The sequence below is a fragment of the Phyllobates terribilis genome, unplaced genomic scaffold (assembly GCF_046119375.1).
Source record: "Phyllobates terribilis strain yellow unplaced genomic scaffold, ASM4611937v1 Scaffold_11__3_contigs__length_659146591, whole genome shotgun sequence".
Taxonomy (NCBI): Eukaryota; Metazoa; Chordata; class Amphibia; order Anura; family Dendrobatidae; genus Phyllobates; species Phyllobates terribilis.
In genome coordinates this window covers 32,225,113-32,297,201 of record NW_027362771.1, presented here as the reverse complement: position 1 = coordinate 32,297,201, position 72,089 = coordinate 32,225,113, and the positions used below count along the sequence as shown (strand labels likewise).

At 42.8% G+C, this 72,089-nt stretch overlaps 1 protein-coding gene across 1 annotated transcript; it reads right to left on the bottom strand.

Annotated features, from left to right (window-relative positions):
- Positions 1–22,399: 22,399 nt before the first annotated feature.
- Positions 22,400–70,373, bottom strand: GRK6 (G protein-coupled receptor kinase 6). The gene is made up of 16 exons (XM_073651176.1): positions 70,217–70,373; positions 68,618–68,713; positions 65,103–65,215; positions 64,936–65,013; positions 55,022–55,122; positions 54,774–54,866; positions 54,157–54,220; positions 49,815–49,955; positions 47,303–47,493; positions 44,782–44,819; positions 44,374–44,463; positions 44,090–44,298; positions 37,245–37,382; positions 36,422–36,559; positions 35,912–36,046; positions 22,400–24,451 (listed from the first exon to the last, which is right to left on the bottom strand). The coding sequence occupies exons 1-16, from the start codon at positions 70,266–70,268 to the stop codon at positions 24,401–24,403; spliced, it is 1,728 nt and encodes a 575-aa protein (XP_073507277.1). The 5' UTR covers positions 70,269–70,373; the 3' UTR covers positions 22,400–24,400.
- Positions 70,374–72,089: the final 1,716 nt, after the last annotated feature.

Here is a 72,089-nt window from a genome sequence, read left to right as displayed (position 1 = left end):
GCCCCTTGGAAGAGACATGGAGGTCCCAGTAGCTTAACAAGAAGGTTTTAATGCCCCTTACAAGAGCCATACAGTACAGCATCTTAAAAACATTATTCCCATTATTAGGGAGTGTGTCTCCCATAGTCTTTGCTTATGCCTTCCAAGCAAAAGCTGCCAAAAATTAGGACGGAGGAACTTGCAATGCCCCTTACAAGAGCCATGCAGTACAGCATATTACAAACATTATTCCCATTATTGGGGAGGGGGTCTCCCATAGTCTTTGCTTATGCCTTCCAAGCAAAAGCTGACAAAAATTGGGACAGAGGAACTTGCAATGCCCCTTACAAGAGCCATGCAGTACAGCATATTACAAACATTATTCCCATTATTGGGGAGTGGGTCTCCCATAGTCTTTGCTTATGCCTTCCAAGCAAAAGCTGCCAAAAATTAGGACGGAGGAACTTGCAATGCCCCTTAAAAGAGCCATGCAGTACAGCATATTACAAACATTATTCCCATTATTGGGGAGTGGGTCTCCCATAGTCTTTGCTTATGCCTTCCAAGCAAAAGATGACAAAAATTAGGAGGAAATGCAATGACCGTTCGAAGAGTCATGGAGGTTAGAGTTAATTAAAAACAACATTTCAGTGCCCCTTGGAAGAGCTGTGGAGTTCAGAGTGGTTTAACAAGACGCTTTTAATGCCCCTCGGAAGAGACGTGGAGGTCCCAGTAGCTTAACAAGACAGTTTTAATGCCCCTCGGAAGAGACGTGGAGGTCCCAGTAGCTTAACAAGACGGTTTTAATGACCCTTGGAAAAGTGGTGGAGGTCCCAGTAGCTTAACAAGACGGTTTTAATGCCCTTGGTAAAGTGGTGGAGGTCACAGTAGCTTAACAAGACAGTTTTAATGCCCCTTGGAAGAGACTTGGAGGTCACAGTAGCTTAACAAGATGGTTTTAATGCCCATTGGAAGAGACGTGGAGGTCCCAGTAGCTTAACAAGACATTTTAATGCCCCTTGGAAAAGTGGTGGAGGTCGCAGTAGCTTAACAAGATGGTTTTAATGTCCCTTACAAGTGCCATACAGTACAGCATCTTAAAAATATTATTCCCATTATTGGGGAATGGGTCTCCCACAGTCCTTGCTTATGCCTTCCAAGCAAAAGCAGACAAAAATAAGGACGGAGGAACTTTCAATAATGGCAACACGGACCACGGTCACCCTGGTGGTATAGTGGTGGTGGAGGCTGAGGATAAGGAGAAGTACATTAAACTGACAAAATGAGGAAGCGTATACCCATGTGTGGGTGTGAAGCGGTGCATGTGAATACACCTCCCGAAATAACACAGTGGATTTGACTTTATGTTACTCTGCTGTCATTTGGTGGTAATGAGAAGTCTGGCCCAATCCAGTCCTTGTTCATTTTGATAAGGGTCAGCTTGTCAGCATTGTCAGTTGACAGGCAAGTGCGCTTATCAGTTATAATTCCCCCAGCGGCACTAAAAACACGCTCCGATAACACGCTAGCGGCAGGGCAGGCCAGGACCTCCAAGGCGTACAGAGCGAGTTCATTCCAAGTCTCCAGCTTGGATACCCAATAATTAAAAGGCACAGAGGAATCACGGAGGACGCTGGTACGGTCAGCAAGGTACTCCCTCACCATCTTTTGAAACTTTCCACTCCTTGTGAGAGTACCCCGCGCCTCAGGGTCTGTCCGAAGGGAGGGTCTAAGAAAACTGTCCCAGAACATTGACAGTGTTTCCCTGCCTCTGCTGTATTGGAGTTGCGTCTCTCTCGCATGTATGCCTTGGTTGGGCAACGAACTGTGACCTCTGCCGCTAGCGTGTTCAGATGGGAATTTTTTTAACAGTTCTGCAGTGAAAGTTCTCCTTGTAGCTGGGGTCTAAAAGTGTCACCAACCAGTAATGATGGTCACCCAACAATTTGACAACGCGAGGGTCACGGTTAATGCAGCGTAACATAAGGTCAGCCATGCGTGCCCGACTGGTAACGGGCAAGACTTCCGTGTCCTCACCAAGATGACGACTGACCATGCTCTTCTCCTCCTCCTTCTCCTCCTCCCCCCTCCCTGTCCTCAGGCCACCCACGCTTAACCGACGGTATGACAGTTATACAGGTACTACCGTCTACAGCGCATGATACAAGTTCCTGTTCTTCCTCCTCCTCTCCCTCATTGTCCCCCAATGCACGTTGGGATGAGATGAGGCTGGGCTGTGTGTAATCGACCGCTACGGCTTCTTGATCCATCTCATCATACTCTGGCTGCAATGCCTCCTCTTTAATTCTCTGCAGAGAGTATTGCAAAAGACAGACAAGTGGAATGCTGACGCTAAAGATGGCGTCATCGCCACTCACCATCTTTGTGGACTCCTCAAAGTTTGTCAAGATGGTACATATGTCAGACATCCATGTCCACTCCTGAGGTCTTATGTGTGGAGTCTGACCTGAATATCGACGGCCTTGTTGCAGCTGGTACTCCACAACTGCTCTCTTCTGCTCACAAATCCTTTGCAACATGTTGAGGGTAGAGTTCCAACGTGTGGGGACATCACACACCAGTCAGTTTGACGGAAGCTGCAAACACTGCTGCAACACAGCAAGGGCGGAGGAAGCTGTAGCCGACTTGCGAAAATGAGCTGACAGGCGGCATACTTTGACGATCAGATCTGGCAACTCGGGGTACGATTTAAGAAACCGCTGAACCATGAGGTTAAGCACATGAGCCAGGCATGGTACGTGTGTGATCTCGCCTCGCCTCAGAGCTGCCACCAGATAACGGCCATTGTCACACACAACCATGCCTGGATGTAGGTTCAGCGGTCTCAGCCACAGATCTGCCTGCTCTTTCACAGCTGTCCACAACTCACAAGCAGTGTGAGGTTTCTCACCTAAGCTTATGAGTTTCAGCACAACCTGTTACCACTTGGCGGAGGCAGTACTGCAGTGCTTCCAGCTTGTAACTGATGTGGTGATATCTGAGACGGAGGCTGAACATGAGGAGGAGGAGGAGGATGATGCGCAGGAGCTGTACTCTGTGGGGGCAACTCTGATTGACATAGGGCCCGCAATCCTCGGTGTGGGGAGGATGTGTTCCATCCCAAGGTCCGACTGGGTCCCGGCTTCCACTATGTTTACCCACTGTGCCGTCAGGGAGATGTACCGTCCCTGGCGACAAGAACTTGTCCTCGTGTCCGTTGTCAGGTGGACTCTCCCAGTAACTGCGTTGTTGAGGGAATGGCAGATGTTTTGGGACACGTGCTTGTGTAGTGCGGAGATGGCACACCGGGCAAAATAGTGTCGGCTGGGGACTGAGTACAGAGGGACGGCCACCGCCATAAGGTTGCGGAAGGATTCCATCTCCACCAGCCTAAAAGGCAGCATTTCCAACGCAAGCAGTCGTGAAATGTGCAAATTTAGGACTGTGGCCTGTGAGGCGCTAGCTGCGAATTTCCGCTTTCATTCAATGGTCTGGGATATGGACAATTGAATGCTGCTGTGGGACGTGGACGTGGACGTTGATGCTGTTTCTTGAGAAACTGCCATAACAAGTGAAGACTGAGAGGAGGGGGCATCTTTGCATGCAGTATGGACAGGGGATTGCCTTGCACACACAACAGGGGGTTCTATAGCACGCACAACAGCGGAAGAAGCAGTGGCGACACCCGCTGACACTGGTCGTGGACCCTGGGGTTTGCCCCACAAAGTCGGGTGCTTTGCTGCCATGTGCTTGATCATGGTGGTGGTGGTCAGGCTGGTAGTTGTCACCCCTGCTGATGCTGGCATGGCAGGTGGTACAAATGGCCTTTTTGGGGTTATCAGCAGAGTCTTTAAAAACATTCCAGACTCTGGAAGACCTACAGGTTGTACTGGCAACATCCCTCGTGTTGGTGTTACCGGGAACTGTTGCCTGTCTTCTGTGTGCGGCCACCACACTGCTTCTTCCTGCCCGTTGGGGTACTCTGCCTCCCTCACCCTGTGTGCTGCTGGACTCGCTCTGCATGTCCTCCTGCCACATTGGGTCAGTTACTAGATCATCCACCACCTCCTCCTCTTCCACTTGCGCACCACGATCCTCCTCCTCACTTCCTGGCAATTGTGTCTCGTCATCGTCCACCTCTTGTGACAAATTGCCAGCGTCGACTTCCTGTGACCGTGGCTGTTCAAATATTTGGGCATCGCTACATGGGATCTCCTCTTCCACCACTTCAAGCGGAGCAGGCGAGGGGCACAAATCTGGACCAGTGAACAGCTCTGCAGAGTGTCCAAGTGTGGGATCAGTTGCTGTCTGATGACACTCGGCATGGTGGGAGGAAGGAGCATCAGGGTGAGGAGGAGTATGCGGTCGAGACTCACGGCTACTAAGGTTTGCCCGTGTGGAAGTCAGACCGGAGGTGGTGGTGCCCTGGTAACTGGAAGTATTATCTGCTATCCAATTAATAACCTGTTCACACTGATCAGTTCGCAATACTGGTGTTGTTCTGCGCTTCCCTAGTAATTCGGTAAAGAAGTGGGAGCGAGAAGCTGTGGCTGTTGGTTGTGGCACATTTTCACCTTGGCCACGGCCCCGTCCTCTGCATGCACCATCACCAGAATGTCCAGTTCCAAGTCCCTTGCCACGCGCCTTGCCCATTGTAAAGGAAGTAAAATAGCTTACACTCGCACTATCAATGGAAACGGGGTAATAAAAAGTAGATTAGAACCGTGGAAGAGGAAAACCACAGTTCTATTTCTCTGGCCTACACCTGACTCTTTTAAACAATCTGAACAATCAGGGAGAAACTATTACTGTTTTTCTTTACGGAAAAAATAACAAAAGCAGGATAATAGAGATTTTTTACCGTGGAACGGCAAAACCACAGTTATAATTTACTGGTGTATACCAAACTTTTTTAAATATATATATTTGCGGCTGAACAGTGAGCGACACACTCAAACTGTTTTTTTTAGATACAAATGGCCTAAAAGTGGATAATACAGAGGTTTGAACCGTGGAACTGCAAAACCACACTTCTGTTTCTCTGGCCTACACCAGACTATTTTCAACAGATATATTTGTGTCTGAACTGTCACAGACACACTTTTTTTTGGGGGGGGGGGGGGACACCAAAAGGTTAATAAGACGGGTATTTGTACAGTGTGAAGCAGGAAAAAAAAAAAGAGGATTTAGATGAAAAAAAAAGGATTTTTCCTGGCCCCCCAGACCTGGAGCTAAGTCCAGCAATTTCAGCAACAGGAGCACACAGGACTGTAATGCAGTGTTTGCTGGTATAACCACTGCGTCTCCTATACAGCCTGCCTGCCTGATATCTGGGATGGATATTAGTCCTGAGAAGGACTGTTTGCTTGATCTGGCAGCCTTTACAGACCCTACACTAACTATTTTGCAGTATATATCTCTCCCTAAATCAGCAGCGCTGTCCTTACACTGTCTGATCCCAGCCATCTGTGTCCAAGATGGCGGCGCCTGGTTTTAAATACTCGAGGTGACGCTGTGCGGCCAGCCAATCAATGTAATGCCCACAACCAACATGGCTGCGGCATTACAGTGACTGGCTGGCAATCCCTGCATGTTCATTGGCTCTGTAAAGAGCGCTAAACATGTAGGGCGGAGACCCGAGCTCCCGCCCGAGTAACCCGGAAATGCTCGGCGCTCGCCAAACATCCCGAGTAGCGTGATGCTCGGGCGAGTACCGAGCAGTGTCGAGCATGTTCGCTCAACACTAGTGATGATCGAGCACTTAAATGATCGAGTGCTCGGTACTTGAATTAAGCAGGTCGGACGGGCTCAACTCGAGTAACAAGTATAATGAAAGTCAATGAGAAACACCAGCATTTTTCCGAAATAGCCTAACAGGAGGCCTGGGGGGATGGGTGGGGGCAGGAAAATGGCTGAAATAGATGGAAACAGCACTCAAATGGAATGGGAACAACATGAAGAAGACGCCTGGATGCATCTGTGACTCTGCTGCTGGAAACAATGTTGTCAGAGTATTACTCCACTTTTACGGGCTGATACTAAAACATACAAAACTGAAGATAAAATGGATTTTATAGGAAAAATGTACTTTTAACATTTAAAATTGTTAGGTAATGGAGCTCCTAGACTCATAAAGCCTATGCATAAAGGGCAAAGGATGCCAAAAATTAGATGAAGACACTGCAATACAACCTTGAAGACACATAGAGGAGGACCTCAGAAATTATTTTTTACGATTTTTAAGGATTGGGATTCCTAAACTGGTAAAACCAGTGCAAGGGATGAAAAACATTTATCCCTCGGGGATGTGTGTGTGTATGTATATACAGTACAGACCAAAAGTTTGGACACACCTCATTTAAAGATTTTTCTGTATTTTCATGACTATGAAAATTGTACATTCACACTGAAGGCATCAAAACTATGAATTAACACGTGGAATTATATACTTAACAAAAAAGTGTGAAACAACTGAAAATATGTCTTATATTCTAGGTTCTTCAAAGTAGCCACCTATTGCTATGATGACTGCTTTGCACACAAATACAGAAAAATCTATAAATGAGAAGGTGTGTCCAAACTTTTGGTCTGTACTGTATATATATATATATATATATATATATATATATATATATATATATATATATACACTGCTCAAAAAAATAAAGGGATCACTCAAATAACACATCCTAGATCTGAATGAATGAAATACTGTAAAGTTGAATATGTTGACAACAAAATCACACAAAAATCAACAATGGAAATCAAATTTATTAACCAATGGAGGCATGGATTTGGAGTCACCCCCAAAATTAAAGTGGAAAAACACACTACATGCTGATCCAAATTTGATGTAATGTCCTTAAAACAAGTCAAAATGAGGCTCAGTATTGTGTGTGGCCTCCACATGCCTTTATGACCTCCCTACAATGCCTGGGCATGCTCCTGATGAGGTTGCGGATAGTCTCCTGCGGGATCTCCTCTCAGACCTGGACTAAAGCATCCGCCAACCTCTGGATAGTCTGTGGTGCAATGTGACGTTGGTGGATGGAGCGAGACATGATGTCCCAGATGTGCTCAATCGGATTCAGGTCTGGGGAATGGACGAGCCAGACCATAGCTTCAATGCCTTCATCTTGCAGGAACTGCTGACACACTCCAGCCACATGAGGTCTGGCATTGTCCTGCATTAGGAGGAACCGAAGGCCAACCGTGCCAGCATATGGGTCTCACAAGGGGTCTGAGGATCTCATATCGGCACCTAATGGCAGTCAGGGTACCTCTGGCGAGCACATGGAGGGCTGTGCGGCTCTCCAAAGAAATGCCACCCCACACCATTACTGACCCACTGCCAAACTGGTCATGCTGAAGGATGTTGCAGGCAGCAGATCTCTCTCCATGGCGTCCCTAGACTCTGTCACGTCTGTCACATGTGCTCAGTGTGAACCTGCTTTCATCTGTGAAGAGCACAGGGCGCCAGTGGCGACTTTGCCAATCCTGGTGTTCTGTGGCAAATGCAAAGCGTCCTGCACAGTGTTTGGCTGTGAGCACAACCCCCATCTGTGGACGTCGGACCCTCATACCACCCTCATGGAGTCATGGAGTTGGTTTCTAACCAATTGTGCAGACACATGCACATTTGTGGCCTGCTGGAGGTCATTTTGCAGGGCTGTGGCAGTGCTCCTCCTGTTCCTCCTTGCACAAAGGCGGAGGTAGCGGTTGCTGCTGGGTTGTTGCCCTCCTACGGCCCCCTCCACGTCTCCTGGTGTACTGGCCTGTCTCCTGGTAGCACCTCCAGCCTCTGGACACTATGCTGACAGACACAGCAAACCTTCTTGCCACAGCTTGCATTGATGTGCCATTCTGGATGAGCTGCACTACCTGAGCAACTTCTGTGGGTTGTAGAGTCCGTCTCATGCTACCACGAGTGTGAAAGCACAACCAACATTCAAAAGTGACCAAAACATCAGCCAGAAAGCATTGGTACTAAGATGTGGTCTGTGGTCCCCACCTGCAGAACCACTCCTTTATTGAGGGTGTCTTGATAATTGCCAATAATTTCCATCTATTGTCTATTCCATTTGCTCAACAGCATGTGAAACTGATTATCAATCAGTGTTGCTTCCTAAGTGAACAGTTTGATTTCACAGAAGTTTGATTTACTTTGAGTTATATTCTGTTATTTAAGTGTTCCCTTTATTTTTTTGAGCAGTGTATATATATAAACATATATATATATATATATATATATATATATATATATATATACAGTACAGACCAAAAGTTTGGACACACCTTCTCATTTAAAGATTTTTCTGTATTTTCATGACTATGAAAATTGTACATTCACACTGAAGGCATCAAAACTATGAATTAACACATGTGGAATTATATACTTAACAAAAAATTGTAAAACAACTGAAAATATGTCTTATATTCTAGGTTCTTCAAAGTAGCCACCTTTTGCTTTGATGACTGCTTTGCACACTCTTGGAATTCTCTTGATGAGCTTCAAGAGGTAGTCACCGGAAATGGTTCTCACTTCACAGGTGTGCCCTGTCAGGTTTAATAAGTGGGATTTCTTGCCTTATTAATGGGGTTGGGACCATCAGTTGTGTTGTGCAGAAGTCTGGTGGATACACAGCTGATAGTCCTACTGAATAGACTGTTAGCTGCTTTTTTCTTGCCATAATACAAATTCTAAGTAAAGAAAAACGAGTGACCATCATTACTTTAAGAAATGAAGGTCAGTCCGAAAAATTGGGAAAACTTTGAAAGTGTCCCCAAGTGCACTTGAATAAACCATCAAGTGCTACAAAGAAACTGGTTCACATGAGGACCGCCCCAGGAAAGGAAGACCAAGAGTCACCTCTGCTTCTGAAGATAAGTTTATAAGAGTCACCAGCCTCAGAAATCGCAGGTTAACAGCAGCTCAGATTAGAGACCAGGTCAATGCCACACAGAGTTCTAGCAGCAGACACATCTCTTCAACAACTGTTAAGAGGAGACTTTGTGCAGAAGGCCTTCATGGTAAAATAGCTGCTAGGAAACCACAGCTAAGGACAGGCAACAAGCAGAAGAGACTTGTTTGGGCTAAAGAACACAAGGAATGGACATTAGACCAGTGGAAATCTGTGCTTTGGTCTGATGAGTCCAAATTTGAGATCTTTGGTTACAACCACCGTGTCTTTGTGCGACGCAGAAAAGGTGAACGGATGGACTCTACATGCCTGGTTCCCACCATGAAGCATGGAGGAGGAGGTGTGATGGTGTGGGGGTACTTTGCTGGTGACACTGTTGGGGATTTATTCAAAATTGAAGGCATACTGAACCCACATGGCTACCACAGCATCTTGCAGCGGCATGCTATTCCATCCAGTTTGCGTTTAGTTGGACCATCATTTATTTTTCAACAGGACAATGATCCCAAACACACCTCTAGACTGTGTAAGGGCTGTTTGACCAAGAAGGAGAGTGATGGGGTGCTACGCCAGATGACCTGGCCTCCACAGTCACCAGACCTGAACACAATCGAGATGGTTTGGGGTGAGCTGGACCGCAGAGTGAAGGCAAAAGGGCCAACAAGTGCTAAGCATCTCTGGGAACTCCTTCAAGATTGTTGGAAGACCATTTCCGGTGACTACCTCTTGAAGCTCATCAAGAGAATGCCAAGAGTGTGCAAAGCAGTCATCAAAGCAAAAGGTGGCTACTTTGAAGAACCTAGAATATAAGTCATATTTTCAGTTGTTTCACACTCTTTTGTTAAGTATATAATTCCACATGTGTTAATTCATAGTTTTGATGCCTTCAGTGTGAATGTACAATTTTCATAGTCAAGAAAATACAGAAAAAATTTTAAATGAGAAGGTGTGTCCAAACTTTTGGTCCGTACTGTATATATATATATATATATAGATAGATAGATAGATAGATAGATAGATAGATAGATAGATAGATATGTGTGGGGAAAATAAGTATTTGATACACTGCCGATTTTGCAAGTTTTACCACCTACAAAGAATGGAAAGGTCTGCAATTTTTATCGCAGGTACACTTCAACTATGAGAGACAGAATCTTAAAAAAATCCAGAAAATCACAATGTATGATTTTTAAATAATTAAATTGCATTTTATTGCATAAAATAAGTATTTGATCACCTACCAACCAGCAAGAATTCTGGCTCTCACAGACCTGTTAGTTTTTTTTCTTTAAGAAGCCCTCCTACTCTGCACTTACTACTTGTATTAATTGCACCTGTTTGAACTCGTTACTGTATAAAAGACACCTGTCCACACACTCAATCAATCACACTCCAACCTCTCCACCATGGCCAAGACCAAAGAGTTGTCTAAGGACACCAGGGACAAAATTGGAGATCTGCACAAGGCTAGGATGGGCTACTGGACAATAGGCAAGCAGCTTGATGAGAAACTAACAATTGTTGGCGTAATACTTAAAAAATTGAAGAAACACAAGATGACTGTCTATATTCCTCTGTCTGGGGCTCCATGCAAGATCTCTCCTCGTGGTGTAAGGATGATTCTGAGAAAGGTCAAGAAAGGAATCAGCCCAGAACTACACGGGAGAACCTGGTCAATGACCTGAAGAGAGCTGGGACCACAGTCTCAAACATTACCATTAGTAATACTGTAACATCCCTAGTGGCGTGCTTGCATAGTGCACCACCTCCCACCATGCAAGACCGCAATCTTACCTGTCAGCCCATGCTGCACTCTTTGCTCCAGTGCCTGCTCTGTCCATGTCTCTTGTCTGATTGCTTAGGGCGTCGGCGTGGCTTTCTGCTTGTTTCTTATAGCTACTGTGTGCACAGTCCTAATGCATCCCCAGCCTATTGCTGTAAGTCACTGGATACTTAAAACCCCCTCCACCCAGTGGGAGGTGCCTGAGCAACACTTTCTTACAGTCTGTTCTGTGCAACTGTGAGCTGCCAGGTCCTGTCCTGACTCTAGTCTGTCTGCCACCCTGGGGGCTGTGTACCCAGGGCCGCTACCTGTATCTCTGACTTCTAGTCTGTTTCCGCCACCCTGGGGCCGAGTACCCAGGGCCGCTATCTGTATCTCTGACTTCTAGTCTGTTTCCGCCACCCTGGGGGCTGAGTTCCCAGGCTCGTTCCTGTATCTTGTACCCGGTTCAGTTCCTGTCTGAACAGTGTCCTAGCCCGTTACCTGTTTGTCTCTATGTCCGAATCTTCCCTTTTCCTGCAGTGTCTGAACCTGCACCTAACTCCAACTCATTGTCTCTGTACTTCTGTTTGTGAGTTTTGTGTCCACTCGCTACTTCATTGTAAGTACCTTGTGTGGATCTGGTTCTGCTTGTCCCCTTTCCCTTCCTCCATATCTACCTCCTGTGTTCTAATCATCTTCCTGTATTTTCCAGTCTGTTCCATGTGAACAGAGCCCTGTCCTGTCTACCTTCACCTTCTGCTCTGTTCTGCTCTGCTTGTTCACCGCTCTGGCGGTTCCGCTCTGCTCCGCTTGGTTACCGCACCTGCGGTTCTATTCTGCTCTGCTTGTTCACCGCTCCGGCCGTTCCGCTCTGCTTCGCTTGTTTACCGCACCTGCGGTTCTGCTCCGCTCTGCTTGTTCTCCGCACCTGCGGTTTTGCTCCGCTCTGCTTGTTCTCCGCACCAGCGGTTTTGCTCCGCTCTGCTTGTTCACCGCGCCTGTGGTTTTGCTCCGCTCTGCTAGTTCACCGCTCCGACGGTTTTGCTCCGCTCTGCTTGTTCACCGCACCTGCGGTTTTGCTACGCTCTGCTTGTTCACCGCGCCTGCGGTTTTGCTCCGCTCTGCTTGTTCTCCGCACCTGTAGTTTTGCTACGCTCTGCTTGCTCACCGCACCTGCGGTTTCGCTAAACTATGCTTGTTCACCGCATCTGCGGTTTCGCCCTGCTCTGTTTGCTCACCGCTCCGGCGGTTCTGCTCTGCTTGTTCACCGCATCTGCAGTTTCGCTCTGCTCTGCTGTCCACCGCACCTGCAGCTCCGTTCCTGTGTCCCAGTCTGAATTGGCCCCTATCCTACCTGCGTTCCTACCTGCCAGTACCCGCCAGTTTGCATACCAGTCGTGCCTGCCAGTGCCCACCTATCTTCATACCAGCCGTGCCAGCCAGTACCCACCTGTCTGTATACCAGCCTAACCTGCCTGTTCCTGCATTCCCCGGTGTAGGTCAACAGCTGTGACCGGGGTCTGACCTGGAGTAGCACCTGGTCCCTCTGCTCGGTTCCTTCCTGGTTCACGGAGTCGACTGAGCCGCCGTGTGACCTTGGTAGGACCGAGTTGATACTTAGTTACGCCCCTCCAGGCACTCCTCGGTTCATGGTACAGTGGGATCACTAATCACGCTCACGCCAGTCAGTCCGGGCACCAGCGTAACAGTTTGCTCAGGCCATGGTTCCCGTTGAGCCCCACGGCCCTTCGCTCTCAGAGACATTTGAATCCTTGTCTAGCGAATACATGCACTAAGGAAATTTTTTTTCCGCAAGCTGAGGCCCAGGCGATTTACACACCAGCCCAAATGGATCTATCAGCACTCGCTCCTGCGGATCCACCACGGTACTATGGGGATCCAAAATGAAGCCGTGCATTTGTGGACCAATGCATGCTGCATTTCAAATTCTATGCTCACTATTTTCCTACTGATCGGGTTAAAGTAGCATTCATGATGTCCTACCTAGCGGGTGATGCCTTGAAATAGATCACCCCCCTATGGGAAGCATGGGATCCTATCGTCTCTGACCTGCAGGCCTTCCTGGTGGACTTTCTAATGGTCTTCGATGACCCTAACCCTGAGGCTTCTGCTAAAGCTTCCCTTCCCAGTATACCGGAGCAGCCCCGATGGGTAATGTGTGTAGGTAGCCTACCAGTTCTCCAGCCTGAAGAGACTGCTGCCCACACAGAACCCACACAGGATGACAATGCTCCACAGAATACTTTCCTTCCCAACCTCAAGAGGCAGTCCAGACGTGCAAGGCGTAGAGGTAAACCGTCACGCCAGGTTCTGTCCTCCCAAAGACCTCCTGTTCCCCAGCCTGTAGAGGCCGCTCTCCGCACAGAATCCATGAAGGATGACTATGTTCTTCAGGCAAAGCAGAGGCCAGAACTCAGTCACAAAATCGGATTGCGGTCCCGCTGCGGTTGTTTGGGACCCCCTGACGGTCTTTGTCCAGCGAAGGTTGGAGAATCCCAAGACATTAGGCCTGTAGGAGAGGCTGCCCTTGGCGTTAGTGTTTCCTCTCCACAGACGACCATGACTGTCTCCGTCGCAAGTGAAGGGCTCGGATTAACTGGAAGTTTCGGGCTTAAAGCCTTGAAGAGTCGGTGTCTGATTCCTGTCCGACATCTCCAGAAGCCGGTTTGGGCATTGTCGGCAGAAGGACGAGCCCTACTCAGAAACAGTCAAAATATGTCTGTACAAATTAAGCTCCAGATTGGAGCATTACACATAAAGAAGTTCACATTCCAGGTGCTGTCTGGTTTACCCACAGGTCATCCAGAGCCGAGAGATCTAGTGCCCGCTCAGGTCTGGAGATCCTGTATGGTGTTTCCTGGGGGACTGCTGAGGTGCAAGAGGTGTCCAGTCCCCATATCTTCAGGACAGTCAGCAGTTTCTTCTTCTTCTTCACCAGATCTGCTAGTCGCTGACTCGCTGTGCGCTGAAGTCTCCGAAGGAAGGGAAGCGGAGTCATTGTTCGCACACAGTCTCGACGATTGTACCAATGATCTGGCTTTAGGCACCGTCCCGCCTCGCAGACATGTCATCTCAGAAACCAGACTGAAGTTGGTCCCTAATCAAGGATCCTCCATCTCTAACAAATCTGGCAATAAGTCCATAACGACGGTGGATGCCTCCAAGTCTCTGCACCCCTCCAACCAGGCGGAGGACCTCCAGTTGCCTCCTGAATCCTCCGGGGTGCTATCTGATAAGAAATGGAGAGAGACTTTTCTGCACCCTGTACCTGGTACTTCGCCCACTTCATTCAGTAAGCTTGTCAAATTGTACTTCAAGGCGGTGGTTACCACCGATTCTCTGCACCCCTCCCACCAGGCGGAGGACTTCCAGTTGTCTCCTGAATCCCCCGGGGTGCTACCTGATAACAAATGGAGAGAGACTTTTCTGCACCCTGTACCTGGTACTTCGCCCACTTCATTCAGTAAGCTTGTCAAATTGTACTTCAAGGCGGTGGTTACCACCGATTCTCTGCACCCCTCCCACCAGGCGGAGGACCTCCAGTTGCCTCCTGAATCCCCCGGGGTGCTACCTGATAACAAATGGAGAGAGACTTTTCTGCACCCTGTACCTGGTACTTCGCCCACTTCATCCAGTAAGCTTGACAAAGTGTACGTCAAAGCGGTGGTTAACCCAGAGTCTCTGCACCCCTGTACCTGCCAATACCCACCTATCTTCATACCAGCCGTGCCAGCCAGTACCCACCTATCTGTATACCATCCTAACCTGCCTGTTCCTGCATTCCCCGGTGTGGGTCAACAGCTGTGACCGGGGTCTGACCTGGAGTAGCACCTGGTCCCTCTGCTCGGTTCCTCCCTGGTTCACGGAGTCGACTGAGCCGCCGTGTGACCTTGGTCGGACCGAGCTTAGTTACGCCCCTCCAGGCACTCCTCGGTTCATGGTACAGTGGGATCACTAATCACGCTCACGCCAGTCAGTCCGGGCGTGAGCATAACAAATACACTACGCCGTCACGGATTAAAATCCTGCAGGGTAAGCAAGGTCCCCCTGCTCACGCCAGCACATGTCCAGGCCAGTTTGAAGTTTACCAATGACCGTCTGGATGATCCAGAGAAGGCATGGGAGATTATGTGGTTAGATGAGAGCAAAATAGAACTTTTTGGTATGAACTCCACTTGCCGTGTTTGGAGGAAGAAGGATGAGTACAACCCCAAGAACACCACCCTAACCATGAAGCATGGTGGGGAAACATCATACTTTGGAGGTGCTTTTCTGCACAGAGGACAGGACGACTGCACCGTATTGAAGAGAGGATGGATGGGGTCATGTATCGCGAGGTTTTGGACAAAAATCTCCTTCCCTCAGTAAGAGCATTGAAGATGGGTCGTGGCTGGGTCTTCTGGCATGACAATGACCCGAAACACAGAGCTAGGGCAACTAAGGAGTGGCTTCATAAGAAGCATTTCAAGGTCCTGGAGTGGCCTAGCCACTCTCCAGACCTGAACCCAATAGAAAATCTTTGGAGGGAGCTGAACGCAATGTTGCCCAGCGACAGCCCTGAAATCTGAAAGATCTAGAGAAGATCTGTATGGAGGAGTGGGCCAAAATCTCTGCTGCTGCTGCAGTGTGTGCAAACTTGGTCAAGAACTACAGGAAACATCTGACCTCTATAATTGCAGACAAAGCTTTCTTTACCGAATATTAATTTATGTTTTTCTATTGTATCAAATACTTATTTCATGTAATAAAATGCTAATTAATTATGTAAAAATCATACAATGTGATTTTCTGCATTTTTTTTTTTAGATTCTGTCTCTCACAGTAGACGTGTACCTACGATAAAAATGACAGACCTCTCCATACTTTGTAGGTGGGAAAACTTGCAAAAGTGGCAGTGTATCAAATACATACTGTCCCCACAGTACATATATAAGAGAAAAGTAGAGGTAGGCCTCTTACACATCCTGTAAAAAATTATGAAGGAGGGTATCACACACACCCTGGAAAAATTAAGAGTGAGAGTCGCATGATGATCCTCTAAAAGTTTTGAGTGAGGGTCGCCTGATGACCCTACATTATAATTGGCTTTATGTTCCACTGCTCTCATCCGGAGGGGTTGAGAAGTCTGGGTAAAGCCAGGCCTTGTTCCTTTTGATGAGAGTCAGCCTGTCAGCATTTTCAGTTGACAAACGGATGCACCTATCAGTTATTATGCCCCCAGCGGCATTAAAAACTCGTTCTGACAAAACACTAGTGGCAGGGCAGGCCAGCACCTCCGAGAGTAGAGGGACAGTACATGACACGTGTCCAGCTTGGATACCCAATAGTTCTACAGCACAGAGGAATCACGGAGGACGCTGGTATGGTTGGCTAAGTACTCCTTCACCATTTTCCAACTTTTCCCTCCTTCTCAGACTACTCCGAGCATCAGGGCCTTGGCGCTGGGATGGTCTAATGCAACTTTGCTAGTGTTTCCCTGCCTCTGTTGGACCTGGTGTGTGTGTCCCTGGTCTCTCCTCCTTGGTTTCCCAAGGATCTATGACCTCTGCCACCAGCATTATCAGATGGGAATTTTTGTACTAATTGTTTGACTAGGGACTTCTGGTATTACAACAATTTACTAGCCCTCTCTGCCGCAGGAAGGAGAGATGGAAATTTCTCCTTGTAGCGTGGGTCGAGAAAGTTGAATAACCAGGAATCAGTGTTGGACAAAATGCATATAACACAAGGGTCACAAGAAAGGCATTGGGACATAAAAAGTCAGCCATGTGTGCCAGACTCCCTACATGCAAGACTTCCCTGTCCCCACCCAGAGGACGACTCTCCATCTCCTCCTCCCTCTTCTCCTCCTCTTCAGCCTATCCACACTGAATAGATGGGATGAAGGAGAAGGAGGGGGTGACAAAACTGGTGTAGGAGGTGGAGGAAACACTTGTGGAACGACCCTGAGTGTGACTCGGTCCCGGCCTCCACACGCTTCATCCAGCGTGCCATCAGGGAAATGTAGCTTCTCTGGCCACAAGCACTTGTCCATGTGTCGGTCTCTAAGTGGACCTTTCCAGTAACTGCCTTGGTCAGGACACAGCTGATGTTATGGGACATGTGCTGGTATAAGGCGGGGACGGCATACCTGAAAAAATAGTGGCGGCTAGGGACCAAGGGAGGGCCACCGCCATGAGGTTGCAGAAAGCTTCAGTGTCTGCAAGCCTAAACGGCAACATTTCAAGGGCAAGCAGTCCTGAAATGTGACTGTTTAGTGTTTGGGCCTGTGGGTGGGTGGCTGGGTATTTTTGCTTGCATTCCAAGGCCTGGGGTAGGGACAGCTGAACTCTGTGCTGGGACAAGGAATTGGATATGGTTGCTGATGGCGTTTTCAAATGTGCAACAGGTGCAGGGCAGGAGGCATCCACACCTGCATTATGGTCAAGCACGTAGCACACGGGAAGAGGCAGTGATGTCACCCGCACAGGGTGATTGTGAACCCAGGCATTCAGCCCACCTAGTTGGGTGCTTTGATGACATGTGCCTGAGCATGCTGGTCATGGTCAGACAGGTAGTGGTCAGGCCCCTGCTAATCTTGGTATGGCACAGGATGCAAATCACCATTCTTTCACACTTTCTTTAAAAAAGTGCCAGACTATGGAACTCTTGGCCTGGGAACTTGGTGCTTGTGGGTGCTGTGAGGAACATTTGCCCTCCTTCTCCCTCCGGCCATCCCACTGCCTCTTCCTGCCTGTTGCAGAGGTGCAGATCCCTCCCCCTTTGCACTGCTGGCCTCGCTCTGCATTGCACCATCCCAGGTTGGGTCAGTGACTTAATCTTCCACTTCCGCACTCTGGTCCTCCTGACTTGTTGACTTAACAACATCACTTGTTGGAAACTGTGTCTCCTAATCATCTACCTCTTGAGACACTAATTGCCATTCCCCACCATTGTCTTCTAACCGTGGCTGCTCAAATATTTGGGCATCACTACACACAAGCTACTCATGTCAGAGCCAGAAGCCAAAATCTATAAATGGAAATGTGAAGAGCTCCTCAGAGTGTCTTAAATGCCTGCTCTAAAATCAGCTCTCACTCCGACAACCACTGTCTCTGAACTGCTTCCTGGGGACAGTGTGCTGAGCATCGTATCACTGGGTCTTATATAAGAACCCATGACGCGATGTGGCACCTAATCACAGTAATGCAAGTATCCAACATCGCCATTGCATTACTGTGTATATCAGGCAATGCCCGCATGTTTATTGGCCAACATGCTCCAAACATGCGGGCAGGGGACTCGAGCATGGTGCTCGAGCAACCCTCGATACTTGATCGAGTAACGAGCGTGCCTGAGCATCCCGATGCTTAATCTAATATCGAGCACGATCACTCATCACTAGAAAAGACAGTCCTTGGAATCAATTTTTTGTCCTGGTGGGTAGCGACTTTCCCATTTTTCAACATGCACTAGTTTTAAATAAAGTCAGAAGTACTTCATTTACTCCAAGAAGCTAGCATGCCTTTTTTTTTAAAGGTAGCACAACCGATTAGTCTAAGGCGCTGGATTTAGGCTCGAATCCCACTACTTCTAGGGTAAAAGGTTTTTGACCACCTAATGAATTTAGTCTCATGATTTTGCTAACATATAAATGAGCATATGCTTTAATCCTATCCTGATTTTGTATGGTTCTGTTTAGGAAAAGACAGTTATTAGAATCATTACTTTTTCCTGGTGTGTAGCAACTTGCTCATTTTCCAAAATGCACAAGTTTGAAATATAGTCAGATGTACTTCACGAACACCAAGGAAGCCTGCATGCGTTTGTCTTTAATGGTAGCATGCCGGAGTGGTCTAAGGTGCTGGATTTAGACTCAAGTCTCTTCAGATACATGTGCTTGAATCCACTTCTTCCAGGGTTGAGATTTTTGAGAACCTATTGAATTTAGTCTTATGATTTTGCTAACAGATAAATGAACGGTAGCATGACCGAGTGACCTAAGTCTCTGGATTTAGGCTTTAGTCTCTTCGGAGGTGTGGGTTTGAATTCCACGGCTTCCAGGGTAAGAGGTTTATGACAAGCTCTTGAATTTAGTTTTATGATTTTTGATTATGATAAATGAGTATATGCTTTAATTCTCTTTAATCCGGCATTTGTATGAGTGTGTGTTGTTCTGTTTAGGAAAAGACTGTTCTTAGAATCATTATTTTGTCTTGGTGGTTAGCAACTTGTCCATGCGCAAGTTTTAATATAGTCAGCTCTACTAAACTTACTCCAAAGAAGCTTGCATGAGCATGTCTTTAGCGGTACCATGGCCGAGTGGTCCAAGGCTGTGTGCCCACGATGCGTTTTTTAAGCATTTCCGCAGCGGCAAAAGCGCTGCAGAAACGCTTATAAAATGCATGGTAGAAGGCCTGCCATGTTCCCCAATGATAATCTGCATGCGGATTATCATTGCGGAAAAATACGCAGCACTACCAATTATTTTGCAGAAGTGCTGCGTTTTCGCCGCCATTGACTTACATTAGATCGCATGGATTATGCATCACTGTATATGTAGATGCACATTCCATGCGTTCTAATGTGCGGCTGGTACCCAGGTCTAGAGAAGAGGAGAGTCTCCTCCGGATCTGGGTATCATAGAAAACTGTAAAAAAAAAGAATAAAATAAAAAATAAATATTATACTTACCTTCTGGCGGCCCCCGATGAACTCGTCCTTTCATGCCGGCCGTTCGCGATGGACTGAAGAACCTGCGCTGATGTCATAGTCATGTGACAGGTCATGCGACGCTGACGTCGGCAGGTCCTTCAGTGTACCGCTGCCGGCAAGGGAGAACGGAGTGAATCAAGACACCGGGGGCCATCAGAAGGTATATATATATATATATATATATATATATATATATATATATATATATATATATATATATATATATATTTTTTTTTTTTTTACCTTTCTTTCGGTCACAGTATATAAATCCATGCCGTTTGCATGGATTTATATAGTGTTACCAAGTTGACAAGCACTTTCCAAGTGATGCTAAAATCGCTTGGAAAGCGCTTGTCAACCCGCATGCGGAAATGCAAGTGAAGAACGCTTCACTTCCGCATGTCCCTGACAGGAAAACGTATGTACAATCCGCATGCGTTTTTTTTCTGCCAGGGAGATGCAGAAACGCTCAGGAAAAATCCTGAGCATTTCTGCATCGTGGGCACATAGCCTAAGCCAGGGTTCCCCAACTCCAGTCCTCAAGTCCACCAACAGGTCATATTTTCAGGATTTGCTTAGTATTGCACAGGTGATAATGCCATCACCTGTGCAATACTAAGGAAATCCTGAAAACATGACCTGTTGTTGGGCCTTGAGGACTGGAGTTGGGGAACCCTAGTCTAAGCCACTGCAGTTTGGATCCAGTCTTTTCAGAGGTGTAGGTTTGATTCTTGCTGCTGCTAAGAGGTTATATGTAACCTATTGAATTTAGTCTTCAAGGAACGTCGTGGGAAGCCCTGTACTGCGTGGGAACTTTTGTTTTTATAATGAATTGGTGAACTAAGGACAGTGTCTTGTTTTTATTTCCCTCTTTTTATGTTTTTCAGGTTTCAACTTGTAGACTACGTTGGACTTGTGTGGGATTTTTTCTCTCTTTAACACCTAAACATCTGTAATTTCTATTCCAGTACGTGTCACGCGGACGGCATATGGATGTCACACTCATGTCATCCGTGTGCACATGTGCGGTACGTATTGTCATCTGTGTTGCCGGGAAAAAACAAACATGTCTATGTGTGGGTCCCATGGACACACGGACCTGTGCGTAGCCCCATAGATTATAATGGACGTGCACAAGTACGTGTCTCCGCTCCTTGTGAAATATGACACCACATGTACCAGAAACACAGATGTGTGAAGGGGGCCTCATTCTGCTTCTTTCATGTACAAGTGCTTTGGCAGTCTATGCTGGGACTCTAAGTGATGACAACTAGGGGTGAGCGGATCCATGGAAGTTCGGATTCTGGTTCCCAACTCAAACTTTAATCCAAATTTTGTTTCGGGTACAAGAACTGGACCCGAACTTGAACCCGATAGAAAAAATGGTGACCAAAACTTTGGAGCTGGAAAATGTTCTCTCTAGACCTACCCCAGAACTCTGAACATTAAAACAGACTTCCGGGATAAGTCCATGTTCGGAGATTAGCACCGGACACTAAATGTACGGTATGAACCCCAAACTTTTAAGTTCGGGTTCGCTAATCTTTAATAAGAACCAATCTATTCAGTTATCTAATCTTCAAATTCACAGATTTTCCAACATATGGCACTGCATGGCATACTTTACTGCCATTCATTAGGACAATTCCTGACATGTAACTCATGCCACTTATCAATTGTAAAAGATTTATAACAGATGAAAAAATTATAGCATAGTGTATAATCTTTAATGCCCTGACTTTGCTGGGACTGGATCTTCAATCTTCAGGAGCACACCACCTCCTAGCGTACAGCTTGCTGGGGGGAAGGGGAAGTGTACTCTTGCTTGAGTAACAGTTTGAGCCATTGCTAAGGTTGAGCTGCTGGCCCGGACAGTGAACTCTCTGAAGATGCAAGTAGAGGCAGTTTTGCCTCTGCAGCATCAGAAGAGAAGAGGAGAACTGATCTGGCCATGTTTAGAAAAGTGCTTACAAGCTCTATTGGAAAAACCTTGGAATCACGCCTTAAGAGCACGGAAGTGACTGGAAGCCTAAGCTACAAGCGGTAAACTACAAAATTTGTTATAGCCAGATTTAGTTAAAAATTATTATTTTTTAATAACACGTAAATTGCAAACTTACTGGTTTTTATGAGCACTTTGGAATTTTAAACAGTTATGATGCAAAAACTCTTTTAAATGAATTTTCAGGAAAAAGATAGAATAACTAAAAAAAAAAAAAAAAAAATTTAAAAGAAGCTTCTTTTTTTTTCCTCTCTGAATATAGTGTACTGTCAATGCGTAAATATACTCAGCTGCCGCAACAGCCATAGTCTCCGGCAGCAGCGCCGTTCCACTCCTGAGTGATGTCGCTGCCTCAATCTGCCGCTCCATAGACTTGCATAGTAAAAGCCACTTCCAGGTCACACAAAGTACAGTGTGTCCTGGAGGGTCTGAAGAGAGGCGAGATCACTCAGAAGAGGAACGGTGCCGGATCCTGAAGAAGATGGTGGTAGGGGAGTATATTAACACACTCACACCACATACACATAGATTAAGAGAAAAAAAAAGTTTATGGGAGGGCTTATTCAAAGCCTCTTTGGAACTATAGATGCAACAACCTCGATAGGCATTTTTTCACTTAAATGTATGTTTTTTAGCTAAAAGTATTTTTTGCTATTATGTTTCAGGAAAAATCTTAAGTCTTTTGGTTGTGGCAGTCTATATGCTTCACTGTACATAGTAGACTGCATAAGGAGTTAGTAGTGAATCAGTCATTGAGCTCTCTTCTCCTGAACTTCTATATACTGATTCATGATCACATCAAAATTTAGCTGAACTCTAATGTGGCCATAAATCAGCTTAGAGGTGCTCAGAAAGAGAGCGAAGGGCTACAAACAATACCATCAAACAACTTTATTGACAGACTCCATTCATTTATTCTGCAGCCAGCTATCAGTAAAGCACAAAGCTCACAGAACTCAAATGTTTCAACATTTTTAATGAAAGGCAATTGCACAAATTATTTTAGCCTAAAATCCATGCATTTAAATAAAATGCTCCTGAAGATGCCCATATATCTTTTAATGCCTTCCTTCTCCATGATGTATTATTATGTCATGGAGCGGGCTCAGGAGCTGCGCCAATTCTGTCTTGAGGCTAAAACATCATTTTTTCGTCTTGATACATATTTTGTCTTAAGTATTTCTGGTGCGTCGGATATATCTATATTGGATTTTTTGGCGTTCAGTCGAGAGCTACCCCAAGGAGACACAGAGAGTAGTGATGCAAGGAATGTTAATACAGGACTACACAGGGCAGGTACTAGCTGTGTTGTACAGCTGACACCTGCTTCTTAAAGAGAACCTGACAGCAGATACATGCTGCCTGATCCAGGGGCAGCATGTGTCAGGCAATGGCTGCATGATGTCAGCCATATTTGTCTGACTCAAAAACTGCAGCGTGTCAGAGGAAAACTTACTTTAAGATCCAGCTTACTTTACAATATGACTGTTATGCAAGAAATTCACCACTAGATGGCATAAACCTAGCAGATATGAGATGTTCTGACGCCAACTGTAAACATCAAGGATCTCTTACTCCTCGTTTAGACCAGTAACGTAAAACTCAACACTGTAATATGTATAGTCTGGCTTTGTGCTATTGACATTGTTGTATTTCAAACAGACACGGACAAGACACTTTTTTGTAAGAAAACCAAAATATATAAAATCAACACATTACAAAGGAAAAAAAAAAAAACAATTCAGGCATTTGGTGACGTTGCTGCAGTGGTGTCAAGTAGTAGTGCTGTGGGAAAAGATAACATACACAGATACAGACCCAAACATTCTTACAGACCAGGAATAAAAGATTGTACAACCCTGGTCAACTGTTAGCCCAGTCCTTCTTCCAGCCTGCTGGGAGGACGTGTAGCTAAGCGTGTTAGGTACTAAAGAAGCTCTGCAGCATCATGCAACTCAGTGCTCCGCAGTTTGAGAGGTGTCTTAACAGTGTGTGACCATTGGTAAGAAATTGCTACAAATGACTTGTGCTACACGGCTATATATACAATAAGAGGGGTGTTTGAGTTCATGGTCTACATAAGGATTGTATATAAATGTGATCCTTAATAAATAAATGACTTTTTTTTTCCTGAAAACACACTATATAAATGCACAGGGCACTACAAATCTCAACCCTTCCAATGTTTGATGAAATATACCAATGTCGGGCTCTCTTAATTCCCAGTGTGACCCTAACCAACAATAAATTATTGACATTAAAATGACACATTACACTGCTTACAGAGTCAATATCATATACAGGGGTACTAAGAGCTCACCCTTTTTTCTTCAATTTACATAGTGCTACAAAAACAAAAACAAAAAAAAACAGTATTTAGAAAGATCCTTTATATTTAAAAAATGTATGGACCCAACACCTTTAACTCTCTATCATGTCCTGCCTTTCTGTTCCAATACATGAGTATTGCATTGCTGCTGGAGAAGACACTGCAGACATTGGGCCAGGAACTTCCAATGGTTACTTTTTCACATTTCTTTTTTTCTCCGTAACAACTTTTATATACTGTAGCACTTCGGAGTTCTCCTTTGAGATGTGGAGAAAGACTTTGCGTTCAGTAATCTGCATATTCCTCTCTAAATGTTCATATACACATTTTCTACATAAAAAAAATACATTTTCTTCAACAAAATAAAAACATCTCTTTGGACAAAAATAAAAAGGAGGACACTTGATATTGTAGATTTTACATTAGCCAGTCCTTCCTGAGAGGCCCGCTTTGGCCTATGGCAGCAACCAAGGAGTTATTAAAGGCGGTGAGGGGAAAACATTGAAAGTATATGTTCCCATATATATATATATATATATGTTAATTTATACATGTACAATATATTTAACACATTTTCTTTAGCAGACGATTGAGCCACAATAGTTGTAATGCCGCTCTGCCAGGAAAAAGTGGGCCAATAAATGTGCAAAAAAAGTGTAAACTCATTTAGGTTGGTTGTCCCGCCAGGGCTATAAGCGAGTGGGTTCATCATCACTGTCGCTACAATTGCCACAACAGTCCTGGAAAAGAAAGCAGAGATATGATTGGAAGAAAAGTCACGTGTCACAAGGAACCTTAACTTAAAGGGGTTGTCCACTACTAGGACAACCCCTTCTTGGTCAGAATGTTTGCCCCCCATGAAAATAAAAATAGCGTTCCAGCCGTGTTGGCACTTTTATTCCCGGGGTTCAAGTGCTTTTGTTATGACACGTGAGCCCTGCACCTTCCTTAGTAATCAAGAGGAAGTGAGCGGCCAGCCGCAGCTCTCAGTGCCTCTTCATTAACCACTTCGCGCCAGAGCCTGTTTTTGCCTTCGTGACCGGGCCAATTTTTTCAATTCTGACCACTGTCAGTTTATGAAGTAATTATTCTGGAACGCTTCAACGTATTCCCCTGATTCTGAGAATGTTTTTTCATGACATATTGTACTTCATGATAGTGGTAAAATTTCTTCGATATAACTTGCGTTTATTTGTGAAAAAAATCGGAAATTTGGTGAAAATTTTGAAAATTTTGCAATTTTCAAACTTTGAATTTTCATTCCCTTAAATCAGAGAGATATGTCACACAAAATAGTTAATAAATAACATTTCCCACATGTCTACTTTACATCAGCACAATTTTGGAACCAAAATTTTTTTTTGTTAGGGAGCTATAAGGGTTAAAAGTTGACCAGCGATTTCTCATTTTTCCAACAAAATTTACAAAAACATTTTTTCAGGGACCACATCATATTTGAAGTCACTTTGAGGGGTCTTTATGACAGAAAATACCCAAAAGTGACACCATTATAAAAACTGCACCCCTCAAGGTGCTCAAAACCACATTCAAGAACTTTATTAACCCTTCAGGTGCTTCACAGGAATTTTTGGAATGTGGAAGAAAAAAATTAACATTTAACTTTTTTCACAAAAATGTTACTTTAGACCCAATTTTTTTTATTTTCACAGGGGTAACAGGAAAAAATGGACCCCAAATTTTTTTGTGCAATTTCTCTTGAGCGTGCTGATACCCCATATGTGAGGGAAAACCACTGTTTGGGCGCACTGCAGGGTTCGGAAGGGAAGGAGCGCCATTAGACTTTTTGAATGTAAAATTTGTCTGAATAATTAGCAGACGTCATGTTGCGTTTGGAGAGCTCCTGATGTGCTTAAACAGTGGAAACCCCCCACAAGTGACCCCATTTTGGAAACTAGACCCCTTAGGGAACTTATCTAGATGTGTGGTGAGCACCTTGCACCCCCAGCTGCTTCACAGAAGTTTATAATATTGAGCTGTAAAAATAAAATTTTCACATTTTTCCCACAAAAAATGTTTTTCATCCCTAATTTTGTATTATCATAAGGGTAACAGGATAAATTGCACCATGAAATTTGTTGTGCAATTTCTCCTGAACATGCCGATACCCCATATGTGGAGGCAAATTACTGTTTGGGCACATGGCAGGGTTTGAAAGGGAAGGAGAGCCATTTGACTTTTTGAATGTAAAATTTGTTTGAATAATTAGCAGACGCCATGTCGCATTTGGGGAGCCCCTAATGTGGGGGGTTTCCACTGTTTAGGCACATTAGGGGCTCCCCAAACGCGACATGGCGTCTGCTAATTATTCAAACAAATTTTACATTCAAAAAGTCAAATGGCTCTCCTTCCCTTTCAAACCCTGCCATGTGCCCAAACAGTAATTTGCCTCCACATATGGGGTATCGGCATGTTCAGGAGAAATTGCACAACAAATTTCATGGTGCAATTTATCCTGTTACCCTTATGATAATACAAAATTAGGGAATGAAAAACATTTTTTGTGGGAAAAATGTGAAAATTTTATTTTTACGGCTCAATATTATAAACTTCTGTGAAGCAGCTGGGGGTGCAAGGTGCTCACCACACATCTAGATAAGTTCCCTAAGGGGTCTAGTTTGCAAAATGGTGGCACTTGTGGGGGGTTTCCACTGTTTAGGCACAAGTGCCACCATTTTGCAAACTAGACCCCTTAGGGAACTTATCTAGATGTGTGGTGAGCACCTTGCACCCCCAGCAGCTTCACAGAAGTTTATAATATTGAGCCGTAAAAATAAAATTTTCACATTTTTCCCATAAAAAATGTTTTTCATTCCCTAATTTTGCATTATCATAAGGGTAACAGGATAAATTGCACCATGAAATTTGTTGTACAATTTCTCCTGAGTACGCCGATACCCCATATGTGGGGGAAAACCACTGCTTTGGTGTACGGCAGGGTTCGGAAGAGAAAGGAGCGCTATGTTGGCTGGGATAAGCAGCAGACACCATGTCACATTTGAAGAGTCGCTGACATGCCAAAACAGCAGAAACCCCCACAAGTGACCCCATTTTGTAAACTACACCTCTCAAGGAATTCATCTAGGGAAGTAGTGAGTATTTTTTAATTTTTAAATTTATACCATTGGGCAGTGAAAAAAGAATAATTATATTTTTACCACAAAAAAATGTTTTACCCTCAGATTTTACATTTTCACACAGGGCAATGGGTAAAAATGGTGCCGAAATGTGTCACACAATTTCTTCTAAAAGTGGCAATACCCCATATGTGGCTGTATCGTACCGCTCAGCCGTACGGCGAGATCTGGGGGGGACGGAGCGCTATTTGACAATTGGAGAACAAATTATTGTAGATTAGGCATTTGGATTTGGGAGCACAAAATTTTCTGAATTTCTTTTGGGGGGCAAGGGCCATTTTGCTTTTCCAGAGCCTTTCTGCTACCAGTAACTTGGAAGTCCCTTATATTTTTAACAGATGACGGACCTGAGTGGGGACTAGCTTTTTTTGAGGACTGAGTTGAAGCTTTTATTGGGAACATTTTACATAACATTTATCCGGCGCTCTAGGCTGAGCACTTACATCGGGGTTTCCATCTAAATTTCCAAGTGATGTAATTCAGATGAAACCCCTGCGGGATCCATTCACTATAATGAGGCAGCAGAGGTACTCTGGACTCCGTCTGGCCTCTGTTTAGCGGTGTCCTTTTTTTCAGAAGTGCACAAAACTGTGGCCAACCGCACTTTTATGCACGCCTAAAACAAATGACACCCTGGGATCCCAGGCTAGACGGCATCCACAGTGGCCTATATCTGCCTCATTACAGGGAATCTCCCATCATGGGTTCCGGCTGAATCACGTATTTCAGAGATTTACACGGAAACTCTGGTGTAAGTGCTCAGCGCAGAGCACAGGATAAATGTGAGCAGAGCCTTACTGGGATCTTTGGGAGACATAATAAACAAATCAGTAGCAGGTGAAGAATTGGTTTTATTTATTTTTTACGCCGTTCCTAGTGTGATATAACGGATTAGATTACTTTATTCTTCGGGTCGGTGCGATTACAGAGATACCAAATTTAGATCGGGTTTTTATGACTGACAGCTGTCACACACTAAAATATGCTTTTTTTGCAAAATCTAGTTTTTGCATCACCATATTTTGAGAGCTATAATTTTTCCATATTTCGGCCGACAGAGTCATGTGACGGCTTGTTTTTTGCGGGACGAGTTGACATTTTTATTGGTACCATTTTTGGGAACGTGACATTTTTTGATCGCTTTCTATTCCGTTTTTTGGGAGGTAAAATTAACAAAAACAAACAATTCAGGAATTGTTTTTTGAGGTTTTTTTTTATGCCGTTCTGCGTGTGGTAAAAGTGATCAGGCAGCGCTATTCTTGGGGTCAGTACGTTTACAGCGATACTACACTTACTGTATTTTTTTTATGTTTTGGCGCTTTTACACAATAAAACTATTTTATAGAAAAATATATTTTTTTTGCATTGCTTTATTCTGAGCGCTATAACTTTTTTATTTTTCGGCTGATGGAGCTGTATGGCAGCTTTTTTTTTGCGGAACAAGATGACGTTTTCAGCGGTACCATTTTTATTTCTATTTTGTTTTTTGATCGCATTTTTTTCCACTTTTTGTTTGGCGAGATGATGAAAAAGCATATTTTTTTGCTCCGTTTATTTATTTTTATTACGGTGTGCACAGAAGGAGTTAATTAGTGTGACAGTTTTATAGCTCGGGTTGTTTCGAACGCGGCGATACCAAATATGTGTACTTTTTTTGGTTTTGTAAAAATATACGGATTTATTGGTTTAATATTTTATTTATTTATTTTTATTTATTTTGTGATTTTTTTTTTTTTTTAATAGTTTAAAAACTTTTTTTTTACATTTTTACTTAGTCCCTGTATGGGAGATTATTTTTTATTTTTCTGATCACTGATCTCATGTAATGTAATAGACATATATTACATTACATGAGATCTTCCCTGACAGTTTCAGTCAGTCTCCTGTCTGGCTCAGCTTGCAGGCTGAGCCAGACAGGACACCATATATGGCAGAGCTGGAGGCGGTCATGTGACCTCCAGCTGCCATAGCAACCCCAGGTCCTGGAAGGAAACGGGGGTCTTCGGAGAGGTAAGACGACCCCCTCTTCTCCTGCTGTCTCCTATATGCCGCGATCACTATAGATCGCAGCATATAGAAGACAGCAAGGGGTTAACATCACTGGGACCTGATCTAATCAGGTCCCGATGATGTTCCCTGTCAGAGCTAACGCTCTGCACCGGAATAGCAGTGCTTGCAGGACCCTGGGGGTCCTGAGCGCTGCGAGACCACCCACCGTTTTTAAACGTCGGCGCTGCACAGAGCCAGGCAAGCACCGACGTTTATCTACAGTGGGCGGTCGGGAACCGGTTAAGGAGGAGACACTGACGCCAGTGGTGATTGGGTGCAGAGCTCAAGTGTCATACCACCCGCACGTGACTGTTACTTCTGACTTGTGGCTAGTCAGACGTTACAGTCACAAGATGGAGCTGCGTGACCGGAGGGGCACAGATAAAAGGTGAAGACGGTGGCAGGTAAGTAACCTTAGATTAGTAGCACCACTTCAGTGCTGAAAAAAAAGAAAAGAAAAAAAAAAAAGGCTGGAGTGGTGCTTGATTGTCATTTTTACATTCATGTTTTGATAGGATTTAGTGGTTAGGATATCAATATAGGAGGGGTTATGCTATGGTGGGAATTCATAGCTCAGAGCTATTTAAGTATCATTGTGCTTTTTATATGCTGTAAACATTTTGTGCTTTCAATGAAATTTTGTATACTTCAATGGTTGTTTTTGTGCATGGCAGGTTTTCGCATGACCTGCTATGAAGATTTACATATATACAGTACAGACCAAAAGTTTGGACACACCTTCTCATTTAAAGATTTTTCTGTATTTTCATGACTTTGAAAATTGTACATTCACACTGAAGGCATCAAAACTATGAATTAACACATGTGGAATTATATACTTAACAAAAAAGTGTGAAACAACTGAAAATATGTCTTATATTCTAGGTTCTTCAAAGTAGCCACCTTTTGCTTTGATGACTGCTTTGCACACTCTTGGCATTCTCGTGAATGTACAATTTTCATAGTCATGAAAATACAGAAAAAGCTTTAAATGAGAAGGTGTACTGTGTGTATGTATTATATATATATATATATATATATATATATATATACCGTATATTCCGGCGTATAAGACGACTTTTGAAGACTGAAAAATCTTCTGTCTAGTCTGGGGTCGTCTTATACGCCGGTAATGCTTTTGAACTTTCAGAAATTGACATGCGGGGATACTCTGGGGGTGTTAATAAGCTGCCGTGGCCGTATCCCTGCCATGTCGGAGTTAATATAAGGTGGAGGGAGTTAAAATACGGCGGCGGTAGGTCCAGACAGTCAGCGCTTCTGTGCTGAAACTGACACATCGCTGCGTATTCCCAGCTCCGGACACAGCGCAGGACTTCTGTGCCGACAGCTTTCACTTGTCACAGAAGCGGTGCGCTGTGTCCGGAGCAGGGAAGTTCGCATCGCTTCTGTGACAATATATGAAAAGCCGGCAATTCAGCAGCGGCATAAGCCGGCACCCGACAATTTAGAATAGAAAGAATAGAGCATCACACATAGATTAGATAGATAGAAACATGTCAGTCACATATATATGAAGTACAGTGACAGTATTGCTTACTGTACTTGTCATTTAGTGTAAAGGATTTATTAAAACAAATATTAGTGTTTTCATGCACCGTCTCTTTAAAAAAGCCGGCCGGCAATTCAGCATCTGTACCCGACAATTTAGAATAGAAAGAATAGAGCATCACACATAGATTAGATAGATAGAAACATGTCAGTCACATATATAAGAAGTACAGTGACAGTGCTGGTTACTGTACTTGTCATCTAGTGTTAAAATAACGGATTTATTTAAAAAAAAATTGGCGTGGGATCCCCCGTAATTTTAGTCTCTAGCGGAGGTTAAGCAGACAGCTGGGGCAGATGTTTGAAGCCTGGGAAGGGGGTAATACCCACGGAGCTTCCCAGGCTACTAATATCAGCCCCCAGCTGAATACCTAGCCTTTACTAGCTATTAAAATGGGGGACCCCCCCAAAAAAATGACGTGGGGTCCCCCCTAATTTAATAGCTAGCAAAGGCTAGGCAGACAGCTGGGGGCTGATATTAATAGCCCAGGAAGGGAGCCATGAATATTGGCCCCCTCCCAGGCTAGAAACACCAGCCGTCAGCCGCCCCAGAAATGGCGCATCCATAGGATGCGCCAATTCTGGCACTTAGCCTCGCTCTTCCACGCTGCCCTGGTGCGGTGGCAGGGGGTAATAGGGCTGGGGTTGATGTCAGCTTATAATGCCAGCTGACATCAAGCCCAGGTTAGTAATGGAGAGGCGTCTATAAGACACCCCCATTACTAACCCCATAGTAAAAGTTAAAAAAAACACAAACACCCAGAATAAAGTCCTTTAATTGAAATAAACACACAATTCTTTATTGTTCTAAATTAAACCATACTTACCATCACGCCCATTCCAGCTGAAGCCAACGATCTCCTGCAATAAAAGTAAAATAATAAAGCAACCTCATCCTTACCTCTCCATGGTTCCCAGGACCGATCCAGCTCTGCTACATTCACATGACAGGCTGGACCGCAGCAGAACGCTGCCATCCAGCCTGTCATCCCGCAGACACTGAGAAGCGCAGGCATGCTTGCGCTCTGCAGTGTCTGGCTGTGACGGCATCCAGATGAGCCGACAATGAACTCAGCTCACCTCCTGGACGTCCGTCACTGACAGCGTGGGAAACTTCTACTGCGCATGCGGGGAGCAGGAGAATTTTCCCACGCTGTCAGTGACGTGCATGAGGTGAGCCGAGTTCATTGGACATGATCTCGGCTCATCTGGATGCCGTCACAGACACTGAGGAGCACAAGCATGCCTGCGCTTCTCAGTGTCTGCCGCATGGCAAGCTGAACGGCAGCGTTCTGCTGCGGTCCAGCCTGTCATGTGAATGTAGCAGAGCTGGACCGGTCCTGGGAACCATGGAGAGGTAAGGATGAGGTTGCTTTATTATTTTACTTTTATTGCAGGAGATCGTTGGCTTCAGCTGGAATGGGCGTGATGGTAAGTATGGTTTAATTTAGAACATTAAAAAATTGTGTCTTTATTTCAATTAAAGGACTTTATTCTGGGTGTTTGTGTTTTTTTTAATTACTTTACTAGAAATTCATGGCGGTCATGTCTAATATTGGCGTGACCCCATGAATTTCGGGCTTAGGGCCAGCTGATAATGCCAAGCTGGCCTTAACCCCTTTATTACCCAGTGAGCCACCGCACCAGGGCCCTGGATGAGTTGGGTACAGCGCCAGAAGATGGCGCTTCTATGAACGCGCCATTTTCCGGGGTGGCTGCGGACTGCAATTTGCAGCGGGGGGGGGGGCCAGAAAGCTTGGGCCTCCCTGCGCTGCAGATTCCAGCCCCCAGCTGCCTAGTTGTACCTGGCTGGACACAAAAATAGGGCGAAGCCCACGTCAACATTTTTGGGAAAAATTAATTACAAAATTAATAATAATTTAGGGACTGCATCTTTATTAACCCCTCAATTGTCATTTAGTGTTAAAATAAAGGATTTTTTAAAAAGAAAATTGGCGTGGGATCCACCATCATTATAGTCTCTAGCGGAGGTTAAGCAGACGGCTGGGGCAGATGTTTGAAGCCTGGGAAGGGGGTAATACCCACGGAGCTTCCCAGGCTACTAATATCAGCCCCCAGCTGAATACCTAGCCTTTACTAGCTATTAGAATGGGGGACCCCCCCAAAAAATGACGTGGGGTCCCCCCTATTTTAATATGTTTATGAGTGACAGTTTTCCTGCTATATACCTGCATGTCATAAGAATTTAAATTAAAAAAAGGACCATGTTAAATTCAAATCTGTTTTTTTTTAATTTTTACCGGTGTTTGGTATGCGTTGGAAAAGGGGTAGTCTTATACGGTGAATATATCCTAAACTCTATATTTTAACAGGAAAGTAGGGGGGTCGTCTTATACGCCGGAATATACGGTATATATATGTGTGTGTGTGTGTGTGTGTGTGTGTGTGTGTGTGATAGATAGGGATAGAGATATATATATATATATATATATATATATATATATATATATATATATATATATATATATATATATATATATATATATATATATATATATATATATATTATATATGTGGGTGGGGGTGTATATCCAGGTTGGTCCAAAAGTAGGTGGACAGATTTATCAAGCATGGTGTAAAGTGAAACTGGCTCAGTTGACCAATCAGATTCCACTTTTCATTCCTCACTGACTCTTTGAAAAAAAAAAAAAAGTCTTCATTTCCAACAAGTTGGGGCCTCTCCACATTATTCAAGAGTAGTCCGCGAGTATCCTGATGAAACATTTCCTAATAAATGGATTGGTCGAAGAGGCCCACTTGATTGGCCGGCACGTTCACCAGACTTGACCCCAATGGATTTTTTCTTTTGGGGAGTACTCAAGGACAAAGTTTATAGTCGAAAACCAAAAAGTGTCAGTGACTTGAAAAATTACATAAGAGATGCACTTCAAGAAATTAATACCCAAAGAGACTTGTGCAAAAAAGTTTGTCGAAGCGCAAGAGGCGACTTCAAAGCTGTGCAAATTGTAATGGAAAACAGTTTGAGCCCCTGCATTGATAACATTTAAGGGCTTCTGTATTATTGTTCAGAATAAAATGTAATTGTCAATGTTATGCTTGTGTTAGTAAATATAATTTTATATAAAAATCAAAATAAATGTTATTATTTTCTGTCCACCTACTTTTGGACCACTATGTATGTATGTATGTATGTATGTATGTATGTATGTATGTATGTATGTATGTATGTATGTATGTATGTATGTATGTATATATATATATATATATATATATACATACATACATACATACATACATACATACATTGGTGGCCAAAAGTATTGGCACCCCTGCAATTCTGTCAGATAATACTCAGTTTCTTCCTGAAAATGATTGCAATCACAAATTCTTTGGTATTATTATCTTCATTTAATTTGCTGCCAAGGAAAAAACACAAAAGAGAATGAAGCAAAAATCAAATTATTGATCATTTCACACAAAACTCCAAAAATGGGCCAGACAAAAGTATTGGCACCCTCAGCCTAATACTTGGTTGCACAACCTTTAGCCAAAATAGCTGCGAACAACCGCTTCTGGTAACCATCAATGAGTTTCTTACAATGCTCTGCTGGAATTGTAGACCATTCTTCTTTGGCAAACTGCTCCAGGTCCCTGATATTTGAAGGGTGCCTTCTCCAAACTGCCATTTTGAGATCTCTCCACAGGTGTTCTATGGGATTCAGGTCTGGACTCGTTGCTGGCCACCTTAGAAGTCTCCAGTGCTTTCTCTCAAACGATTTTATAGTGCTTTTGGAAGTGTGTTTTGTGTCATTGTCCTGCTGGAAGACCCATGACCTCTGAGGGAGACCCAGCTTTCTCACACTGGGCCCTACATTATGCTGCAAAATTTGTTGGTAGTCTTCAGACTTCATAATGCCATGCACACAGTCAAGCAGTCCAGTGCCAGAGGCAGCAAAGCAACCCCAAAACATCAGGGCACCTCTGCCATGTTTGACTGTAGGGACCGTGTTCTTTCCTTTGAATGTCTCTTTTTTTTTCCTGTACACTCTATGTTGATACTTTTTCCCAAAAAGCTCTACTTTTGTCTCATCTGACCAGAGAACATTCTTCCAAAACGTTTTAGGCTTTCTCAGGTAAGTTTTGGCAAACTCCAGCCTGGTTTTTTTATGTCTCGGGGGAAGAAGTGGGGTCTTCCTGGGTATCCTACTATACAGTCCCTTTTCATTCAGACGCCGACGGATAGTACGGGTTGACACTGTTGCACCCTCGGACTGCAGGGCAGCTTGAACTTGTTTGGATGTTAGTCGAGGTTCTTTATCCACCATCCGCACAATCTTGCGTTGAAATCTCTCGTCAATTTTTCTTTTCCGTCCACATCTAGGGAGGTTAGCCACAGTGCCATGGGCTTTAAACTTCTTGATGACACTGCGCACGGAAGACACAGGAACATTCAGGTCTTTGGAGATGGACTTGTAGCCTTGAGATTGCTCATGCTTCCTCACAATTTGGTTTCTCAAGTCCTCAGACAGTTCTTTGGTCTTCTTTCTTTTCTCCATGCTCAATGTGGTACACACAAGGACACAGGACAGAGGCTGAGTCAACTTTAATCCATGTTAACTGGCTGCAAGTGTGATTCAGTTATTGCCAACACCTGTTAGGTGCCACAGGTAAGTTACAGGTGCTGTTAATTACACGAATTAGAGAAGCATCACATGATTTTTCAAACAGTGCCAATACTTTTGTGCACCCCCTTTTTTAGGTTTGGTGTGGAATTATATCCAATTTGGCTTTAGGACAATTCTTTTTGTGTTTTTTTATTGAAAACAAATTAAATGAAGATAATAATACCAAGAATTTGTGATTGCAATCATTTTCAGGAACAAACTGAGTATTATCTGACAGAATTGCAGGGGTGCCAATACTGTTGGCCACCACTGTATGTGTGTGTGTGTGTGTGTGTATACACACACTTTTTTCTTTTTTTTGTAGGTAAACAGCACTTTTGCTTGCAAAACTATAAGAACACAAGAGGGTTTTCTTTTCGACCTATAAAAAAGTATAAAAAGTGTGTGCATTGTGTGTCAATGCTTGCTAGGTGATTCTGTCATAGGACCGAAATAGCCATTTTTTTCATTTTTAACTATCTTTCCTATAAGAGACATTGGGAGCTGTCCACACGACGTAAGGTGCTGCTATAATTCCTCAGTGGCTTTATGCAAAACACATGTCTACAACTCACTACACTGCACAACCTGCTGCTCATTATGAGAAACACCCCACTTCAAATATGTGAATGAGAAAAGGAAATACACACGATGATAACCCTGCTTATACTAAATATTACAAGTTGAGACGTCAGTAATTCACAAGTTAGTCTACTATGAGAGTATCTTGAATTCACCAATATGGCTGCCATTCAAACTACAACCTTCCTTTTCCTATTACCTGTCTGCTGAAGAATCGTTGTAAAAGCCCCTTTTTTGGTTCCGGGGAAGGAAGACCCCTCCAGTCCAGATCCGGGGGGACAGATCCATCAATGGGAATGTTACTCAGTTCTGTAAAGCAGTCTGTCTCTATCATCTAAAACAGAAGATACATAAACAAGGATTCAACCGATTTTAGTTAGGTTTTCCTTTTGCAGTTGACACTAGAGATGAGAGAAGCGATTTGCATGACTCTGGTCCATCGGCCATGCCAGTAATCTGTGACAGCTGGATTGGAGGCCAACTGAATCTCCTTACTTCCCGGCATTCCTGGCTCTTCTTTTGTTTAGCCGGACTTGTGCAATATCATGATTGTGGCAAGACGCATACACCACATTGCGCCAACCAAGTGGAAATGCTGAGAGATAAGATTATTGTTAGGTCTCCCATCCAGCAGTCATGGAGTACTGACCTGGCCGATGGACCAGAGTCCCGAGACTTGATTCACCCATCTGTAGTTGGCACAACTTACCTCATCCTGCCAGGGTATTGGCACACATCCCGTGGCAAAATTGCGATAAAAGTCACTGTCGGTCTGCTCAAGCTCCACACCTTTAACAGTTGAGAACTGCTCTATATCCAGAACATCTTTGCAGTAGATTGCCTGAGGCTGAAATACAAGAAAATTTACATTTTCAAATACATTTTTAGAGATGGTAAATTGGGACAGCCATTAGTGTAAATCATTGTGACCTACAGTAAATTTGTGTGATAATCCTTTTAAAGGAAATCTGTCACCTGGTTTTTGCTACCTCATCTGAGAGCAGTATGATGTAGAGACAGGGACCCTGATTCCAGTGATGCATCACTTAGTTTACTGGATGCAGCAGTTGTGATACAATCACTGTTTTCTCTGCTGTAGATCTAGCAGTGCTCTGAATGCCGAGCTCTGTATAACCCCGCGCACACCTCTGATTGGCAGCTTTCTGTGTGCTAAATCAGTGGTGGTGGAATAGTTGGACTAGAAGGCATGAGACATCTAGTCCTGAAGTGATGATCTTATGTTGATAAAATGCTGATTTTATTGAAACAACAACAAACAGCCTAATAAGTGACACATTGCTGAAATCATCAGGTTCTCAGCCCCTAAATTATGCTGTTCTCAAATTACATATATAAAAAAATGCTGACATTACTTTTAGTGCCACCAATTCTAGTCATGCCACTCTATCACCCTATAACAAAGCACGTCAAAGGTGTCTCCCTAGAAGAAACACAGCCAATTCATTGTACCCTGCCCTGAACACATCTTATACATTCTCCAAACTGGTTTTAAGATACTATGACAATCTTACATCAGGTTTGAAGGGTGGTTCTAGAATCCCGGCTTCAAGTCTCTTGAAATTAATATGCTTGAAGAGCTCGTGCTCTTTCACCTCTTGTGCACCTCCACCACGACTCCCTAATCGTTGTTCAGGGTCTTTACATAGTAACTGCAGAGAGTAAAAGTACATAAAATAGTATTCTTGTCAGTTTTATATATAAGAAGACTTAACAAAACATAAAATGAGGTCACTTTATTAAATATTAGGCCAAAAAAAAAAAAGTGTGCCGTATGCAGAAAACGGTAAGGGTTGTGGGTTTTTTGTGGTTGTATACAGTGGGTGAAATAAGTATTGAACATATCATCAATTTTCTAAGTAAATATATTTCTAGAGGTGCCATTGACATTAAATTCTCACCAGATGTCGGTAAAACCCATCAGATCCACACAGGCAAAGAGATCAAACTATAGATGTCCATAAATTAAGTTATGTGTAATAATGAGAAATGACACTGGGAAAAGTATTGAACACATGAAGAAAGAGGTGCAAAAAGTCATGGAAAGTCATGACACTAGCTGAAATCTATCAGTAATTAGAAAGCAATCCTGCACTTAGTGAAAAATAATATCAGCTGGTTCAACTGATGGACTATAAAGAGGTGTCTCATTAACAATGTGCTATACAAGAAACATCTCATTATGTGTAAAACCAGGGAGCTGTCTGAAGACCTTTGCAACCTTATTGTTGCAAACCATGCTGATGGAATTAGTTACACAAGAATTTCTAAACTACTGAAGAGTGAGCACTGTTGGGGGGACATAATCTGGAAGTGGAAAGAACATCATTTCACCATAAACTGTCCACGACCAGGTGCACCCAGCAAGATTTCATACAGGAGTGAAAAGAATTATCAGAAGAGTTGTCCAAGAGCCAAGGACCAACTGTGGAGAGCTACAGAAAGACCTGGAATAAGCAGGTACAATTGTTTCAAAGAAAACAATAACTAATGAACTCAACCTCCATGGCCTGTATGCAAGCTCATCATGCAAGACTCCATTGCTAAATGAAAAGCATGTTCAAGCACGTTTAAAGTTTGCTCAACAATATTTAGACAAGCCTGTGAAATACTGCGAGAATATAATCCTGCAAAATTTAACTCTTTGAATGCCATAATACACAATATGATTGGAGGCCAAAAGACACTGCATATCACCCTGAAAACACCATACCAACAGTGAAGGTTGGAGGTGGGAATATCATGGTGTGGGGCTGTAATTCAGCATAAGGCACTGACAAACTTCATATGATTGAAGGAAAGATGAAAGGTCAAATCTACTGAGACATTCTTGATAAAAATCTTCTGCCATCTACCAGGATGATGAAGATGAAACGTGGGTGGACATTTCAGCAAGACAATGATCCCAAACACACAGCCAAGGAAACTCTCAATTAGTTTAAGAGAAAGAAAACAAAGCTGCTAGAATGGCTCAGCCAATCACCTGACTTGAATCCAATAGAAGATTTAGGGCAGGAACTAGAGCTCAGAGTTCATAAGAGGAGCCCACAGAACCTTCAGGATCTGAAGAGTGTTTGTATAAAAGAATGGGCCAAAATCACACCTGAACAATGCAGGCGACTAGTTCCTCCATACTGGAAGAATCCTGAAGCCATCATCACCAATAAAGGCTTTTGTACAAAGTATTAAATAAATTTCAGTAAGTGTGTTTAATACTCTTTCCCTGTAACTTAATTTATGGACACCTATGGTATGATTTCTTTGCTTGTGTGGATTGGATGGGTTGTTACCTAAATCTGGTGACAATTTCATGTCAATAGCAACTTTAGGAATATATTTACTTAGAAAATTGGTAATGTGTTCAATACTTATTTCACCCGCTGTAAATACAATTCCCTTATTTCTCCCAAGCATAATTCATTCAGCTCTATACTTAATTCCACACCATCATGGCAATAAAAATCAAGTGGAAACTTTCTTAAAGCACCACTCCAGCGTTTTTTTTTCAGCGCTGGAGTGGTGCTTTAAGTGTAAGCCCCCAGTAATATACTCACCTTCCAAAGTCTTCCCCAGCTTTCAGGACCGCCCGTCCCATGGCGCCATCTTGTGAGCATAGCTTCTGACAGCCAGATGTTAGAAGCTCTGTTCACAAGCTCTTAATACTAGTCTATGAGAGGCAGAACAAGGCTCTCAGACTTGTATCGAAAAGTGACCTCCGACACGCTCCAGCAGGTTACTTTTCACAGGAGATGGACCAGAGCGGCGGGGAATCCGACGAAGGTGGCGGAAGGAGAGTATATGACAGGTGGCAGGGGCTTACATATAATGCACCACTCCAGTGGTGCAATAAAAAAAACAAACACTGGAGTGGTGCTTTAAATTTTAGTCCAGGCAGAAAGTATTTGATATAATTTTTTACAAATTACAGAATATTCCTTTGGTACAGACCTCTCCCTTTTAAAGACATCCTTGACCACCCCAACCCGCTTTTTTTTTTTGACATACCGGTCATCATTTTATTGTTTGCTGTATAAAGGAAATCTCAGGCCTGGAATCGTCCTTTCTTACTTACCAACACAAAATTATGCTTTAAGGAAACCACAACATAGAGGAAATGCAGGCACTTGTCAATTAAGATGCAATTAAAAGATGAGTGCCGTTGCTTATTTTTCATGTCCTTAGTGAAAATAATGGAATTTCCATTTTGCTGTATACTTCTTCATACATAATGTAAGTAGGCTGATGAAAAGGAACTTCCTTTTACATCAATTTATATAAAAAAAATAAATAAAAAAAAAAGAAGGTAATTCATCATTTATATTAGTAAAGTAAAAAAATGGAGACAGCATGACATGGATGATCTCACTTCATCACCACAAGACTAAGCATTGAACATCTCACTATTTTTTAGCATGCTCTGGATAAAGGGGTTATATGTCAATACAGCGTTCCTTTTAGAATACAACCTATGGAAAACGCTTATATACTTTGTTTTCCTATTTCTCACCATTTTCAAGTTCCCCTGCTTGCGGTCAGTAAATTTTACTTCTGTTAGACTAAATATAACAGGTACAGGTTTTCAGGATCTAGGTGCAAACTAAATTAAAGTCAGTGACTGCGAGAAAGGATCTTAAAAATGATGGGCTACTTACCAAAGTATATTAAAAAGTCTAGCAACGTCTCATACAAAAATAATATTTATTTTTCAAAAAGACGAGAAAAATCTTCAAAAGGATTATTTTCAATTTATAAATTGAAGACATATCTAGAATAGGTCACCACTTTGAGATCATGGAGTTTGGCGTTTGGAGCCTCCACAATCTGGAGAGGTAAGGGCTTTAACGCTGTACCCCTTGTTAAATGTTATAGATATTGGCTTGTGAAGGCGAATTTTGAAACAGATTTGTCAAAATTCCAACTGCATACAATATTAAAGAAGCATTCTCATCAAAGTTTTTATCATTTTACTGTATTACAATCATATTATATAGCTATGTGTACTTTTACAATTGCTCATTTTGCCTTTCTACCCAGATAATTCTTCACTTTTCTCTGCTCTATGTAGAAACAGGAAGACGCTTGTCTGCAGAAACCGTTCCTCTCTTTTTCTCCTGACCCAGCTGCTCCGCGCTTCTGTTTTCCTTTAGGTCTACGACATCAACGTGAATAAGAACTGTCAAGATGAATTCTTCTAAGCTCTATGTAGAAACAGGAGGTCAATTTACCCTGTATGAGTCATCAGTCACTGCAAAAGTAAATGGGAGGGGGAGGGGCAGAGCAGTTCAGTCAGGAGGTGAAGAGTGGAATGATATCTGCAAGGACAAGAGACTTCCTGTTGCTACACGGAGCAGAGAAAAAGAGAAGTGCAAAAATGAGCAATTGTAAGTACACAGTGCTATATAATATGAGGACGGCAATATATTAAGAGGATAAAAATGTTGATGGGAGTGTTTCTTTAAATAGATATTTTTTTTTATATACCTGACAAGACCGGTGTACTTACTATGAAAATCCATGTCAGCATGGTTGTATAATAATTTTTTTTATTTTTTTTAATTTTCCTGCCCGATATTAAAATAAACATTAGCTGGATTTATAATCCGCTCATCTTCAGATTAAGATTACACAATCATTCTGAAATGGATTTCCAAAGCAAGTACACCAGGCTCATCGGATATAAGAACCCCATTTAACAATCTATGTAGTTTGTATTGTAAAAAGTGTGAACATATCCACTTCTTAGGAAGATTTATAAGATGAGAATATACCTTTAACCCTTTACTGACATTTGGTGTACTTGTACAAAGCAAGATGGTAGCAGTAGTGTGGAGCGGGTTCATGGGTGAGCTTGACTCATACACTGCAGATAATGGCAGCGACACATAGCCAAAACATGCTACTAACAGCGGCTGTTAACCTGTTTAATGTCGCTATAAAACTGACAGTGGCATTAACAGTGCAATGACATGGGTTCGCCTCATTCTATGTGATCGCGGAACGCTGATGGGTTGCTATGATAACCGGGACTCTGTTGAAGTCTTGTGGCCACAGGCTTCATAAGAGACTGTGATTTTTACTATATGCAGCAATACTGTGGTACTGCTGTATATAGCACAAGCGATCAGATGATTACAAGTGAAAGTCCTCTAAAAGAACTAATAAATACAGTAAAAAAAAAAAAATTAAAGTATGAAAAACAATAAAACAAAGTTCAAATCACCCCACGCCAACCATGCCTATGTGCCTTGCCTGGTGCACAATCATGCTGGATCAGAAAGGTCCTTCCCCAAACTATTCTCACAAAGTTGGAAACATACAATTGTACAAAATGTTTTGATATGATGAAGAAGTAAGGTTTCCTTTCACTAAAACTAAGGGGCCAAGGCCAATCGCTGAAAAACAAATAGCATTATTGCTCCTTCACCAAACTTTACAGTGGGCACAATGGAGGTAGGCAGGTGACAGTCTCCTGGCATTTGCCAAACACAGACTCCTAAATCAAACCGTCAGATAGAGAAGAGCAATTTTTTTTTACTTATGAGAGCACATCTCCATTGCTTTATACCACTCCATCCACCACTTGGCATTGTGCTTGGTGATGTAAGGCTTGCATTTAGCTGTTCAGCCATTGAAACCCAAGCCATGAAGCTACAGGCCCACTGTTTTTGTGCTGATGTTAATTGCAGATGTTTGGATTCTGCAGCTAAGGAGAGCGTTGGACACTTTTATACACTATGCACCTCATCAGTCTGTGACATTGTTCTGTAATTTTACACAGTGACACTTTATGGCCGAGTTACTGTGGTTCCGAAACGCTTGCAGTTTTCAATGATACCACTCACAGCTGATGGTGGAATATTTAGGAGGGAAAATATTTAACAAATTGACTTGTTACAAATGTGGAATCCTATTAGAAGACCACAATGAAATTCAGCGGGCTTTTTAGAAAGATTCATTCTTTCACAAATATTAATAAAGGCAGACTGCATGGTCAGGGACTGGATTTTATACCTTCGAAAACCAGTCTTTTCATTTCACTGCACTTAAACTATAAGTAACAAAATGTATAATGGCAATCTAGATAAAGATTACACAATCAAGTTTGCTTCATTTTTCTGCGGTCTTCGATTGACATAAATATTGCAGCTGATAATGGTAACGGGACAGATCTGGCTTCCTGTTAGTAGATGCTTCACTCGTGCAGAGGTCTACCATACTTACATCCTTGACAAATCATAGGCATAGTAACATCATTTCACAGGACTCACAAAACTGGTCACATTCATAAGCCTGGATGATTAGGGCCACTGTATGTTTGGTGACTTGGAAGAACACTTACTTTTACTGTCAACTAATAATAGTATAAAACCATAATGTCAGACTGTTCTCAATGGCATAATAATGACACAGTGCCTGCAGTTTAGTTCTTATGTATTGATAGTGTGCACACAATAGTCTTAAAGGAGTTGTCAACTACTCAGGAAAACCCTTCTCAATTACTATATTCCCCCCGGCCCACATGTAAAATAACAGCCTGTACTCATCTCCTGTGCCACTCCAGCAAGGTCGGTGCTGGGGCTCACGTGACAATGTCATGTGAGCCCTGCAGTACAACTAGCGGCCGCTAATGAGGAGCTTCACTCACGTTTTCTTCGGATGAGAATGACAACCAGAGGAAGTCACAGCAGCAAGGCTAACTTCATCTAGGTGCCTGTTTCATCTAAAGAAAGTGAGAGCGAAGAGGCCGCTGAATCGCTTGGAGGGGTCATGTCACAGAAGAACACACACCGCTAAATCTACACATTACTTGACCCGGGTTTGTCTTTTAGCTCTGGGCAAGCCCACCCTATATACTGGACCTTTCTCGTTTTGAGCGTATTTACGACTACAGATACTTCCGTTTAAGGATACTTACACAAAACGTTAAGTTTTTTCATACTGACTGAGGTATAATCTATGGATCTGAGATATTCTAAGTAAATTGTAATTAAGCATTTCCACGTGCCTTATGGTGTGCAGTTCCTGCCTTTTTTTTTTACTGTGGATATACAGGAGCTCAGTGATTGGCTCCAAAAGAATTAGCACCCCACACAAATTCACACCTTCTATTAAGGACGTGCTACCCTACTGGCTGTTCAGGTGACATAAGAACGTCACACGAGCCCTGGTGCAGATATCACAGGAATGGTACCGGAACCGGAAGAGAATACAGGCTGTTATTATGGTGAAATATAGTAATTGAGAAGGGTTGTTCAACTAGTGGACAACGGCTTTAAAAAGAGGTTAGTAGTCAAGAGACCGAGAAAGGCTAACAATCAAATCATTTCAGACCAGTATGTACTATTAGTAATATACTCACCATAGTACATAGAGACTTTGATTCTGGAGAAAACTTGGTAGAATATTCCTCTTGGCCTTCCTTTACAAGTCGCTCCACTTCTTCACGCTTTATCTTTCTCTTCCTCTGCTGGAATGGAGACTGTCCTTCAATCATCTCATACAGAAGACACCCAAGTGCCCACCAGTCTGGGCTAAACGTGTAGCGCTCGTTTCTCACCACTTCTGGTGCTAACAGAGAAAGATGCGAGATATAGTAACCCTTCAAGTCATCCAGCTCACCATAATCCAGCGTCTTTTCCTTACCCATATATCCTACAGTTCCTACTCTTCCTTTAATGGTCTCGCCCTCTGGAATGTGCACCGCAAGTCCAAGATCTGAGATTCGTATGTGTCCTTCAACAGCAGAACAAATCATGTATAGTCAGGTAGTCATATGGTACACAACCTTCCGGCTAATATACCCACTAGAAGAGCAACTCTACCCAGAACGGAGCTTTTCACATGTCATAGATATGTGTTCGAAAAAAACCAGCATTGGTCACCACTGATTTCCAGAAAATTCAGAACAACAAAGAGAATAACTTAATGGAAATCCAGGGCTAGTAACCATTCCAATCCATGTAAAATTTACTCTGATAACGTCACAATTATTCATCGTTTTAAGATCTAGATGTGTCTCTGGTATGTGGCATATAATATACTTTTTCTTACCATGATCATCCAGCAAAATATTTTCTGGCTTTAAATCCCTGTAAAATAATGAAATTTTAGCTGATTAACAAAGCATATAACCACTTTGTCTCACCTGAGAAGATCCTAAAATTGAAGATAAGAAGAGAAATTAAATAGTTCATAAAGGAAGGTTAAAGTTTGGGAAGTATTAAAGTGAAGGTTTACATTAAAGTTTCACTGTCATGACATGTTTAAAAAGATCAGAAGTGTGATATGTGGAGCATTATTATTATTAAAGAAGCATTCGCATCAAAGTTTTTATCCTCTAAATATATTGCAATCATATTATATGGCACTGTGTACTTACAATTGCTCATTTTGCCTTTCTACCCAGATAATTCTTCTCTTTTCCATAAGGTCTATGACATTATATGATTAGAAACGGACTAGCTGAATCCTTCTAAGCTCTATGTAGAAACAGGAGGTCAATTTTCCCTGTATGAGTCATAAGTCACTGCAAAAGTTACTGGCAGGAGAGAGGAAGGATTAGCTGGGTCAGGAGGTGAAGAGGGGAATGATAGAAGAAGGGACAAGATACTTCCTGTTTCTACATAGAGAAGAGAAAAAAGAAGAATTATCTGAATAGAAAGGCAAAATGAGCAATTGTAAGTACACAGTGCTGTATAATATGATGATTGCAATATATATGCTGTACGTGTGATCTTATATATGATATGATATTGAAAAAAAGTATGGAGGCAGCACACAAAATAGAATGAAGTGATGTAATTTATTAGCCCATAGGGCAACGTTTCGGCTTGAGAAAGGTCCACAATATTGGACCGAAACGTTGCTATATGGGCTAATAAATTACATCACTTCATTCTATTTTGTGTGCTGCCTCCATACTTTTTTTGGATATTTCAAGGACTGGTATGTACCTGGGGGGCCTTTGCACCTGACTATCTTTTTTGTGCTGTTTCCTGTTTTTTGATATGATATTGGATATTGGATATTCCTATTCTTGTTTTGGGGGTGCTCTTTCTCATTCCTTTCAAAAATGATATATTGGCAGTATTTTAGGAAAACAGCCATGTCAATGAGTGCTTTGAGCAATGCTCCTGAGCACATTAATGCATATAAGGTAAAGTATCTAGAGATGTAAATAATTTGATCCCCTGCAAAAATTCAGGGAAAACACTAACTTATTGTCACTTCTGGTTTAGTGAGTATCCCTGAATATGATTGAAGGTTCAAAAAGATTCTGACACCGAGTTAAAGAGCATCTGATGTGGTCAGGTTTTGCTTTTATTCCAGTCTTGCTGCTCTTCTGAGTGTGAATTTCTATTAATCCACCATACAGTTGGAAATATATTGCCTTTTTATTTAGTGCTAATTTTTATTGTCTTTTCCAAGGGGGTGTGGTTTACAGGGTTCCTGGGGGTGGGGGGGGGGTATCTTTGGGATGCTCTGCATTATTACCCTGTGAGCAACGCCCCTTTGTTAAAGATTATGAAAATCAGCATTAAATAAAAAGGCCTGCATCAAAGAACACAAAAAAACAAAAAAATGGAATACTCAGGGGAGCAGCAGGAATAAAATCAGGGCAAAAACTAGAAACTTATGATCTGGTGACAGGTCTTCTTTAAAAAGGTAGCTATGTACAGAAGGCACTACAGAGACCGTTCTTCCTTTTGGAATATAGCTATTTGCACACATACACTCACACAGGATTGCCCTAAAGGCAAGCCTCCAGACTCCCCCTTTCTAAGGATAAGTTCACATGATGGAGAGTTTTTTTCTGAAAATTTTTCACAGCGTATTTAGTGTGTAAGATATGCAGGATTTTACAGTACGAGCAAAATCAGTGAGATTTCTGAAATGTCATGCACGCTTGCCTTTTTTTTCTTATGCATATTTGGAGCTCTGCTGCAGGTCATTTTTTTTCAGAATTTTTCACCCAATCAAATGTATGGGGAAAAAAAAAGCAAGTAAACGCATCAAAAACAAGCGTATTGTACTCAGCGGTTTTCCTGTCAACACTCTGGTTTTGGGTGCAGAAAAAAACGCAGCAAAAAATGCAAAGTGTGAACATACCCTAATGCTCAATTCACCTTGTATGTGTGTTTTCGGATGACTCTTTATTCACATTGGAAATCTGTGTTTAATCATTTTATCCTCATTGCAAAATTATAGTTATACATAGCAGGCAACCAGAATATGCAGAGTTGTGGAGAAGTGGGAAAAGACAGCAGTGTGAAAAATTATGAGACGGGTGTGTCTCAGACTACCTGGTATGCTCTTTAAGCAGTAGTCACCGATCATAGCTGCCCTACTGGAGCAGAACTAAAAATCATCAAGATCTGCGAGCAATACCAAGTAAGAATGATCTCTGATACTTGCTTATATAGAATTTTTTGAGGTAATGGCAGGCCAGTCCTTTAAGATTCCTACCAGCTGGACCACGGCAAGGAGAATCTGTACCCTCCAAGTCATCCAGAAAGTCAACTAAGACAGCAGGATTTCTATGATAAATTAAGTGATTAATTAGTATGATTACCTATACACTATTCTCTCTTCTTGTAGATCCTGGAGTCCGCAGCAGATTTCTGCAGCATAAAATACTGCTCGTTCCAGATCAAATCCAGCTTCCCCCATGTGATAAATGTGAAACTTCAGATCTCCACCATTCATTAGTGTTAGCACCAGGCACAGAGCATCTTTTGTTTCATACGCATAGGCCAGACTGACCTGCAGTGTGAATGGGACAGGATAAGTATTCAACTTCTTATTCTTCAGGAATATTCAAGCTTTTTTTTGTAATGTAAGATTATCGGTGTACACAGCCTCAGGCACATGCTTATACAGATGGAGAGTGAAGACAGTACATGGAGATTTCCACATTTCAAACAATCCGTTTTCAAAGAGGTTGTCTACTTTTTGATGACATTTCTAAAATGACAAACTATCCTACACTGGAGTAGAAAACGCATATTCCCATTTTTTTTTTTTATTAATGCAGCACCCCACTTATAGGCCTCCAGCTGCCATGGATTCAGTATGGAAGAATCCCCTGAATTTACATGGGAGATGTATTTTAGATAATAAAATACTTTTATTATTTGTCCTGACATTTAAAAATTCACTTTTACTTAACATTGGAACGGATGTCCATTTTGTTTGTATTATTTATGGAAAAAAAGATAAGGATAGAAAAAAAACAAAAACACAACAAACATTTTTGACAAATGTTTTTATGTGGTGTTAAAGAGAATCAGTCACCAGATTTTTTTTCTACCCCATTTGCAAGCAGCCTGATGTAGAGACAGAGACCCTAATTCCACAGACATGTGAATGGGTCTGTGCACATGTCAGTGTGTTTCCACAGACTCCGTGTCTGTGGGCAAACCACGCTGACATGTGTTTTTTTCTCGCAGCACAGGCCGGAAAACGTTCCGCACACGTGCACACTGATGACACCTGTGTGTCATCGGTGTGACATGTACCGACATCGGGGAATTAGCGGTACAGTTAGCGCTATTCCCAAGCGCTGGGATGCAGGCATCTCTCTTCATTGTCCCCTGCGATCAGCACTAGCAAGGGACAATGTTGAGAGTAGTATTCTCCAACCGCTGTATCCTGGTGTAAAAATAAGAATAAAATAAAAAAAATCCTTAGGCTTACCTGTCCAAAAATGTCCCCTGCTGTAACCCATCTGACCACTCACACAGAGGAGCCGTGGAGAATGATGCGCTACTGTGAGCGGGCCCCTGCACTGTGCTGAGATCACGGAGTGACAGGACACCGCTCGCTGCAAGGAGTCATTCTCCCCGACTCCTTGGCATGAGCAGTCAAATTGATTACAGCGAGGGACACCTTCGCAAGCAGGGGACAGTGACGAGGGCAGTGTTCAGCACCCGGCGCTTGGGAACAGTGCAAACTGTACCACTGATTCCCAAGTGCCGGTACGTGTGCTCCTGATGCACGGGTACACAGGTGTACACGGACATCTTCGGCACTGGTTTTTCCAGTATCGGATATACCTGGACATTTAAAAGAGGCCTTAGGATGTGCTGTTGCTTTAATACAGTAAGTGTTTTATAAGCAGATTATCACGACTTGGAATACAGCTTAAGTGAACCCCAGCCCAATTATACCCCCTCTTCTGATAAGCAGCCGTCAATAGACAATGTACATATTGATCTGTTGTGTAGCTTTCTGCTACATCTAAAAACTTTGACTGTATCACAACTGCTGCACCCTGTAAACTAAGGGAACTTTCACATTGCCCTTATCTTCACGTTTGTGGGATCCATCGGGCTTGAGTCTAAACCCCCCCTCTCACAGCCACAAAATAGGATTCAGACTTATGCGCCGACAGGGCCTTAGACTAAAATGGTACCCGGCAGAGCGAACGTGCGCTCTGACGTGCATCATTTTCGAGCGTATCCGCCTACTGGTAGCAGACGCTGAGATGAAGTCTACTAAATCTTACTATTTACAAACTCCACATTTACTCAGTGGTTCATGGGGATCTTCAGAGCATGATCAAGCGCTCTCCTCCATGCAGAGCTGAGCATAGAATAGCTGAGCTGTGGCTCAACATGGCTGTTAGGACAATGAAGGCGTAATGATAGTATCTAGGAGGTGTTTTATTAGACAGGGCAATAGGTGCATCTGTTTTTATGAATTATACATGGTATTATATGCAAATGCAGCTGATATTAATGTGCTATAACCCAGTTGTCAGATGTCTTATTAAACATTAGGTGCATATGTTCAACCAAGAAAATTAGAACTAGTTGACGAAAGATCCAGTGGCAACGGCGGGTCAGGAGAGCCTGAGGGGCCATCATTACTGGGGTGATATTTTTAAATCTGCAGTGATTGGCAGCTATGTTGTATTGGCACACATGATTAATTTTGTATGTCCAGAAAACTAAGGCTAAATTACGATTTTGGGAATAATCCTTTTAATTGTACGGACAACGTCATACATAAACTGGAATAACACTTTGTTACGTAACACTACTATTGCCCTCCCCTGGACCTACAGATGGATCTGTACTTACTACAAACCTGCTGTTGACTCTCTCTAGGATCTGTTTCTCATTCAGGGCCATGGATTCCCCTTTCCTTTTTTTAATACGTTTCTTCTCCAATTTCTTACAAGCATACATTTTTCCTGTTGCTCGCACTTGGCAGGCACAGACCTAGAGACAAGATGACATTTAATAAAGAAAGGCATTTTTAGATCTTCCTTTTATTAAACAAAGCCTTGGCACATTCACAGCAACACAAATAAAAAAAAGGAGTTTTAATATTCTGTTTCCTTCATCACAAGACACATTTGGTTGGCAATAAGCTGGGCATCATCCCTTGATGTACAAGAAGAGGGCATTAAATATTACTCTATCTTATATGTGATTTTCACATGTGGCACAAACTATATAAAGGGCAGAGATGGGAAAAGGTATAGCAATAGGTCATCGGGCTGCATTTACATGAAAGGATTCGAACGAACGCAAGTTATCATCAGGCTGACAATTATGAGCTCTGCTCGGACACACAGTGTTCATGGTAGGATGGGAAAAAAAAAAAAACATTCATCCATGTTGGAAAAATAAAATTCTAATATTCTTAAAAGGGAACCTGCTACCTGATTCATACTGCCAAACCGCAGGCAGCAAGAATCAGAGCCGGGCTGCACAATGGCATCCAGGTTTTTTTTTTCTGAAATGCTTTACTATTTATTTATTTTATTCACTTATATAGCGTCATTATTTCCGCAGCACTTTACAGACATTATCGGCAATGTCCCCATTGGGGCTCACAATCTATATTCCCTATTAGTATGTCTTTGTAATGTGGGAGGAAACCGGAGAACCCAGAGGAAACCCATGGGGAGAACATACAAACTCCTTGCAGATGATTTGAACCCAGGACCCCAGTGTTGCAAGGCTAACCACTGAGCCATCGTGCTGCCCCATACTATACTTTAACTTTCCTATTGGGGGGGGGGGGAGGCGACCATAGCTTGAGGCAAGCCTAATCTGGTGCTGCACCGATCCGCCTCCTCCCAGCACTGCTCTACATGACTGACAGGCCTCTGTCATGTACCCACGAGAGATAGAACTGTCAATCACTTGCAGTGGAGCTGGGGAGAGCCGGCTGGGATAGTGCCAGATTAGTCTGGTCCCAACTATGGTCCCTGGCTGGATCTTTGAGTACATATTCTCTTAAGGGTAGCAGAGCAAGGAAGACTTGCATCACTGAATAAAAAGGATGTCCATGGAGCGACATATAAAGAACTGAGCATAGACAATTGAAAACTGGTGCCACATACTTGCAATTTACCACCCACATCTATGGCGAGTTAACCCTTAAACTTAAGGTGCTATGTAGGACTAGGATATTAAAAGGATATCCTTCGGACAGGTCAGATGTTATTATCAAGTGCTATGACCATTAGTAGTACATACTATACAGAGTCAAAACACCACAGCACAGTAGCTTGGCTACCATTCACATCAATAGAAGATGAGCTACAATACCCAAGAACCACTAAAATATATTTTATAAGGCTGGGGTGTTCTGACTCTGGGTACTCTAGACGGGTACGTGACCTGGTAATGGCTATTCGGTTGGGATGCCAGGTGTCAGACCTCAACTAATCTGATGCTGATGACCTATTGTACTTTATAACACCTTCAATAAAGCACGAGTTCTATATACTCTTGGTTAGCATAACAAAGTCAACACATTTCACTGTTTGGTAAGAAAGCTCCCCTGATTCGGCTGCTCTTTTCCGTTTTGTGCTGCATCGCACCAATGTAAAAATTCGCATTTGTTTCACGCTATGTGAAATTTCTTCTTTGCAGTCCAACTGAGTGTTTCTTCAGTCTTCTCTGGGGGCGTGTACCTTCACCCCTCTAGAACCCACCAATCACAGCTTGGCTGCGTGAGACTGATCGATTGCTACATGACTGGCGATATATGGGAGGGAGGGGTGAAATGAGAAACGCCAAGTTGGACTGTAAAGCAGAATTTCACATAGTGCACTCCAGAAAAGACAAATGTGAATAGCTCTGCAATGGAGCGACAGCGCAAAACAGAAAAGAGCAGCAGCTCGGGGATTTTTAAAAACAATTTACATTTTTCTGAGCAAGTGAAAAGCCACCTTAATAATCAAAACTTTGGAACTTCAAACCACAATCTCTGTGACCTTTAGATTTTGTGTTTGATAAGTAACATCTTTGAGTTATACTTCTTTTATAAACATGTATTTTGCCTTCTTCATTTTACTTATTTTAGAGCAAACTCATAAGAAGAACTGGCAAAGATTTATTAATACAGTTCTAGAAACAAAAACTAGAACCTGAGGCCAATTGCTACAATAATCATTTCAGCCACCAAACAATATGAGCAGCATTTATGTACCTAAATGCCCCTATGACCATGAAGTAAGATTGATCTCTACTTGTTTGTACCTTGTGGTTTTCAGTTCTAATATAGTTCTGTTGACAGTGATAAGACGTTTCAACTTATTAACATTTTGTAAAACTTCACTTTCAGTAAAACTACCTTCAGATTTTGGCAGTTTTGCATGTACCCTGGGAGTGAAAGTGTTAGTTAAATCGTATTATTCCTCCCAACATCATTTAGATGTCATGTGAAATCACGCTAACGAACGGTTATAGAATTTTGCCTGTGGTTGTATTCATGCACTAGTACTAAAAAAATATTTTTTTACAAGTTGAATGCCACCATTCATTAAAACGATGAAGTATACAAAAAATGGCAAAGCTAAAATGTGCAAATGGCATAGGTCATTAAGGCGGATCTCATGCAAAGAACTTGGCACTCGCTTAGAGAAATATTTATTTCTTTATTTCTATGCAATCCTAGTCCCTAATGATTGTGTCCATTTACAGCTTTGACTTGATTATGTTAAGCGACCTCTGGCTACCATGTAGAATACATTTTTGTACTGTTCTCTACGTATAATATTTGTACCGCTTCTCTCCCTAGTCTATTTGTACTTTTCTACGCTATACTACCTTTCATGTCGCTTTACTCATATATTGAGTCCACATTTAGCTGGTTCTTGGTGATGTTTCGTATCTTATCTAATCCACCCCTCATCATTAAGCTGTTGTTCTTACCCTCATCACGTTGTTATTATTATTAGTATATATTGCTGGCACAGGTAGTGCCCAAAACCTTTCATATTTTACTATGTATCCAAGACCGATCATGTTTCCAGGTTACCATAGACTAATACCAATAGACACTTGTTATGGATTCTGGAATTCTATTTATTTTGTCATGTAGATATTTCTTGTATGATTTGATTCTTTTGACAGCTATACTCTATTTAGTTTGTTCTTTATGTTCTATTTATTTTTGTAGTGTATATGAGGAAGGTCGGAGCTTCCAATCGAAACGACATACATATATTTGGGTTGCTTAAAAATAAACTGCATTCTATTTATGCTAAACAAGTGTCAAGTTATTTGCATTATATTGTAAGGGTCAGGACACTACTTGTGCCCAATCTCCAGGAGTGTTGTGTTCTCTATTCATTAAAGCAGATCTGTCACCAGATTTTACAATACAAGCTGCATACATTACTAAATACATCTCTTAGACCTGATATGGGTTTTCAAAGCAAATTCAGTGTCCTTATTAGAATGGCTGTATAATCCTTCTGAAAGTTTAATTTCATCTCTGTCAACATAGCTTGATTGACAGTTTCCCAGTGTTCCATCTCCCTGTTGAGATCTCACACTGCTCAGGACAAGCTGCAGCTATCAGTCAGGCTGGGTGGTGTGGGGAAACTGAACATGCTTTGGACTTTAGGTACTTCAGTTTATAGCTGTGGATATGTGCTATTCTGACTAGGATTTTCAAAGTTTTTTTTAATAATTTATGAAGTTTGTATTGAGAGATCTGCTGACTGATGCACTTTAGCAGATTGTTCCCAGAATCACAGATTATTACCTAACCACAGGATAACTGATAACGGTTTAATCCCTGGAGTTTTGTAGTCAACCCATTATATAAATGATGGACCTTTGTCCTTAAGACCATGGTGGAGGTGGGGGCAGGGGTATGCGAGTTGGAGGTGTCACCAAACAGACACTTATCCTGTGAATAGGTGACAATTTAAAATTCTGGGAACACTTCATTTAAAGCAATGACATTTTTATTTTTAACAAAATAGTAACAAAATGTATTATTTCACATGACTACAATGCCAGGTTTGCCTACAAGCAAAACAAAGAAGTAGCCTTTCCTGGGTATAATTAGCTAGACTGCTACAACTAATTAAATAATTCTAGAAAATTACTGATCACTGTATAGAAGTGACACATGGAGAGTAAGATAAAACAGAGCAAAGAAGTAACTTACCTCTCCAAAACCACCTTTCCCAAGAACTCTGTACTGGCGAAATGTGTTCTTTGTGACAGGTTCCCTGTGGCACAGTAATCAAGTAGTTAAATGTATATAATATGGCTACTGAATTCTGATACTGAAGAAAAAATACACACATCCATTTATAGTGTGGTTATTAAAATATATCATAAAAAATAAAAAATTCTAAATGAAAAAATAAATATATAATTTATTAAACACATAATAAAAAATGACACCTGCTGACCAATATATATCCACACACACAAACACATACATATATGTATACACACACACAATGCCACCCACTTAACAAGACAATATAGAAAGACTGCTTGCTAAAAGAGCCTAATAAGATCTCACCCAGTCCAAAAAAAATGGAGAAATGTAAGGAGGGTTCATGTAAAAGAAAGGAAAAATAAAGAAAAAAAAAAAGGAAACCATTCAGATAGAATTTTCCCATTGAGTCAAAATGAAAAATAAATGAGTATGCAACAAAACAATAGCAAATAATATATATATATGTTTAGGTATTTCTACCTGTAGCATATCATATGTGTGCTGTGATTTTATTCTGCCCCATTTATCTAGATTGTTATATCCTCCTTGCTCACCTCTCCAGCGATTTCCATTGCAAGAAGCGGTTGTAATACTGGCTGTCCAGATAATCTGAAAACGGAGCCATGCTAAGAAAGTCATGGACAAGTCTGAAAGAAATGAAGTGTTAGAACCATAGAAAGAGAAGGCATCATGCTTCATTTTCACATGACCATCTTATCTGTTTGTGGCTAACTTCATTTATGCCTCTTTCATGCTATGAAATAAATGACATTGACCTGGAATTAGATACAAGTTCACTTACTTGGAACAGTCTTTAAAAAGTTCTTTACAGGGATTGTTTTCTAAGCTCTCCTTACATTTGCTGAGTAACTGCTCAGGGACCTCTGTGATATAGTCGTCACTCTGCGAGAACAAGAGACATAATCATCAGGAAATATAACAGGCTTTACGGACTCGTATAAAATGACACACCGAGGGTGAAGAACTTGATATAGTGAGGACGGAGCATGCATATGATGTGCATTAAAAAATAACCAATAGTATATATACAAATATACAGTAAGCTATATATACACACATTCAGTAAGAAGGTTGTAAAAAGTGTTATTTGTTTATTTTTATCAATTAGGAAAATGCAACTGATTGAACAAAAGAGAAATTTAAATAACGATTTGGCAAGACCACCCTTTGCCTTCAAACAGGGGTGTAAAGTTGGGGCACCCCTGGTCAAAATCACTGTTATTGTGAACAGTTTAGCAAGTTGAAGATGAAATGATCTCTCAAGGCCTAAAAGTTGAAGATGACACATTTCCTTTGTATTTTAGGTATTTTTTTTTTTTTAAATTGAAAAATTACAAAAAGGAAAATGGATGGATGCAAAAGTTTGGGCACTCTGCCTGGTTAGTACCTAGTAGCACCCCCCTTTTGAAAGTATCACAGCTTGTAAATGATTTTTGTAGCCAGTCAAGAGTCTTTCAATTCTTGCTTGAGCGATTTTCATCCATTCTTCCAGTTCTGTGAGATTCCTGGGTCGTCTTGCATGCACTACTATTTTGAGGTCTAGCCACAGATTTCTCAAAGATGTTCAGATCAGGGGACTGTGAGGGCCATTGTAAAACCTTTAGCTTGCACCTTTTGAGGTAGGCTATTGTGGATTTAACATGTGTTTAGGATGATTATCCATTGGTGTTGAGTGCAAGTGCTCGCTACTCGACTTTATATCGGGTGCTCGAGTATGCACAGAGTATCGCGGGTGCTCGAGTGACATGCTCAAGTCCCTGCTCCGAATGTTTTGTGGTGGTTAAACACCCAAAAAAACATGCAGGGATTGCCCTTGTATGGCAGACAAACCCCACATGTTTTAGGGTGTCTAACAGACACAAAACATGCAGGGCGGGGCCTCGAGCATGTCACTCGAGCACCCACGATACTCTGTGCATACTCGAGTAGCAAGCACTTGTGTTCAACACTAGTCATCATATCATCATCATTTTTTATTTTAACTTTTGAAAAAACCCTAACCCAAATCCTAAGCCCAACCCCGAGCCCAAACGCCAACCCCGACAGCAAAGAATGAAAAATTATAAAAAAAAAAAAAATTAAATCTGACTAAGGGGATGACACAGGGATGATTTACTAATTACTGGGTTTTTGATCACTGCGACAGGGTCTATCACAGTGATCAAAAGTCTAGAACCAAATACGAAAATTCCCTGCTGTAGCCGGGTGCAAGCCGGAGATCTCGGCGCAGGAGGGCCCGGGGGACAGAGCAGGAGGGCCAGGGGGACATAATTTCTCTCTCCTCTGACATGTTAGATCATGTCAGAAGAGAGAGAAATGATTTTTATAGTGGACACAATTTTCTTTTAGAGTGATTGGAGTTATTTAATGAATAACGGCGATCACGTGATTGAAGATTTGAAATACTGGCCCTGATAGTGTTCTCCAGGGTCTCCGCTACCCCCAGTAGCTGAGACCCCAGAGATTTTCGGACTCTGGTGGGTGCTATAGACTTATTCCCGATCGCCGCTTTAAAACGGTGATGAGTGAATAAGGCCCCTTAGCGGCCGCTGTTTTAATGCATATCGGCGGTCGTTAAGGGGTTAAGCCTCCTACACAACAGTTTGTTTTCATACACCTGACTATACTTACAAAATCCCTGACTGCATGCAAGTGCAGCTAGAAGAACTGATGCAGTTTTGAAGGCAAAGGGCGACCACACCAAATATTGATTTGATTTAGATTTCTCTTTGGTTGATTCACTTTGCATTTTATTGATAAAAATTAAAGAAGTTGTCCACTACTTTATATGACCCCCCAATGTATCCCCCCGGGGCCCAGAAGTGTTTTTGTAAATGCCTTGAGGTGCCTTTTGTGCCTCTGAGCAGCGCTATCACTGGCCGCTCAGAGGCATCATGTGACCCGTCACTGATGTCACGTCAAGCGAGGCATGACATCAGTGACGCGCTCCCCGCGGTCGATGCTGGGTTGTGGGTGGGGTTACCCCGTGCGTCACACCCAGCATCCACCGCACGCTTTCCCAATGAATGAGGAGAGGGAGAGCGCGCGGTGGATGCCGGGTGTGACGCAGGGGGTAACCCCACCCACAGCCTGGCATCCACAGTGGAACGCAGCAGAGAGAGACCCCCGACTGCATCCGGAACATGACGTGACATCAGCGGATGTCAGAGCCGGCTGCAGCCGGGGGTCACGTGATGCCTGTGAGAGGCAACCGATAGCGCCGCTCACAGGCAGAAAAGCCACCACAAGGTATTTAGAGAAACACTTATGGGCTCAGGGGGAATACATTGGGGGATCATATAAAGTAGTGGATAACCCCTTTAACCATTAAGACTTAAATTTTTGAAAGCATCCTTACTTTGTAGCATTTTTTTCCTCACTTGCCTTGAACGTTTGCACAGCACTGTAAATATACATATATGCATACACTCAATCTTTTTGCACCAAGGCCTCATCATCCTGAAGATGAATGGAACCTAGACCTCACTATTGGTCGTGGCAAAATTTAATTTTTCTTGCATTTTCACTTTTGAACACAGTATAAAAATAAAAGCAGTCAATTATGTTGCTAAAAAAGGTCTGTGTAATATAAAATAATTTCTATCAAAATTGAATCCAACAACAACTTGGGGCACCTGAGCTTAGAGTCTGAGAACCACTGATTTCGGACAATACTAGATGAGCATGTGCTGGGTCATGGATATAGGAATACTGCATATTTTGACCATTTAACTGTTGCACTTCAATTGACCACAACTAGAAACATGAAATGTCACTTGAATAGGGGAAATTAGAACACACTTGTATCTAGCATTGCTCAGCAGAAATTCTGGTGTGGACAATGGTCATCGTGCTGAAAACTTTGCAGTTTCATCAATTGGGCTGTGACGCATTTCATATATAATATTTTAATTTGTGTAGGACAAAGTGGATCAGGAATTGCTAAATTGCTTCTTACAAATTTCAGCTTAGCATCTAAATATATGAAATATGGATGACATAACCAGCTATAATAAATATTTACAAGCATTACAAAGAGGTTTTGCTTGGGCACTCCACAAAATAAGCAAAGGCTATTCACACAGCTCATCCCCAAATCGGAAACAAACATTATGCAACAAAGAATGGCCAAGAGAACATTACTGCAATCACTACACTATGTAGGCAAAGATAAAAACTCTTCAAAAGACCCAATACCTGTTATAAAAGGTTATACCTCTACCTATGAGATATGTATGGCATAGGGTATAAAGAAATAAATGTTAAAAGTGGAAAAAAAAATATATTATTTCAGCTCAGCATTCCAGAGGTCATAGGTTCTTCTAGTATGTTCCATCTACATTAATGCAACAGTTTTTCATCAGTCAATAATATGACAAATGTACCATATTATTGGTGGTACCAGACCAAATTGGCCTCTCTTATTTCTTTTCTTTCACATTTCTATTCTTGTGTTTCCACATTTTTAATCCTATGGATAATATATTGCTTACTGATCTTATTCTATAATGTTACCCACTGGTAGATATCTATATGGTTGGACATTGACATGTGTATTATGGAATATCTCCCATTATACCTTTTTCATTTTCAGAGCTCATGTGGATGTGTTCCTTTTCCTAACAGCCTGGTTGTCTGTGTCTATGATGCTGCTGTCGTCAGTACCTATCCTTGCACTTCTCCAATACAGTGCCTGAGAAATCTCCTCTTCCCCTATACAGAAACAATGATGGGATTCTTAGGTATTTCTGTTGCCACCTATGATCTCTCCCTCTAACTCAGCAGATGTTGCCTGTATTCTCACCTCCTTCTACACTAATAAGTGTGATGGCTTTCTCATCCATTTCTCACTACAAAGCCTGTTTTATCTCCTCCCCTTCAAACTCTATGCTCTCTCCTCTCTCTTTAATAGCTTGCGCTACAGTGTCTAAGCTGTACTCTCTATTGCTACTTAACACTGAAAAAGAGAGGGGAAGAACAAAGGGATGCAACAGCTATCAGGAGCAATATGCTATCAGATTTTTGTCAGAAGCAGTACGACAACCAGTTAAGTGAAGGAGTTGCACAGACTCTACAGCAGAGAAATGGTTGGAAATGTATAGAAAATTTTAGTTATTCTACATGTAGGAAGCAAATAAAGAATTAAAAATCAATGCAATGGTGTACATAGTTATTATTGGTGGAGATCAAGGGTTTCTCTCTCCATTAGTATAGCAACAATATGGCCACTGCTAACTCACTTTGTTGTGTCTACACCTTAGTAGTTATACTACAGTTGATCGAAATGATTTACAGGACCTTAGTCAGTAGTCACATTATTCATCTTTGGCAGGCGGACCAGAGCAGCGCAAACTTGCTACTACCTCTTCTGATTAGTAATGTCATGGCGCTCGTTGTGCCGCAATGTCATGACTTTGCAGGGCGTACTTATCAGAAGTGGAGCTCAGGATACTCGCAGTTAGTAGGAAATGTGCAGTGGTTTGGAATGGCTTCCACGGAGTACCAATATGGCTGCTTGACCAGGGTTTTGAAAAATGTTTTGCTCTACTCTAAGTAATAAATCATGGTCAGTGATCCAGCTGGAGACCAGATATTATAGTGCAAGATGACAATAGATTAATGCGGCTTCCTATTTTGCTTTCTTTATAAAGCTGAACCATTAAAGGGAATCTGTCAGCAGGTGTTTGCTATCTCATCTGAGTGGAGCATAATGTAGGAAAAGAAAACTGAATCTAACGATGTAGCACTTAGTTTACTGCGTGCAGCCATTCCGACACAGAGTTTTTAGATGCAGCATGAAGCAGAACTAAGAAAGCTGCCCCAGCCCACACCAGGCTCTCCATGTACGAAGTCCATAGACAGTGAGGTGCTTATCACAGGAGGGGGCATGGTCAGATGACTCGATGGGAGGCCGCTAGAATGGGCAATGATATCCTAGTGATAAAACTTACATTGAAAAGAAGAAATAACAGCACACAGTCTAATAAATGATAAATTGTTGAATTCAGTGTCTCAGTGGTTAGCACTGCAGCCTTACAGCGCTGGGTTCCTGGGTTCAAATCCCACCAAGGACAACATCTGCAAGGAGTTGTATGTTCTCCCTGTGTTTGTGTGGGTTTCCTCCTTGTTCTCCGGTTTCCTCCCACACTCCAAAGACATACTGATAGGGAATTTAGATTGTGAGACCCAATGGGGACAGTGATGATAATGTCTGTAAAGTGCTGTGGAATTAATGGCGCTATATAAGTGATTCCAGGATCGGGATGAGGGGCCACGCATACCAGGATGGGGGATGAGGGTGCCATGCATACCAGGATGGGGGATATTACCCCTATAACAGTGTCAACAGCAGACACCCTCACCCTCCCCCATAACACTGCATCATGACCACATTGTTTGCATCAATTTTTTTTTTCTATTTTTCTCCTCTAAAACCTAGGTGCGTCTTATGATCATCTTATAGTCTGAAAAATACGGTACTTTGTTTGTGGGAAAACCCCTTTAAGCTTGTTTATATCACAATACAACATTCTTCAAACAGAGGCTGGACAGACATCTGTCTGAGATGGTTTAGTGAATCTGCATTGAGCAGGGGATTGGACCAGATGACCCTGGAGGTCCCCTCCAACTCTAACATTCTATGATTCTATTGATCAAATTACCAATTTATGCAGCAATACTAGACAATTAGGATTTTGGGGAAGCTAGATGTCAACCCTTGTTTCTTTTCCATATATTATTTTTAACCATTTGACTTTTTAATAACCAAAGAACTTGATTATTCAAGAAATCAATCAATATATACTGTGAAGTCTTGAATTTTATGGTACATTTGTGCAACATTATTTTGCGCTAAAATCTGAGTACATAACAGCAAACTCTGATGACCACCAGCACTCTGCTCTTCGAGGAATTCCTTATGTCTTGCACAACTCAACACCTGTTATACCTGTTATTCCTGTTTGTTCTAACAGTTACGTTCGTTTAGAAGGGTCTATTCTAAAGAAATGCTAAAAATTCTACTTGGTACAAGTGTTGAGATTTAGGCTTTCTTTACATCTGTTAGAGGTTCAATTAGGAGCCTCCATAAAATATTACATTTGCTGTAGGATCTAAGGGGTAATGTTTCTCCTTGTGGAGAGTGACATGTTTGGCCTGACAAGTCAATGTGAGGAGGCTTATAAGCCTTGCAATGCTCCTGTGGGTAATTAAATATGCAAATTTTCTCTTCAGAGAGGAAGAGGACTTGAACTCTAGTGGCATCTATTGGAAGTAGACCCTTTAATGAGCCTTGCCATATAGTAGACCCTTTAACGAGCCTTGCCATATGACTTGGGTTAAAAGCCAAACTACAATCTCAATTTGCAGACACGGTGTGACGAGTGGCAATACCGCATGTATATGGAGGATACTGGGTCAGTACCCTGAGGCTTGCACCCGTTTGCTAGATCAGTTTTGTATAGTGCGGCTTTCTTTTGAAGATATTTAGATCAAATTATGTTTTTTTTTCTCATATACCAAGTAAGCGGAATTTGTGTTAAACTCCTTAAATTTATTGTAATGCTCCCTTAAAATAAATCCATGGGAGGGTAGGAGCAAACTAGTGAACCTACAATGTAGCCTATAAACTAGAGTCCAAGTGACATTTTTCTTCAGCTGTATAACGATCTTGCCTGTAAAGTTTTTCTTGTCAGTTTAACAGGCAGATTACAAGGACACTGCTTGTCATTGAGAGACTGCATATGCTAAACACACAGTGAAAGCAGAAAATAGGTACTTTTACATTATGCCATATGCAGAATAGCGGCCTTTAACGTTCTGATGGTAATAACTCCCAGCAAGGAAATGAAAAAGAGAAGGAAATGCTGGCCGAATCATGTGCGTAGAGGAAATGGCTGGATCTACGGTGAATTTGTGTCCTCCTCGCAGAACCTTTGATTTTATTTAAACTGGTGATTTACTAGTGCACTGCGCTTCCCCGCAGAACAGCACCATTCTGCTCCATTCTATACAAGATCTGCATATTGGGACTTAGGGTCATCTTTCCTGCATGACCCGACATCCACATGACGCAGCAGATGAAGATCGGCAGGTTTGGACCACTGCTGCATCCGATAGATATGTTGGAAGGTTTACTGGTCAACAATGATGTTTGCAGCTACTCCATATCTGATTCATCTTGAAGAAGGACTATTCCTTAGTGCCAGGGCTGTGGAGTCGGTAAGCCAAACCTCCAACTCCTCAATTTCCATGACACCGACTCCACGACTCCCTCATACATGGCTCATGTGTAAGTGATTAATTTACTGCAGCACAGATTCATCTCAGCTAAAAGTCTAGACCCTTAGATCAGGAATAGGACAGACATTTATAGAACATTTCAGAACTTTCCTAAATTCTTATGAAAAAATATTCCCCACAAACTGCATTGAACTACTGCACCCAATTTATTATTTATTTTAGGAGTCAATTTTATATTTTATACCGACTCCAGCTCCACAGCCATGCTTAGTGCTGGACCCTCGTATGTATCCATTCTTGCTTCCCATTTTTTACACCAAGGCAGCTATACTTGTAGTGCCAATTTACAATGACTTGAACCCAGTCTAAAAAGAATAAAAGACTTCCCAAAATGATGGACACATGCCAATTGACAACCCAAGATCCTGAGAAGACGGCTCTAGCAGTTCTACAGACCTGTTCCTGCTAAAGCACTCAGTAGTGTCTTTATGGACAAATTGGAGGGCTATTTTTTTTACCTAAATGCATACAAAAAGCTTTTTTGCTGTAGGGTTTCATTAATAATGTTAGACTGTCTAGCTTCTATGTATCACTGTGCATAGCACAACAGACTGTAGAATAATTTAAGAGGGTATTCCCACCTTGTACAATTATTGCATTATTACAGCATATGCCATAAATGTATAGCTGATGCAACTTTCTTGAAAGTGAGACCCTGATGTATGTTGCCGTCAGTGTAGAGGTGGTCCAAATGCTTTATGGTGCAATTTTTTGTTTATGAAACCCTGCTGCATAAATGCTTTTTAGCCAAAAAATACATGCATTTAAAGGAAATCTGTCAGCAGGCTTTTGCTAAGTAATCTGAGAGCACCATGATGTAGTGAAAGATTACAGCAATGTGTCACTTTCTAGGCTATATGTTTCTGTTTCAATACAATCAAGGTTTTATCACCAAGGGATTATCTCCAGTGGACAACTGACCTTGTACCTCTTAGTCCAGCCACACTTCCAGCACTGATTAGCAGCTCTCTGTCACTATACAATGTACACAGAAAGCTGTGGTGTGGGGTTGTTATACACAGATCAACAACCGAGCTCTGCTAGATCTACAGCAGAGAAAACTGTGATTCTATCATAACTGCTGCACCTAGTAAAAAAGGTGATACATCACTGGAATCAGGGTCTCTGTCTCTACCTCATGCTGTTGTCTTCAGATTACATAGCAAAAACCTGCTGACTGATTCCTTTACAATAAAAATATTTTCCCAGAAAGTCACCATGTGGCACCCCAGGGGTCTGGTTTCCACAGTAACAGCAATGTTATGTCTGAGAGCAGGTGGGAGGTCTCTTGGTCAGGAATCCTATGCATGCCACACCTCCTGCCCAGTCCTGGGAGGGGAAGAACTTCCCCTATATAAACCTAGGGCTGAGGCAGGGTTAGTGAGTAGAGAAGAAGTAGAGACAGAGAAGAGAAGCAGATATAGGAAAAGAACATCAGGAGCTCTGTGGGAGCAGTGCTATAAGGAGTCAGGGGCTGGCAGCTGCAGAGCTCGCCCTGACTGAGAAGCTATCACCGGACCCGGAGTCCGAGGCTGTGGGGACTAATCTTTACCCAGCAGCAGAAACCGCCCGGCAGGGGATTTCAGGTCCTCTGGCCAAGAAACCCGAAGGCACGGTCACACGCGTGGGACCAGCACCGCCGTCGTGGAGCGGACGCCACTAGAAGGCCCCGAGTCACCGGCCATACGGGTGAGCACCACACGGTACACTCAGGGACGTGGGCTACTTATACCCGCCTCTAGCAAGGTAGCCAGAAGAGTACAGTCAGTTTGGGAGGCCTACAACTCCGCCTGGCCAGGGGAGATCCCATCTGCTCAAGGACTGACCAGGCCCCGATCGCTAGCCAGTACTCCGGGAGGGTCTATCTTTATCACCAGTAAAGACCCTGAATTACACCGCATCGTCTCTGAGTGATTCCTGCTACCCCATCATCCACGTCGGCTGCCCTGAGGCCATACCCCTCCCGTTGGGGGTGATACTATCAAGCTGCACAATCCTACCACCGGCCTCAGCGGTCTGCCCTGCAGCGGCAGCTCCTTCGCTGCATTCAACGGGTGGCGTAGTCGTCCAACATCTACCGCTAATACAGCGCCACTTAGTCTGACTCCCTGGGCACGGACCGGGTCACCGCCACGAGACTACAACCCTCAACAGATCCGGCTCCGGGTAAGCTCCCGCGTGCGCAACGCTGCGCGACACAGGCCCAGGGGTGCGTCATCCATATCCCTTAACTGCCCCAATATCTGCTGGATACATTACTTGTAGCAGAACACCCACTAATTCGAAAAGATGACCAGCAGATCCCAACCAATACTAAAACTCCTGGAACATCTGGCGATATATAGGTCCTCACAGTTCATAGAAAGCTTCATGTTGCGGGATCAGATTCCTTACCGTACTAATGAGATACTGGTCAATCAGCTGATGTCCACATTCTTTGCGCTTCTCATCTGGGGACACCTCATACTCCGCCTAGAGATAAGCAGAACGTGGTTCAGAAATGCATCCCCCATTGTGCCTCTTATGCTGTAATATATATATATGTAATATACAAGTCCTACCACAGCATCCAGAAAGTGGACGCAACGCAGCAGCTCTGGCCGAGTCTCACAGAACTGACGAAAGAGGAGGCGTCCGATCGGTTGGCGGTCGCAAAGACTGTGATAGTCCCGCTCTATTGTACACAGAGAGAAACCATAAGGTAAAACATCAGTGGTGTAAAAGATATGAAGACGTACGCCATCTTGTGCTCCACACAGTGATGGATTTCATAGAATAACAAGCCGATAGAGGTACAGGAAACATCTGCACACATTATGGTAGAACCGTGACCGGTCACCTCAAATGGCTGCCAGCGTAATACCCATCACTCAATACTTACCATATAGGCAATATGGTTTGTATGGAAGCTTTTAGTGTCAAATTTCAAATGAATCATCCACCACTGTAACCATTTTTTAGCGCTCAAATACATAAAAAAAATGAAAAAATTGGTAGCTTTGCAACCAGTCTGTATTCTTATCGTCGCCATAGTAACAGACTACAAACAACCCCTGCGCAGTCTGATCTTGCAGTCACACTCCCTTTCATCTGTCTTCTATTGCTTATGAACTTATACTAGTTAAGTTAGCAAGCAGTAAGGGACATATAGACGGCAATGTGAGTGCAGGCATCAGAATATAGAATAGCTATTTATTTATGGTTCATTATACCATAGTAATGTAGGTGGAATAAAGACCTAGGTCCATCAAGTTCAACCGTTCTCCCCCAATTGTACTCCCTACACTAGCATAAAAATGGATAGAAGCTGTAGACATAAAATCTGGCAGCAGGTTTTTGCAACCTGATCGGAGAGCAGCATAATGTCGAGACAGAGACCTTGATTCCAGCAATATGTCACTTACTGAACTGATTAGTGTGGTTTTAATAAAATCACTGATTATCACTAAAAGACCAGTAAACCTGCTGCCATGTAGTCCTCCATATTTATGAGCGCTGTATAACCCTGCCCAAACCACTGATTGTCAGCTTTCTGTGTACACTGTGCAGAGGCAGAAAGCTGCCAATCAATGGTATGGGTAGGTTTATACAGAGCTCAACAGTCAGAGAGCTGGTAGATCTTCAGCAGATAAAACATTTATGCTATTAAAATGACAGCAAGTAGCCCAGTAAGTGACACATCGCTGGAAGCAGGGTCTATGCCCCTACATTATGCTGCTCTCAGATGGCGTAGCAAAAACCTGGTGACAGATTCCCTCTGACAGCCAAATGGAAAAAAAAATACTGTTGGGAGATGAAGTGGGCTTCACACTTTCCCTTGTCTCATAAGTCTGCTTACATGGGTGTAAGCTTTGACTCTGCGCTGTCCCTCAAATCACACATACAAGTCTTAACTACCTCTAGCTGCCTTCAACTCAAAAAACATTTCCCGAATTCACCCTTTTGTGAACCCCAAGTCAACAAAATATTAGTACATGTCGTCATCATCCTCCTCCTCTTCGGTGGTCTTCCATCTAACAATCTTGCAGCCCTCCAATCTGTCCATAAAGGAGTTATTCCATTTCAGAAAATCGTGTTCCATGGATGCATTGTGTCAGAAAAAAAACAATAAACCGCGCTTTACTCATCGGCTACAGATCCAGCATTGAGTCTGTGGTGCTGATCCTGGTGTCCATTATTGGCTATGGCCCTGATGTCACATCGACAGCCAATCAGTGAGCTCAGCAGATCTGAGTTCGGGGCTTTCATTCTAAATGGGCAGAGCCACTGAGTTCACTGGTTGACTGCCGCGCTGTTCATGTGATGTCAGCGCCACAGCAAACACTAAATAACCGGGAGAAGCATCAGACTTCACTCTGGACCCAAGGATGGTGAGTAAGGTACTGTTTGTTTGTTTTTTAATAACAAACTGCATCCAGGGACCAAGATTTTCTCAAAGGTGACAACCCCTTTAACTGCTGCCTGATTCCTCCACAGCTCCCCTTGCTACTCCTTCACCCCGTCCCTTTGCAATTCTCTTCACTCGCTTACAATTTCCAAGCAATTCAATTTAAGCTACTATCAATGACTTCCAACGCTTTTCTTAATCTGCCTCCTCTATACATCTCCAAACTGATCTCCCAATACCGTCCCATACAATCTCCATTTCACTCAAGATCTCTTCTCTCTTCCACCCTCATACGTTCCTCAACCAATCGCCTCCAAGATTTCTCCTTAGTATCCCCTATATTATTGTACCTGCTTACATTTTATATATGTAATATATAAACCCTTTTTATAGGTTTAGCACCCTGGGATTAATGGGCTTGTCTACTACTGGAAACCCCTACTTAATTACTAGGGGGCCACAGTTAAAATAAAAACAATGGATCCTCACCTCCATAGCGTCACCATTCCTGAGATGTCAGCACTGGTATTCCTGGTGGCTCATGAGCCATTTTTGTGTCATGGGACCGCTGCAGTCAATCAGTGTCTCCAGATTGGCTGCAGTTCATGAATATTCTTTTTTGACTAAATAGTAAAGGCTGCGGCCAATCACCAGCCGCTGATTGGCTGCAGCAGTCACGTGACATAAAAATGTCACATGAGTTGCCTGGAATAGCAACGTCAACATAACTGGAACAGCGGATCTGTGGAGGCGAATATTTACTATTTAGCCCTGAAGTGACTAAGCTCCGGTTGTGGGTAACCCCTTTAAAAAGGGACTGTCAGCTCAGAATGACCGTCTAAACCAAGTACAGGGGCTCAGTGCTTCACAGGACGGCCAGTCGGCTAAAACAAGCAAGTGAGAAGATGGATATAAATGACTGGCCTGGAGCACAGAGCGGTAGGTCTTAGGTTGAACAGTCAACCTGTGCTGACAGTCCCTTTTATGATGCTGCAAAATATATAAGAATAATAAAAGCAGACTCGTAGCTATAGGTGCACTGTATTCAGTTAGTTGTTTTTTGTGCCATTGTCGCTATAGAAAAGCGGACCAGTAGCTATAAGATGCCGCATTACATAGAGCAGCATATTTCGGTGGCAGATCCACTCGTGATGGTTTGCAAATTGGCTTCATTCTATATGAACTAACGGAGCAATAAAAATTGTTAAAAATCTGTAAAATGTATTACAAAATAATTAAATAATAATAAATAGAAGAATCCTTCCTAGTACTTCCATAATACCCTGGTGGCTTAATGGCTATACACGCTCTGGCACTGTACAACTTGACCAGGACCACGTCCGCACAATGTCCGCATGTTCTCCCCATGTTTGCTTCCCCTAGACCCATCCCACAAGACAGAAACAAAAGCTTCTCCTGCCATCATGTTCCTACCAGAACGGACCTGTGAACATGACGCCCGGCAGAAGCATTTTCACTTCTACGGTTACTTGTGAAACACATAAGATCTCACATTTACACATTTGTACAGGAAGTGGTAAGAACACCATAGCAAGAGGAAGCGATGAAATGATATTAGCCAACCCTATCTGCGTTGGAGACTTCTCATGAATCTCATTGTGTGGGCGAGGACGGATATTTCTTGGGCACGTTAGAAATGACAGTTTTGGGGTGGTCTGGTGGACTCACCTACAGTACGTCTTAACTCCTCGCACTCACTAATGTGTGGAAACTGCAACATCTGTCGCCATTTTTTGCTTTTTCCTTTGCGGTTCCCTCCACCACCTGTAGATAAAGGTGAGAAATGTCAGATCACGTCCCGCAGAGCAGATGCTTCATGCATCTAGGCAAATCCATGGCCATGTTTAAATAGGCCTTACACGCTTTTCAGGAAAAATATTGCTAACATGCAAAATCAATGGAAATGACTTCATACTTCCACACTCGGTACTTTTCATTCTGACACATCATTACCAGCCGATTTACATCACCACTGTGGGATAAGAGTGCACTGAGGGAAGAAACGTTGCAACACTTAGGGCACGGCACATTTCAGAAAAGGATTTTCCAGCTAAAAAATGAGCTGTAGGTAAACTTGTTACACTGGTAAATGGTTAATAATTATTAGCTCACTAATATACTTCATGCCTGAAAGGTGCCCAAAGTATAGCTAGAAGCATCAGCCAAGCTGGCTCTCTTCTGGTTTGTGCCCGACACAGAACAGGGATTCCTGTCTCAGTAGGTGCCCAGAGAAGGGGGCTGGCTTAGACATTGAAATGATCAGCTGGCCAGGCCCCTTCTCAGTCTACACATTGACTGCAATAAGAGAAGGGTCTGGATTAGCTATTGAAATGTTCAGTCGGCCAGCCCCTTTTTCTGTCTATACATTGGATGATAGAGAAGGCTGGCTTAACTATTGCAATGATCAGCCAGACCCCTTCAAAGTCTATACATTGATTGTGATAGGAGAAGGGGGCTGGATTAGATATTGAAATGTTCAGTCGGCCAGCTCCCTTCTCTGTCTATACACTGACTATAATAGAGGAGGCTGGCTTAGCTATAGTAATGATCAGTCAGCCAGCCATCTTTTTTTTGTCTATACACTGTCTGTGATAGGGGAGGCTGGCTTAGTTCTAGTAATGAGCAGTCGGCCAGCCCCCTTCATGTGTCCTATGTCAGATACCAAAGGAGGAGCTGGCTGGAGCAGAGCTTATAGTAGAACATTGGGGCACATGTGATGTATATAGTAAGTGCTTAACCCAATTCAATCAGATGTGCCTACAATTTTTTTTTTTTTACTGGAAACAGTCTCTCTACATGGTGTGGTGCTCAGGTTTCGGAGCCCAATACTAGTGACCAGCTGATGACACCTGATTGATATGGGTGATGATGACACCTGATTGATATGGGTGATGATGACACCTGATTGATATGGGTGATGATGACACCTGATTGATATGGGTGATGATGACACCTGATTGATATGGGTGATGATGACACCTGATTGATATGGGTGATGACTTGGCCCCTGTGCTTGGCAGGCAGCTCCCTGTCCTTCTCTCTCCTAGTCTCCATGCAGGATAGCATTAGTGGCACAGTAATGGCTATCCTCCCCATTACATCTAGCACATAACCTACATTCATCCTCATCCATGGCTGCACACTCGTCTCTCCAGTGTGCACACAACTATTAGCAGTGTAGCCGACCACCGACGTGCCCATATGAAGACGTGTAACTTTTCCCCGGCCGGTGCCCTCTCTGCCGCCCCAGTGCATGCACATACCCACCTTCCCTGGCTTTCAGCAGCACGGTGTTGGCTACTATGTTTTCGAGCTCCATAGGTTGGCCTGGCCGGGCACTCCGAGCCTCGGGCGGCCACTCACTTTCTGCCAGACTCCCAGCACCCTGCTGCCAATGACAGACTCCACCCACTCCAACCAATCACCGATCAGCCGCACCCCCGGACTTACCGCTGATTGGTTGAACAGCATTAACTGTATTCCCGTTCACACGGCTGTAGTAGCTGTCATTGAGCTCTTACGCTGATTGGGAAAACAGCCCTAAGTGGGCGGGATCTTTTGGCAGTTCTGGAAAGTGATTGGCCGCCGGGATTGTCACTCAAAGTCGCCCTTAGTTGTGGGAATCCTTGGAGATGCTTGTGCGCTACATAGTCTACTTAGAACAGCGTGACGTCACGGCGGCCATGTGTTGGTTGGCGGATGCTGAATTGTTTCGTGTGATAGCGGTTGGCATGATGACGGTAGAACGAGCAGTACTCTGTAGCCTCTCCTGTTATGTGTGTGGCCAGGCTGACACGCAAACCTCTGCCCATTATTTCTACTGCAGCAGGGCTTCATTCCATCCAGTGTTTGGAGGACATGTGCTGTGCAGCCCTTGTAATGAATATTACAGGCATGTGTGGAGGAATCAGGAGTGCAGCATTAGTGAGGAGCAGCAGTATTACAGCAGGCACAAGTGGCTGTAAATAATATATTATACATTATTAGCCTGTCCAGGTAATCGCTGATGGAGGAGAATGGCGAGAACCTTGATGCATTATTATTCAGCAGTTTCTTAATGGGAAAAATGTTCTTTTATGTTTTTTTTTACAAATTTAATGGGCAAAAATGATCACAATAATAAAATATAATGCAATGAGGAGCCCAGAGGTGAATACACGTGAAAGCAGCTACAAAAAATACACAAGAGCACAAAAATGGGCACCAAAGGGTCAATGACTGGCCTCTCACTGCTGATGCTAGAAGGGAATGTCCCTCTACAGTTTAGGCTGGCCCAAATGGGTTCTGGGCATAACTGCTGGCATCAAATTGGGCAGACAAACAATTTTACACTGCTTTGAAAAAAGGAACTGTTTAAAGGGTTAAGTTACCTTGGATCACTAATTTCACCCCACAGGTAGTGATGCGCAGTATCAGAATCAGTTCACTTAAGGCCAGTCCAAATGGGTTCTGGGTATTACAGCTGACCGAAGTAGGCAGGCAACCAATTTTCACAGATTTAAGTAGGTAACTGGTGTTTTTAAAGAGTTAAATGTCTTTGCGTCACTGACCTCACACCACTAACACAAAAGAAACTCCAGGCTTGCCCAAAAAGTTTCTGGGAATAAGAGCTGGTGTCAGGGAAATATTGAGGAATATTGAAAGTCTGTCATAGATATTAACCATTTCTCCCTTTTGGTCAGCACAAAGCTGTCTCCATAAAAATCTCAGCACAAATCCTCAATTAACACAGTCATGAATAAGGTCTTAAACAAACTGCTGGCAGCCAAGAAATGTTATAACTTAGTTAAGATGCGAGCATCTTGTCCCTGGAAGACACAGGGGGTGATTAAAACGCAGGATTGCAATAATTTGCGTGTAACTGTTGGAGCTTGCTTCCCGAGCTTCAAAGAGAAAATCTCCAGACACTTCGACTCCGATATGAAATATGGAATAACTGAAGTTCCATAATTGCGATGATAACGGGACCCATATTTTTAGGGGTAGGACCAGCTAGGGATGATAGGGATATTTTTCTGATGCTGAAAAAATGCTACATAAAGCTGTAGCGCAAAAACACCAGAATAGCAGACTGCAACTATGCGATATGTGGTCTCTAAATGAACGTAAAATCATAATAGAAAATATATCACTTTTGGGC

What these genes read in the sequence shown, in the direction of transcription:
- GRK6 (XM_073651176.1), bottom strand. Translation starts at nt 70,268, where the DNA reads ATGGAGCTCGAAAACATAGTAGCCAACACCGTGCTGCTGAAAGCCAGG. An exon ending in GCTGCTGAAAGCCAGGGAAG is followed by an intron (nt 68,714 to 70,216) that starts GTGGGTATGTGC and finishes CTTTATCTACAG; the next exon opens with GTGGTGGAGGGAACCGCAAA. An exon ending in AACGATTCTTCAGCAGACAG is followed by an intron (nt 24,452 to 35,911) that starts GTAATAGGAAAA and finishes TTTCTTTTCCAG; the next exon opens with GACTGTTGTGGCAATTGTAG.